A 72,089-nucleotide genomic window follows, 5' to 3' on the forward strand; every position below is an offset into this window, starting at 1 on the left:
ACTTTCTCTGGCAAGGAGGAAAAACGGAGAAGAAAAAGTTTAACTTGGTTAACTGGAAGAATGTTATCCAACCCCAGGAGAAAGGAGGACTTGGAATAAGGTCTCCAAAACTTCTGAACTTAGCTCTTGGGGCTTAAATTATTTGGAGGCTAATTTCAGGGGACACAGCTTGGTGGAAATCAGTTCTAGAAGCCAAGTATCTGAACAGCAATAGGCTCCAGCTATTGGATACCAATATCCCCAACAGAGACAACTCCAACATCTGGAAATTATGCAAGAAAATCATTCCCTTTATGGTCCAACACACCTCAAAAGTCCCAGGAGGGGGGAACAGCATAAGCATCTCCAATGATAGAATTCTAGGTCAGCGCCCTATTGGATCCAACACAGATGCAATTCCAGCCATAAATTGGCTGAACAGCAGAGGAATCTGGTGTCTAGCTCAAATTACGCAATGGGGAAATCCCTCTCAAGCTTGGACAGGCTGGACTCTACCGGATTACCCCAGGGATCTAGAAACAAGTGTCCTCGCACTAAAGAACCATCTGCACAGTAAAGCTCCGATTCAAAGAGGGAAAAAAGACAGCTATCGTTGGGATCCTACGGGAACCCTTTACACAGCTAAAGCAGGGTATCACCAACTGTGTGAAAGAGCCTTTCCACAGGCCATCTGGAGTCATTGGAGATTGGTCTGGAGGGCGGAAGCCCCCCCGAAAGTCAAATTCTTCTTCTGGCTCCTCTTGAAAGGTAAGATCCTTACAGCTGAAAACTTAAAAAAAAGGGGCATTCTGGGCCCTTCCAGATGCCCAAATTGTTGCCAAGCAGAAGAAACAATGCAACACTTGTTCATAGATTGCCAAGTAGCAGTAAAATGTTGGAAAGATATGGCCTCAGTTGGGGAAGTCACATGGGATCCAAAGGCATCCATAGTAGAAACAGTCTACGATTGGAAGAAACTTTGCCCATGGAAAAGCAGGAAGAGCAAATTAACACAGCGGATATGGAACACAATACCTTTAACTCTTCTTTGGAGTATATGGTTAGCCAGAAATAAGAAGGTTTTCCAAGACAAAGGATACAACATTAGAATCATGTGTCACAAAGCCAAGAGCTTAGCGGTGGAAGCTGTTACAGCCCGCACCCAAGGCAAAATCGAGGTCATCAACTACAGTGTAGAAGAAAGAAACTTGATCAATTATGGACATGGTAGCATTATCAGCGCCCAGGATCCAAGAAAAGAAAATCTGCAATCGAAGGAGCCAACTAATGTTTGGAAACTGAGGCTCAAGGAAGAAGAATTTGCTCTCTGGCTGAGCAATTGCAACAGTTTCTACCTATTTTTCGATGGCGCTTCAAAATCAAATCCTGGCCTAGCAGGCGCAGGAGGCCACATCTGCAATGCTAATGGAGAGTCTATCTTGCATTTCGAATGGGGGCTGGGTGAACTCTCTAACAACAGGGTTGAGGGATTGGCCTTGTTCCAAGGACTCGCCCAACTGATCAAGCTGGGAATCAAGAAGGTGGTTGTCTTTGGCGACTCTGCAATCATAATTCGGCTCATGGTGCAAAGGCAGAGCTCGCCAATACTCTACTGCAACAAATCAACAGCAGGAATCAGATACTGCACGACATGTTGGAGGAAGCCCGTTATTACCATATTCTACGGGGTCTCAATAAAGATGCTGACAAATATGCCAGCAAGGCCTGTGAACGCCCCAAAGGCCAACTCAGCTGCAATGATATCTTGTCCACCCAACCACTGCCATGAGGAACGCGCACATAGTCAGCACATGGGGCACCGTAACCAATAGAATCCGCAACTGCAGGCAAATCAGCAGAGCAGAGGACAGAACAGATAAGGTCGAAAGGAATTGCATCAGAAGCCCGATCAGGCAATCAGCTCAGAGCATGGGAACCAGGATTCACAAAGAAGGAAATCGTCCTCGCCATCAAACACTAGATTTTGATCAAGATATGTGTCGGAAGGTGCAGAGGAACATTGGGATGCGCAGTCCCCCTTCCCATCACTGCATTCAGGGAAATCCTTTATATATCCCCGGTATGCAGTCTCAACATCCCACAGTTGGAACTTATTTTCGTAGGCTTCAGAGCGGAATCCCAGCTGAGTCTCACCAAGCTATCTGCGATAGTTTCTGTCAGTCCGAGTATATATCCCCAAGTGTTTTTAGCATCCTTGAGAGCAGTGTTGTTCTCACTAGCAGCAAGATAAATCTTCAGAGGCACGGAGATAAGCAAAGACGTAGTGCCAGCAATCACTCAAAGGGCACAATGGAGGAGCAATGTTTTCACTGCAGGGATCTGCAAGCCGAATTTGAAGAAGTTCGAGCTCAACAGAGAGCGCTGGAGGATCAAGTGCGTAGCTTGGAAACCAGGCTTGAAGACCAATGTAAAATCCTCCATGAAAAATATAGAGTGGAGATGAATCTCTTTTTACACAGGGTACACTCCCTTCATGAGCAGTTCAGTGATTTGAGCAATAGATGTAGTCATGCAGAAGAAAGGATCTCAATACTCAAATATATGATGGAAAAGAAAGATGTGACATCCTCTTCCAGCGCAAAGCCAATTGCAACTGACCAGGATCCAGAAGGATCAACAGCAAGGAAGATAAGCCATATTGAGATTGATTAGTCATGTGTTGCAGATGTAAATTTTGGGGTCGCCAGTTTGTAGAAATCTATAGTAGTATAAGTAGCACTAGGGGCAGTCAAACTAAAGTCAGAATCAAGGAAAGAAACTTTTTTGTGATTCCTTGGATTCAAAACACACTTGAAGCATCTTATGTATGGCAATCTGCCTTCTTTTTTCAGATTAATATATAGCACCCGATCTTTGTCTAAAAAAAAAAAATTAGGCCCACGGCCGCCCCAAATTAAACACTTTTAATTTTTAATTATAAATATGTTTTTTAAAATTGTTTTTATTATATATATATATATATGAAAACCACTTCCTCTTAGAGTGTCCCGCGTACAATCACATTAGATCTCAGTTTCACAATCTTTGTTACAACACTGACCTTCCTAGCCTTTTACAATGTCAAAATTATAGTGAGCTTGGAAGTCTTCTCTCCAAACTTTTTGAGCATAGGAATAAAATCTTAAATCAAATTAAATAATTTGTTTTTAGGTCTGATAGACCAATGTTTGGTCTCAGGGGACGTTAACCATCATCATCATCATCATCATCATCAAAAATAAAAATTATTAAACAATTTTAAAATTTTTATTTAAATAATAATATTGTTTAATAATTTTTTAAATTTTAAATTAAAAAATTAAATTTGTTTTAAAAAAAAAAATTAAAATATTTTTTATGATTTGTATTTTAAAAAAAAAAGAGTAAAAAGAAAAAAGGAAGAAGAAGAAGATTGTTTTAAAAAAAATGTAAATTTTTTTTTCAAATATAAAATGTAGGTTTAATTTTTTTATTTTTTTTTAATATAAAATGTAGATTTAATCATTTGTATTTTTAAATTAAAAATAATAATAATAATAATAATTGTTTAAGAAAAATAGAATTTTTTTTTAATAAAAAAAAGATTGTTTAAAAAAAAATAATAATAATAATAATTTTTTTAATAAAATATGTATATTTACTAAAAAACAATTACATTTTTTCTTTTTCTAATAAAAAATATGCTTTTTTTGTTTTTTTTATAATTTAAATTTATTTTTGTTTTTTTAATATTAATTTTACCAATTTTTTAATTTTTTCGTTAATTTTTTAATTTTTTTTCGTTAATTTTCTTTTTTTTTTTTCTTTTATATATAGTGTTTTTTTTCCAAATTCTTTTATGTTTTGTGAGATAATTTTTTTTTAACTTTTTATGTTTTTTTCAATATTAATTTTACTAGTTTTTTTAATTTTGTCCGTTATTTTTTTTAAACTAGTTTGTTTTTATTTTTTTTTCCTAGTTTTTGCTAATATATATATATATATATATATATATATATATTGATTTTGTTTTTTTCCAAATTCTTTTAAGATTTATGAGATAAAAAAAAAATTACACATTTTTTATTTTTTATTTTTGTCTTTTTTATATTTGTTTTTAAGAGACAATTATTTCATGTGGATTGAAAATTTAATTAACGATGTATAAATATGTAGAATATCGAAAATGCAAAATATCGACCTTCTTTAAATATGCAAATCAATAAAAACCTCATTACAAAAAAAATAAAAATAAAAACAAGAAAATATGAAGAAGAAGACCACTTCCAAAATTATTAAATTTGCAAAATAATTATTTACATTTCATACATTAGAAAATTTAAAGTCAAAATAATTATTTACATTTCATACATTAGAAAATTTAAAGTCAAAAAATTGATCTTTTAAAAAAAAGGGTCTGACGCAGAATAACCACTTTTTTAAATCTGCATGAAAATCACTCCCATAAACGCAATGTACATAAAAAAAATTAAGTGCCAAAAACTATGCTCTAAAAAAAAATGTGTTCTGCATCACCCCTTTACAAAATCGGGTCACTTTTTTGCTATCTCTACAAAATGGATAACAATATCAGTTCTCGTTTCAAAGTTTATGTTAATCATGGGAGATTGGGAATAAATTTAACTTGAAGAACCCAAATTTCTGACTTGTGGCAATAGAAATAAGACTCAGAGGGCTACCACAGGGCCTAATTTCATATCTTAGAGATATCGAATTACAAAGATACAACAGTTGCAATATCAAGTTCATAAAAAGAAAGAAAAATGTGTGTTTTTTTTTTTTAAACTTGCATAACTTTTGTTTGAAAAATCAGTTTGAAGAGATTCAAAGGGCATATTGAAGCTGAGATATCATTGTTTGATTACAAAATTCCTCAAAACAAAAAAGTGGACACACCTAGTAAGCAACCAGAAAACTCTTTTATGACGCATGAAGAAGAGGAAGAAATGCAGTAAGATATATCAAATTTACGAGACCAAGTGCAACAAATTTTGCTCTCGCAAAAAGTAACGAAAGATGAATGGGAAGCCATGATGAATGTTAAGATATATGGTATAAAAATGGACATGGGAGTTAAGATAGATGGTATAAAAATGGATATGGGAGTTTTGAATGGTGGTTTAAAAGTAGACATGGAAGCAATGATGAATGTCAAGATAAAGGGGTTAAAGGAAGATTTGGTAAAGTTGTTAGAAGAAAGTTTTCCGAGTGGTGACAAGGTAATCCATGAAAATCATGATGAAGAAAAAAGGAATATGAATTACTTAGAGACTCCAATGTGGGGTTTAAGAACCACAACATTCCAAAGATAGATATAAGGAAATTTGATGGCAAGGATTCAGTAACTTGAATACTACAGATGGAGCAATATTCTGATTTACAGGATGTGCAACCCTCACAAAAAGTATGTATTGCATATTTATATTTAGAACCCAATCAATTTGTATGGTATAAATGGCTTTGTTCTCGTAAACCACTTGTCACCTTGTCAATTTTTACAAAGGAAATGATAGTACATTATGAAGATACAAAGAGTAGTGGCCTTCTTTAATCAATTGATAAATCTCAAACAAAAGGGTTCAATGGTGGAGCACATTGAAGACTTCCAAAAATTGAATATTAGGGTAACTGATATTCCAAAGGAGCATAGGATTGATGTCTTCATATGGACTTTAAAATATAACATCCAACATGAGGTTCGCCTTTAGGAACCTGATTTATTGGAGAAGGCATTCAAGGTGGCAAGAAAAGTTGAAAATAAAATTATGGCAATAAGGAAGTCTACCACTCACAACTATAAAGATGTAAGTGTTGTTGCTCATAGTCTTTCACAACCTACAAGGTTAACACCACAAAAATTGGAGAAAAAAATAGCAAAAGGGATTTGTTACAGTTGTGATAGAAAATACACTAAAGGTCATAAGTGTGCTGGGAAGAAATTATTCTACATAGATTGTGAAGAGGAGGAAGAAAAAGAACAAGAAACATCAAAAGAGGAGGATATACACCAGGAACCAACCCCAGAGAAAGAAGAAATGAATCTGACCATTTCTTGTAATGCATTGGCAAGAATTCCCACTCCTCAAACTCTAAAGATAGAAGGATATATCAAGAAGAAAAAGGTAATCGTGTTGATTGATTTGGGTATTACCCATAATTTTATTCATTGTAAGATAGCCAAGGAATTGAATTGCTTCATATATCCAACACCAAAGTGTCAAGTGATGGTTGCAAATAGAGGAACTATAAATTTCTCTGGAAAGTGTCATAATATCAAGCTAACCATGGGGGAATATGTATTGAAAATTCCAATGCTTTGCATTTCAATGAGTGGTGTTGGCGTTGTACTAGTATTCCAATGGTTACAATATTTGAGGACGATAGATTTCAATTTTCAAGAAATTTTCTTGAAAAAAAATTGGGAAGGAAAGGAAATTGAATTAAAGGGTATCGCAGGGAAACCAGGAAAGATAATCAGCTTTAATGGCATGATAAGTATTTTGAATAAAGAACAATGGGTCGTAATTGCACAATTATGCTCACTAGGGGTTCAAACATTGAAATCATCTATTTCTCCAGATCTCCAAAAATTCTTGGACAATCATTCCAAGGTGTTTGAGACTCCCAAAGGCCTCCCACCTATTCATGATCATGATCATGTGATTCACTTGATTCCAGGAAGTGTTCCTCCAAACATCAAGCCTTACAGATATCTTTATGCCCAAAAGAGTGAAATTGAATGTATGGTTGCAAAAATGCTAAAGGTTGGTATAATTCAACCTAGTCAAAGTTCTTTCTCTGCTCTAGTAGTATTGGTGCACAAGAAGGATGGATCATGGCGTATCTGTCCAGATTATAGGGAGATCAACAAGCTCACTATTAAAGATAAATTTCTCATTCCTTTCATTGATGAATTGTTGGATGAATTTCATGGAGAATTTTACTTCACCAAGTTGAATATTCATTCAAGATATCATCAAATTAGAATAAAGACTGAAGACATTCTTAAAACAAAATTTAGAACTCATGAGGGTCATTATGAATTTTTGGTCATGCCTTTTGGACTTACTAATGCACCTTCCACATTTCAAGATTTGATGAATTCCATTTTCAAACCCTTCCTTAGAAAATTTGTGTTAGTATTTTTTGATGATATACTAATCTACAGCAAGTCATGGAAGGATCATGTTGAACATGTCGACAGGGTGCTCAAACTATTGGCAAATAAACAATTATATGAAAAAACCTTCAAATGTTTCTTTGGAGTAGAGGAGGTGGAATGTTTGGGTCATATTGTATCTCATGAGGGTGTTAAGGTGGATCCTAAAAAAATTAAATCCATTCAGGAATAGAAAATCCCCACAACCATAAATCATCTTCAAGGATTTCTCGAGTTGACAGGGTATTATTGCAAGTTTATTAAGAATTATGGGAGAATAGCGGCACCTCTAACATTATTAGGAAATAAATATGCATTTTATTGGACTCCAGAAGCAACAAAGACCTTTGAACATCTTAAAGAGGCAATGTGCCAAGCACCGGTCTTAGCTACGCTAGACTTCACAAAAAAAATATTGTGGAATTTGATGCATCAGGGAATGGAATTGGCGTTGTTTTAATGCAAGGAGTAAGACCCATTTCTTTTGAAATTCGTCCAATCAAAGGAATGTATTTACACAAACCAATTTATGAAAAGGAAATGTTGGCAATATTATATGCACTAAAGCAATGGTGACCTTACCTAATGGGAAGACACTTCAAGGTAAAAAATGTTAATCAAGGTTGTCATTGATGTCAATATGGCATTGGTTGAGATGACCTTGTGATGTCTAAACCTCATGAAATCCCTAGGTGTTAAGAATGTTATTAATGAAGATGCTAAGAGCACATGTCACTAATGAAGATGTCATACCACTTAGGAAAAAGTCGTGTCCTAGATGCTTATTAATCATAATGCCCTAGATGTCCTTGAACTAACCATGTAGACACCATAACCTCATGTATCCTTACCCTTGACAAAGAAGCCCTAGAAATCATGATGATGTTCTTACTCTTAATGAAGAAGCCTAGAACCCAGATGATGTCCTTACCCTTGATGGATATTGCACTATTGGAGGACTATACATGAATGACCACACTTGATAATGTCATACGTTGGAGACTATATAATGACATGGTTGGAGAGTATACAATGACATGGAGGACCATTTAATGACATGGAAAATGATTGAAAACATGCCATGAAGGACTTGGAAATCACTTGATGGAAAATTGATGGATGTTGCACTATAACATATGGATGACATATCATTGCACTATTATTGGATACATGATGCTACACTATCATGATGACATGAATGTTGGATACACTATCATGATGACATGGATGATATTGATGACATACATGATGATACACTATGATGAAGAGCTTGGAGTCGTAACAATAAAGAAGCCCTAATGACCTTGTTGTCCAAATAACTTTCTGTACTAAAAATTTCAAGAGCAGTCACAAAGAAAAAATAATTTGGACACCTTGGAGGCATCCTTTCAAAATGGATCATACACCATCGTAAAGAGGATTTTTTCCTCTTTCTAATGAGCCCTTATTTGCCCCCAAACTCTAAGTGGTTGATGAGATAATGATTTTTTAAATTAAGAAAAATATAATTAATTGTGAGCCGACCTACACTTACACATTTATGTCGACCTCCCTTCATAAATACGTGTCCCTTTAGTTATAAATGAAATCACTATAAACATAGGTTTGTACCACTCATTTGACCAAGGATTTTTAGTGAAGATTATAGTCAAGTAACAAGACAGTGAAGAACAACACCGAGGAGGACCTTTTCATTGGGTTATAAATCAAATTAGAATTATTTGACAACTGAAGCAACTACATTAGAGGCTTGGACTTAACCACAGGAAGCTACATAACCTCAGATAGCACAGGCAGGTAGAAGGATTAAGCTACAGGAAGCCAAACTTAACTTGGACACCACCAAGCAACCACAGTAACTTCGGACCTGTGATAAAAAGGCAAGCAAATTGTTTGCTGGAAGGTTGTGGGGAAGCATTTGATAAGCCACAGCTCGGACTCCTTCACAAAACCTCAGACTCTCCCACAAACACTCGGATTCCCACATAATCTCTTGGATAAGGCACATGATCTTGTACTCAACATTCAGACCTTGTTTTACACTTGGATTTAAGACCTAGTGCAGAAGTTACAATAGTTTGATTGAACCTCGGTGGAGCTTAGGTATTGAAGCCTTAGATGTATAAGTTGTTGTATTTTCCATGGTCAAATTTTTCGTAGTTTCCATGGTCGAAAGCCACAGCTCGGACTCCTTCACAAAACCTCAGACTCTCCCACAAACGCTCGGATTCCCACATAATCTCTTGAATAAAGCACAGGATCTTGTACTCAATATTCAGACCTTGTTTTAAACTTGGATTTAAGACCTAGTGCAAAAGTTACAGTAGTTTGATTGAACCTCGGTGGAGCTTAGGTATTGAAGTCTTAGATGTATAAGTTGTTGTATTTTCCATGGTCGAAGTTGTCGTAGTTGCCATGGTTGACGTAGTCGTAGTTCCCATGGTCAAAGTTGTCGTAGTTGTTGTGGTTGAAGCTACCATGGTCGAATTTGTCGTAGTTTCCATGGTCGAAGTTGTCGTAGTTGTCGTGGTCGAAGCTATCGTAGTTGTCGTCGTTGTTGTGGTCGAAGTTGTCATAGTTTTCATGGTCGAAGTGTTGATTTATTGGGATTGGAAAAATAGAGCTTGTTGAAGTATTCTCTTGAGAACAAAAAGGGAAGAGTTGGAGAACTTTGTGAAGCAACATATTGAAGATTTGTGGAGATCATTGAAGACCATGATGCATTGAAGCCATCAGGAGGTGACCTTGAAGAATTTTTGTTTGGGTAACATGAAGAGTTGTGAAGATAACTTCTAAGAAGACAAAGTTGTCATTGATGAGATAGGTTCTTTGGAGATCAAGGGCATTGTTGAAGGTGAAGCTTATTGTCAGGGCTAGTTGTAGAAGATATTGGGAGCCTTGAAGAACTATTAAATTTATCTTGATGATTTGAAGTCGTGGGTTGGAGCCCTAGAGGATAGAATTCCTAAAGAAGACCAGGTTGGAGCTTGTACCATAGATAGGGTTGGAGCCCTAGATGTTAGAGCCTCATAGCGACAAGGTTGGTGCCTTGGAAGATAGGGTTAGAGCTCTAGAGGATCAGAGTCCTCAAGAATCTAGGTTGGAGTCTGAACCAGATATAGGGTTGGAGCCCTTGAGGTTGGTGCCTCAAAATTGACAAGGTTGGTGCCTTGGAAAGTCCAAGTTTATGCTTGGCACATTACAGGTTGGAGCCTGAGGAATTGAATATCAATGTCTTCGTTTAGGGTTATATCCCTACATATATTGTACTTGATTTATTATAAAGAAGAAATTAATAAAAGAATTTATTCTTATTGTTCATTTTGTGTTCTAAATATAAGTGATCTAACTGGTAAAAATAACAATTGAAAATAAATATTGATTAACCCCCACTCTTAGTATTTCCAACAATTGGTATTGGAGCCAATACCTTCACTCAAAGCCTAAAAGCTTGAAGTTTGATCCTTAGAACACAAATGGAAAAGCAAAGGAAGAAATCCTCCAATCCTCCTAAAGATGTCTCTTCCTTAACCACGAAAATTGAAGACAATCAAATTGAGAAAGTTTCAATGTTCAATGGAAACTTTGATGTATGGAAGGTAAAAATGAGAAATCTCTTAATGGCTCAAGGCGTTGAAGTATGGGAATTAGTGATTACTAATAAAACAATGGACAGAGAATCCAAGGAGTACAATACAAGAGAAATGAATACAATTTTGAATGGGCTACCAAATCCTATAAAGGCCAATTTGGAAAAACGTTCGTCAGCAAAAGATATATGGGACAAACTTCATGACCTTCACTCAAAAGGAGAATTGACCATGACCTCTAGTCAAGAAGATGATGGAAAGCAAGAAGGAAATATAGAACCCATCAAGGAAGCTAAAAATAAGAATGATGACATCAAGGCCAAAGAAGACCTAGAAGAAGAAGAAATCAAATAAGACTTTGAAGAAGATCTCCTAACTAAACTTATAGATACCATGGAATAGATTAACGGTTTGAAAAAGGGAAATGAGGAACTTAAGAAGAAATTGCAAGATGGTGACCAGCAAAAGACAAGGAAGGAAGTTGACCTTTTCAAGTTTCAAGTGCAAGAAAGAGAGAAGGATCTCACCAAACTTGAGGAGAAATTTCATCAAAACAAAATAAATCATCATGAAGAAGTCATATCCATGACAAATCAATTGGATAAGGCCAAAAAAAAGGGAAGAAACTTTGTCAAGCCACCTTGAACAAAGACTCGAGAGATTGAACAAACTTGAAGCAGAGATTGGTCAATACAAGTAAGAGGTATCCTCCCCTAGATCTCAACTAGAAGAAGCAAGGAAACAAGCACAAGGAGTTAAGAAGGTGATGGAATTTTTGGCATTCATAGAAGGACAAGTTGATGAAGCATAAAAGCATAGAAACACCATGACATGCTAACTAGAAGAAAAGGATGATGACATCACCAAGTTAATATCAGAAATCACTTCTCTTACGGCCGAATCATGTGAAGCAACCAAGATGAAGGAAGAAATGGAGATCATTCTATCAAAGAAGATTGAAGAATGCAAGACAATGAAGGAAGAAAATGTCTTTCTTAAAAAGGAAGTTGACTTGCTGAGTAAGAACTTGAAAAGTTCTCAAACCCTAGATGACATCCTAAGTCATCAAAGGTCTCCCCCAATAAATCAATTCTTGGCTATGTAGGTGAATCCTCAAGCAAGAATGATGCAAACCCTAATGCTTCAAACAACAAGGATGTGAGGAAGCCTGGAAGAAATGTTGATGCTCCCAGTTCCATCAAAGTTAAGGAGAAGAGTCAAGACAACTATGGAAGAAACCCTCATCCACGAAGAAATGAAAATGGTGTCAAGGAAGCAAGAAGCAATGGTTATCATCAAAGGATCCCAAGTCAAAAAAATTCATAAGTACATCAAGGAAACCTTCATCTCCCAGGTACCAAAGTTTATTTCTTGGTTATTGCTATGCTTGTACAAACTTTGGGCACATGGCAAAAGATTGTAGGGCATATCACAAAGACATGTATAATGGTGCAAGTTGGTGACCAAGACAAGACAAGGAAGGAAGTTGACCTTATCAAGCTTAAATTACAAGAAAGAGATGAGGAGCTCACCAAGATTAAGGAAGAATTTCATCAAAACAAGAGAAAGAATCATGAAGAAGTCATATCCATGACAAATCAATTGGAAGAAGGCAAAGAAATGGGAAGATACCTTGTCAAGCCACCTTGAACAAAGGCACAAGAGCTTGAACAAACTTGAAGCAAAGATTGGTCAATACAAGGAAGAGATCTCCTCCCTTAGATCTCAACTAGAAGAAGCAAGGAAACAAGCACAAGGAGCTGAGAAGGTGATGGAAGCTTTGACATTCATAGAAGGACAAGTTGATGAAGCAGAAAAGAAGAGAAACACCATGATATGCCAACTAGAAGAAAACAATGACGACATCACCAAGTTAAAATCAGAAATCACTTCTCTTAAGGCCCAATCATGTGAAGCAACCAAGAAGAAGGAAGAAATGGAGATCATTTTATCAAAGAAGGATGAAGAATGCAAGAAAATGAAGGAAGAATTTGTCTTTCTTAAAAAGGAAGTTTACTTTCTAAATAAGAACTTGAAAAGTTCTCAAACCCTAAATGACATCCTAAGTCATCAAATGTATCCCCTTGATAAATCAGGTCTTGGCTATGCAAGTGAATCCTCAAGAAAGAATTATAATGCTTCAAACAAAAAGGATGTGAGGAAGCTAGGAAGAAATGTAAATCCTCAAGAAAGAATGATAATACTTCAAACAAAAAGGATGTGAGGAAGCCAAGAAAAAATGTTGATGCTCCCAGTTCCAACAAAGGCAAGGATAAGATTCAAGACAACGATGGAAGAAAACCTACTCCAAGGAGACTTGCATATGGTGTCAAGAATTAAAAAGGCAATGAATATCATTAAAGAATCCCAAGGCAAAAATACTTCAGAAGTACATCAAGGAAATATTCATCTCCCAGGTACCAAAGTATATTTATTGGTTATTATTATTCTTGTACAAACTTTGGGAACATGGAAAAAGATCATAGGGCATATCACAAAGACAAATATAATGGTCCTCATCAATCTCCTAGAAGAAATTTGCAAGAATAAGTCATGATTTCTCACTCATGGACAAGATGGAATGCTTCAATTTCCATAACATTGGACATATGGCACGTGACTGTAACTTGACTTGGGTCCCTACACAAGCTAGAACCATGACAACCAAACCAGAAAAGAAAGTTACACAAGTATGGAAAAGGAAGAAAATTGGATCTGAAATTCTCTTGAACATTCCAACCAACAACACATGTTGTTGATTTAATGAATGCATCCTTGATATTCCAAAGGGTTGATGAGTCTCTGCCAAAAAAATACCATGCGTACAAGTAGGGAGAGATTTTGATTATTCTTATAGAAGCTATCCGTGAAAAGGCGTTATAAAACCTTGGATGAGTCACACATGGACAATCATCCTTTGATAGATCATCTCTTGAGAGCAACTCCATTGAAGAACATGATTCCTTACTCATCAAATAGACCATGGTTGAAGGCTGAATTCCACTTGATCACAAGGCAACAATCTTTCTTGTCTAAAGAGGCTAGAAGAGTTTGTGTAGACAGGGGGAGTTGGTTCATCCATGAAGAAATCCAAAATGGACAATGACAGGGGGAGCAGCATGAAGCAACGTAATAAGGGGAGTACTTGGGCACCCCATTTTCCATTGATGTCAAAGGGGGAGAGAATATTGGAAAGGAAAGAATATTTCCATCAATGACAAAGGGGGAGATTGTTAATCAAGTTTGTCATTGATGTCAATATGGCATTGGTCGAGATGACCTTATGATGTCTATACCTCATGTAATCCCTAGGTGTTAAGGACAACGTTGCAAGAAACATCCCCCCTCCCCCAAATCAAAAGCTCAATCCGTAATCCGTACATATGCGTGGGTGAACTGCCCTCCGAAATGTGTTTCAGAAAAACCGAAACGCGAATCAAGCTGATAAATCTGAGTCCTTCCATTTTCGGAATCTTATGGCCGATTCGCATTTCAGTTTTTCTGGAACGCATTTCATATGGCAATTTCGTCGTTCGAAGCGCGGTGCTTCCAGGTACGATCTGTACGGATCGCGACCGATTTGCCCAGGCGTCCGCCGTTTTCACTGCACGAGCCAAAAAAAATCTCTTTTTTTATTTTTCTTTTTCTTTTTCCTTGGTTGGGGGTGGTTCCACATTGGGTTAGGGTGAGGAGTGAATGGATTTAACACCCTTTCATCTCTCATTTGCTCACTTTTATTTTATGGGAACTTGGATAAGAGAGGAGAAGAGAAGAGAGGAGAAAGAGAGGAGAAGAAAGGAGAGCTTGGAGGAGTAAAAGAGGAGCTAGGGGGAGGAGGAGGAGCTAGGAGAGGGAGGAGGAGCTAGGAGAGGGAGGAGGAGCTTAGAGTACTTCCATCTACAAGAGCTAAATAGGTAAGTGCAAACCCCAAACACCCTCATTTTTTTGACATTGTTTTTTTTATTTTTCTCCTTCCTCTCCTACTCTTTCCCATTCTTTCTACTTGCTCATTTGATTGCAGGTTTTCCACCACCTATATTCATATTCCAAGATGGTGTTCTTTTAGCTTTTATGTATCATTCCACTTTTGGTTTTAATGATGGAAAGGGGGAGTAGGAATAGAAGAACAAGAGGATAGTGGCCCCAATATGAGTGACCCAATGTATGATGAGGAGAAAGGGTTTGAAGAGGAAGGGGATGAAGTTGAATCTGAAGGGAACACTGAAACACTAGAGGGGAAAATTTCATTAACACCCTTGTGGAACTATGTGACCAAACTTGAAGGGGAAGGGGTGGTGGAAGCTACAAATTTTTGTGCCCTCATGGTTGTCATGGAGGAAAACCATTTAGTGGTTCATATACTCGTGTGAGGAGGCATCTTTGTGGGGTGATGGACAGTGATGAAAAAAAGGGTGTTGTGGGGATACAAATTTGCCCAAACATTTCCGTTGAACAAAGAAAAAAAATACATCCAAATAGAGGAGTTTTCACAACAAAAAATCAAGAAACAAAAAACTCATTCTGAATCAAGTGCAACCTCTAGATTTGGTAGCTCATCTCCTCATGGTACTTCTGAAAGCTCTGGAGGTAAAAGAACAATAGGGGATTTCCTGAATGTTGATGGGACGGATGATGTGGATGGAAAGATAGTCTGGTTTATTTATGCTTGCGGTGTACCATTCAATGTGCTTCCCTCTCCCTATTGGCATGAAATGGTAAAGGCCATCAATGAAGCCCCAAAAGGATACAAGTCCCCCAACTATGAGAAAGCTATAACAATGTTATTCGAAAGAGAAAAAGAAAAGGTTCAAAGAGCTTTGACACGTTTTAGAAATGAGTGTGTAGATTTTGTGGTATCCATTGTATAAGATGGGTGGACAGATATTAGAAACCAACATTTGATAAATGTTCTTGGTGTTTCTGCTAGTGGTGCAAAATTTATTACATGTCATGACTCCTCCTCCATTAGTGCATCTTCCCAAAACATTGCAGATCTCTTATTACAATCAATCAGAGATGTTGGTCTGGATAATGTGCTTCAAGTGATCACAAATAATGCAGCAAATTGTAAGGCAGCAGGAAAAGTTATTGAGTGTACTCATCCACACATATTTTGGTTTGGGTGCCTCGTTCACACATTGAACCTTTTGATTTATGATATTGTGAATCATAAAGAATGTGGGTGGATTAATAAGTTTTACAGGAGAGGGAAGCAACTCATTAAATTCATCACAGGGAATACAAGGGTAAATTAATTCTATGCAACTTACTCCAAGTTGCAATTACATAAACTTGCAAAAACAAGATTTGCTAGTTATTACCTCACCTTTAGGCGGCTAGTGAAGGTGAGACAAGCTTTAACTAATATGGTGTGTGCTAAATCATGGGAGGAAATTAACACTGATAGAGATGATTCTAATGTAGCCAAGGACACTATTCTTGACATGTTCTTTTGGTCACAGGTTAAATGTGTTTTGCAATTCACCAAACCAATTTATTATATGATCAAGTTTGGAGATTCATATCGACCAATAATTGGGGAGGTGTATGAGCAAATGGATAGCATGTTGGAGTAGATTAAAGACAATGTTGAGCCTAGGGATATCACCTTGTACAATTATATTCGTGCAGAGGTGGAAAACCGATGGTAAATGTTAAATGTTCCATTACATTCATTAGCATATGTTTTGACACCTAAATATTATCATCCATCATGGATTTCAACACCAGCACCTTATGGGGGGGAAGGAAAAAACCACACCAAGATCAAGAGGTTCACAAAAAATATATGATTGCATTGAGTAAATTAGTCCCTGATGAGGATGAGGTTGCTGTGGTATGAAGCCAGTTGAGCAACTATACGCTTAACACTGGTCCATTTGGGAGCATGCATGCAATTAGAGATTGAGATACTTTTTCTTCTCGAGTAGTGGAACATGCATGGAGGTGCTACTCCACTTCTACAAACTTTGGCATTGCGGGTTCTATCACAGGTGGTAAACACCTATTCTGTAGAGAGGTGTTGGAGATCTTATTCTTTCATCCACAATGTTAAAAGGAACAGGTTGAGTTTAGACCAGGCAAAGAGCTTGGTTTATGTTCATTACAGCATGCAATTGTTGTCCCATTACTGTGATGATGCAAAGACTAATAAAGACCTTAAGATTTGGGACAAGAATCCAGAGGAGCCCAATTTGGATGATGGAGTGTTGCGATTAGAGCAATCAGAGGATGAGTGTTGCGATTAGAGCAATTAGAGGATGCTCTTATCCAGGTATGTCCATTGTGGTATGAATTTTTCTTATAAATCATTTCTCTAATTCCTGTTTTTAATTTTTTTTTGTTAACTAGTAGTTTTTTATGCAGGAGCATTCAGCCCAACATTATCATTGTATTTTAGTAGACATAGGGGGTCTTGTGTTTCAGGGAAGTTGCTTTCCCAAGTATTGAATTAATGTAATTATTAAGAGTTTTCAGTGATTTTAATGAGAGAAGCTAGAATAGGATTTAGTTGAATATAGTGAGGCATATTTGTAAATATTCTCGAATATAGGAGAATATGAGAGATTTAGGATAGTTGAGAGATTGAGGGATTTGAGAATTAATTGTAAAACTCAGATTAGGAGTTAGTTCATGATTTTGTGGATCTAAAAGAATCCTTAGGGATGAGGAAGAGATTTTAGGATTTTGTTGAGAAGCTTATGGATCTAAACCAGGAATTGGTTTTAGAATCCTTTTGTATAAATGCAAGCCAAAAAGGCATAGATAGAGGTTGGATAGGTTAGATAGATAGCAGGTTAGATAATTGGAGTGTGATTGTAAGCCTACGGGCAACTTGTAAATCAGAGGCCACTGTAATTAGAAGATCAGGCCAAAGAGGGACAGAGAGTACTATTATGTAATTATTGGTTGTATGTACATATACAGAGATTTAATTCCAAAGTGTGTAAATGTGTGATTTGAATATCAAATGTTAAATTTATGTATGAATCAGAGTATTTTGTATAACATATGTGTGCAGGGAAAGTCCAGGGGAATACACAGAGGAGAAGAATAATATAGAGGAAAGTAATGGATCATTGAATCCATTCGAAGAACCCAAGTAATGGTTTGGAGCGATCTTGATCAAAGAAACACATAAAGTTAAGCTCAGGAGGAATCGTGCAGCGGAACAGTGGAAAGATGGGAACCATTAAAATAACCTGTTACGCAGTTATTTGTCACTGTCTCCCTGTCAGTCTCCCTACTGTCTCATGAAATCAAATGCACCATGCACATGCTCTCTAAACTGGCCAAATGACCCACTTTGTCAAAGTTTATTGCATCAGCGCGTCTATTATTAAAATACCCGCGCTGACAAGCAGCTGATAGTGTAACTGATGCGTTGCCAGCGCGGAAGCACACGGGTTTCCCGCGCTAGTCGAATTTTTTGCGCCAGCGCATCCTATGAAAGTATTAAGCCGCGCTGAAATAGCCTTCTCTGTTACTGTGATGCGCTGTCAGCGCGTCAGTTCAGTGTTACATCTGCGCTGATCCAGTTTGGGCGAATTTGTTCCAACAGCCAGCCTTCCAGATGGTTCCAGACTTGGTTGTTGGCCTTGTGAGTATCGCCCTCCCTTCTATGGCATGTTTGTTCGTCATTTGGAACCACCTTCCTTGAAGATAAGTTTGTCCTTCCACCATTCATGGAGACCTCTTCTCTATTTAAACCTCCGCCATTACCATGAGCAGCTAGTTTGGATAGTGTGGAATTGATAGTGCTTGGATTGCTGCTGCTAGTAGGTAGTTGGTGTGACAAGTGTGGTTTTGCTAGAGAAAGCTTAAGGAAGGTTGTGAGTATTGCTTGTGTGAGAGAGAGCTTTTGTGTTGGGAGAATCTACCTCCAAGGGTGAATGCTTAAGAGACTTGCTGGCTGGACCCTCTAGAGAAGGACTCAGCGTCAGAACTTTGGTTGTACCTTTCTCTGTTATTGATTTAATAATAGATGACTACTGTTATGGTTCCATTCTCATTTGTCTTTGTAATGGTTAATGTGAATTACATCCTTTCTGACTGATGTATAATTGCTTTTATTAGATTTCACGCTTGTGTTTGTCTTTCTCTTCGTGTGTGCAGGTATCTATTCACGGAGATCGTGGAGGATTGTGACCGGCCAGAGCGAAGGAGCGAGAGCGGCATCTCTTCATCAAACAATAGCGTTGGAATCCAAGTAGGTGTTCTTTGCCTCTCTTTTAATTGCAATTAGGAACTTGCACAGTAGCATTGATTGATTGTTGCTAGACCCGTTCTGGGCTAGTAGGGATCGCCTCTATCCGTAGAGGGGATTTACCTCTCCAACATAACCGAAACCATAATGAACCATTGAAGAATGGCGTATAAACCAAATAAAGATATGAACAAAGAAATGAAGTGTTAGTGTATAGAAGTCCTTGGATCTGGAAGATCAATGACCAAGATTAAGTCGCAGCGAAGGGAGGAAGTTGTGTCGCATCACAACATATTATAGCAATGGGTAAACCCCGGCCGCAAGCGAGTTGCGATTGCGAAATGCGATTTTATTGTTAACCATTGGATTGGGCACTCAGATCAATGATGGAGGACTATTGTTAAATATCGCATCACAATATTCCAAAGGGAGGACTTAACCTTAGGCCACAAGTCTTGCAACATGCAAAATGCGAAGGGCAATTGCAATTTCCGAGGTGATTGTAGATTTGAAAGCATCGCAAGTATTCCATAGTAGATGTTTCATGACCCTTAACTCTTCTGATATGCGACATTGCAATAAGCGGTATTGATCGGGCGAGAGGAATCGCGATATGCAATCTAGAGCGAACCCGAGAAGGTGATGGACTCAGGTTTATTGTAGTTTGGAATCCGATGTGTTTTCGCATATCAGATGCGATGGAAGAAGTCATGTGTTAATGTGAATTGCGGAGAATTGCGATTGTGATAAAGGAAGCCTCAATAATTGTGCTAAGTAAAGGAATAGGAAAAGGTATGTTTACGCATGGTTCATGTGGATTCTATTATAAAGCGACGATAGCTAATTTGTGGGTTAAGCTTGTGTATGACCCAAAGTTAATAAAGTTTTATGGGGTTTAGTTATATTTGTGGGCATTAAGGTTAACGAAGGTTTAACGAAAGCTTAATGATAGTGGATGTATAAAGAGCACCAATATTAAAAATTAAAAAAAGGATTATAAGAGTCATTAAGTCCCAATGATGAAAGGATTGATTAAGGGTTGATCTGTGGTTAGTTTGATAAATCATTCCACCAAGTTTTAATAAAAGGGGCCTTAACCATTATCTAATGAAGATTTGACCCGGTAGGTCATATTAATTCCTGGGGAAAAATGGTTTATGCATTTCAATATGCATATTGTGGGTAAAAGCAGGGTTTTCCTGCGTCAAAGTGGTATCAGAGCATAAGAAGATTCTGCGTGCAAAAGAAGGGACAGAGTATTGTTGATAGTTGGTGATTTCAACCAAGGTAAAGCTGGGAGATTGGTAAGAGGAATACTAATCTTGTAATTTCTGCATTTTGATAAAATGTTCAGATTTTGAGAAAAGTAGAGCAAGTGATTTATGGCCAATGAATCCGTATAATTGGAATTGTGAAATATTTGAAATTGAAATTGGAGAAGAACAGTTAAGTTCTTAGATGCAGGTGAGTAAGAATTAAGAAGAGATTGCAGAAACATAAAGAATCCATAACGATGTTTTGAAGAATGGAGATTCACTTGAATGTGAAGAGTGGATGGAGACTACTTGTGAAATCATGCAGGTATTGTTTTATTTAACTCTGATTTGAGTTTTGTTGGATAAAGAAATAGATTGAAGATTGATAGTTGCAGCTAATGAAGTATCTCAGCAAAAGAATATCAAGCCGGAAGATTGAAAGAAAGAACCAGATTCTAAATCTAATTGACAGTAGTTGAATGTTGAAAGTTTGCGGAGTGGAAGCATGAAGATCTGTTGAAACAAATTTGCAAAAATGGTGAGATCCTGAAGATAGGTGAAGGTATGCAAATTCGTCTAATGATTAGCAAATATTGAATCAATGAAATTTTAGAGCAGGATTACAGTAGTTAAATTGTAAGAGGGATGTTTGCAAGTTCTTGAAGTAACAGAGTTTGAAGATACAGTTGAAGGCTAGTGAAAAGAATAGTCCATTCAAAGTGCAGGTGAATGGGGAGACAAGATCAGACAGAGATTTTGAAGGTGAGATAAAATGTTTTTATTTTAATTTCATTTGAAGATTCGAAAGTTGTGGTATTTGTGTTGATGCAAAAGTATTCTTGTAACTCCCAAAGGCAATTCCACAGAGGATATGGGTAGAATTGCTAAGAGATAAAAGAAGTTGGTAAGAGTTTCTAAGTGAAAGCAGAATGTGGTAGAACCTTAAGGAATTCCAACAGGGATTGGATAAAGAGGACAATTGTGTTCTTAGAAGATGCAGTGATCTGTAAATGAGATCTTTGATTACTTTTAAGGTATTACAGACTCATGTGCATGGATTTGTCTATATTACTTAGTGCAATGGATCGATAAGATTGTGAATAACATAGACAATGAAGCAGTTAAAGAAGCATAATAGACAAACACATATAACACAGTGAGTTTAATATGGAGTTCACCCAAAACTCCTGCGCTATGTCTCCCTGGTCCAGCCTTCAGTGGTGACCTCTCTATTATGTCTTCAAGAGCATAGTTTTACAAAATGTGAGCTCCATTGAGTCTCAACACATAGATACAAACAGCAGGAGTTTGCTTGAATCCCTCAAGCCTCTCTGAGTACACAGGCTCTTTCTTTCACTCTCTGTCTCTGTTTTCCCTATCTCAGCACTGCCTCTCCCTGTCTTCTGTCTTCTGTGGCTTTTAAAGCAATTGGCGTTGTTTGTTTGTTTCCACTTCTCGTACTCTCTGGCTCCTGGCCTCTGTCCGTTCGAATCCCCTTTTGAGCGTTAGCAATCATGGCATAACATCTTCAAGGAAGGTGGCCACCTATTCTGCAACGGAAGGGACCATCGGGCCTTTGAAATCCCCAAAAAATAGCATTTTTTGTTTATACAGAGAAACACTGTAAAACACGGGAAAGATCCACCAAATCATTGTTCATCGGACTTCAAATATTCATAAATCCGCACTATATTTCTATCGGGTCCGCCTTTATATCGTGACCGCATCTCCATCGTAGATCTGAGTGATCTCGATCCAATGGCTCAGATTCATTTCGGGCGGCGAAGGTGTATGGAGATTACCTGCCCGAAAATGCGGTTTTCTCACTCCACGTGTCGGCTAGTGGATGGGATCGGGTGGAGCCCGTCCAATACCACTTACTGCCTACAGCCCATCCGAAATCCCGCTCGTTTCGTGGTTTCCCTTTGTATTTAGAAAATACATTAAAACATTGAAAATCCCGCAAAATGGCTCATATCGGACTTGAAATAACATATAACTGCATTAATAAACTCTTTTGGGTCCAGTTTCATCGCATCGGCGCATTTCCTTTGTATTCCATTCATTTTAGCGGAAATGCGAAATACAAAAGAATATGTTGTTTTCCGAATCTCAAAATATATACATCTATAACCTTATCGGGTCCGGTTATCGCAAGCCGCGTTTGTTACCGGCCCCACTCCTTTGTAATGCTCCGACGTGATATTGTGATCCGATATATATCGCAATCGCACATCACATAGTCCCCGGGCCGTTGTAAGCGCTCCCTTGTAACCTACCGATGCAATATGGCGGGTTAACCTGGGCCGTCGATCTGCGCGCTTGATTGACGATCCTTGTTTACCCCACTGATCATTATCGCAACATTTATATGGTCACCTCTGATAGCCTCCGCCTGCCACCGCCGATTGCGATATGTCGATTGGATCTGGACCATTGATCGGCCAGATCTGATGGCTCCTGTGCAAAGTTGTTTAAACCGTCGATACTCTATTTTTTGGTCATTTTTCATGTTTTTTCACTCCCGATAGTGTTATCTGCCATTTCTAAGAGTTCTTCTTTTGTGGTAGTTTTGATCTTTAGAAGACTTAGATGGTTTTCTAGGATCCATTCGGATCACGCCTTCCCACTGAAAAATATTTTGGACCACCAAATGTTTGTTTTTAAGCATAAATCAAGTGAGGATACAACTTCCTCACTTGTCCAATCTCTATCCATATTGCACTGCTTGGTTTTGAACCTTTGAGTCTGATTCTAAGATACTCAACATCCCCTCTGCGTGTAGTTCTCACCTTCCTGTCTAGAACTGTATCTTCCTGCAACTCATTGAGATATTCAGGCAACAAATCATCAATATAAGGCAACTGACTTTGCTCTTCGGGATCTTCAATCAATGAAGGTTCAAACAGTCTCATGTTCTTTGTATTAACTACTGAATAGATGTGCATGTAAGCTGAAAAATCAAGGCGAAAAGCATTCTCACCAATTTTCTCAAGTATCTTGAAAGGCCCATACCTTATTGGCTTCAGCTTCTTTCCTTCACCTTGCATTCTGTCTTTGCTGATGTACAGCTAGACTTGATCACCAACTTGGAAGCTATGTTAAATTCGATGCTTATCATGCCTTACCTTGTACTTGGCCTAGCTCTTTTCCAGTTGTTCTTTCACTGCCTGGTGAATTTCTTGGATCTGTTCAATGAACTTGGTTGCTTTTTCCACATCACTGTGTCCATCAAGTGTTATGTCTTTTCCAAAGACAAAATCCAAGGGAGACCTTGGTGTAAAACAAAAACAAGTCTCAAAATGAGATCTTTGTGTAGAAGAGTGCTTGGCATGGTTGTAAGCATGTTGCACATAACACAAATGTTCATCCCAAAGCTTGGGATGCTTGCTGCAATAACCCCTGAACAACTGGATCACTGTCATGTTGACCACCTCTGTTTGGCCATCTGTTTGAGGATTAAAGGTTGTGCTCTTCTTCAGTCTGGTTTCCATCAAGTCCCGTAGACTTGACCAAAACTTCCCAACAAATCGGGAATCTCGATCAGATACAATGGATGTGGGTAACCCAAAATGAACCCAGACATGCTGAAAGAACAACTTCGTTGTTTGTTAAGTTGTAATCTGCTTGTTACAAGACATTAAAATACACATTTTGCTGAACATGTCCACAATAACATATAAATAATCATGACCTTTTCTAGATTTTGGCAATCCCCCAACAAAGTCCATGGAAACACTTTCCCAAGGACGAGAAGGAACTGGAAGTGGAGTGTACAAGCCTAATTTTCTATTGTTGGGCTTGCTTTTAGCACACATGGTACACCCTTTTATATATATAGAAATTGTTTCATGCATTCTTGGCCAATAGCAGAACCTTTGCAGCTGTGCAACTGTTTTACTTACACCAAAATAACCTGATATAAGAGAAGCATGTGCTTCCCGAATTATGTTAACTCTTTCAGTTTGTGGAATGCATAACTTTCCCAAATGATACAAGAGTTGGTCTTTAACATCATAGTCCAATTCTTCTACTTGTTTTCCATGACTTAAAGTTGCATATACATCTTTAAAATGTATATCTTGAGCATATTGTTTAATGTAACTTTCATGCATTACTGAGTTATGCTTAAGTATAGTAGATGCATTTATGATTTGTCTGGACAACATATCTGCAACTTTATTGTCTATGCCCTTCTTATATCTGATGACTGGATGAAACTGTTGTAGAAAACCCATCCACCTATAGTGTCTTGATTGTTGTGATTTAGTTTGTGAGTGCAAATACTAAAGTGGTTGATGTTCTATATGGATGATTGTTTTTTTTCCCATTAAAAAATGTTTCCACTTTTTCACACTCTGTACTAATGCATACAATTTTTTATCATATGTGGGATAATTAACTACTACAGAATTAAATGTCTCAGAATGATAACATATGGGTTTACCGTGTTGCATCAACACTGCTCCCATGGCATAGTCACTAGCATCTGTTTCAATCTCAAATGGTCTTTGAAGATCTGGCAATGCTAGTACTGGTGCTGTACTAATTTTTTCTTTCAAGGTGTCGAAGGCTTTCTGTTGTTTGCCTCCCCACTGAAACACCTTGTTCAATCCTGTTAAAGCATGTAAGGGAGCTGCAATCAAGGAAAAGTTAGCAATAAACTTTCTCCAATATTGTGTTGCTCCTAGGAAGCTCCTAACTTTTGTAGCAGATTTGGGTTTAGGCCAGTTCACAATGACTTCAACCTTAGAGGGATCTATCTTCAATTCACCACCCCCTACAATATGACCCAAATAATTTAAAGATGTTTTTCCAAATTCACATTTTGATAACTTAACATAGATATTTTTTCTTTTCAAAACATCTAGAGTCTGCTTTACATGCTTCAAATGTTCTTCCTATGTTTTACTGAAAACAAGAATTTCATCTAAATATACAATTACAAAATCATCAATAAAAGGTCCGAGTACATCATTCATAACTCTCATGAAAGTGGCAGGAGCATTAGTTAAGACAAAAGGCATAACCAGCCATTCATACAACCCTTGCTTTCTTTTGAAAGCAGTCTTCCATGCATCTTGTTATGCAACTCTGACCTGATGGTAGCCACTACGCAAGTCTAACTTAGAAAAGTAAATAGCTTCTTTCAGCTGATATAATAGATCATCAATGCGAGGAAGAGGATAACGATTCTTTATCGTTATTTTATTTAGTGCTCTGTAATCAATGCACATCCTCTACGAACCATCTTTCTTTCTCACCAACATGATTGGAGATCCGCATAGTGATGTGTTTGTCTTTATGAACCCCTTATCGAGCAGCTCCTGTACCTACTTCTTGATCTCTGCATTCTCTAAAGCGAATAACCTGTACATTCCGATGTTAGGAAATGGAGCATCTTGCTGCAAATGAATATCATGTATTATTTCCCTCTTGGGTGCCATACCTTTAGGTTCTTAAAATAGGATATCATATTCTGAAACAACTTTTTCTAAATCAGCTTTCTGTTTAGCATCACAGCCTTCAAATACATTGGTTTTATCAGGGTTCTTTTCCTTTACAACCATTAGTAAAAATTGTTTGCATATTTACAATTCTTTTCATCTGCCCTGAGTTTATGAGAGTATAATTTTTTTTGAGTTGATGAGCTCTTACAATATATTCTATTCCATATTTTGTGAGTTCATACTTATTTTCAGTTCTATAGAAAATGGTTTTTCTATCATACAAGTAAGGACTTCCTAAAACAATACCACATATATCTAAGGGAACTATATCTAACTCAACCTCATCTACAAATGTTGACCCAAATTCAAACCTAAGTTTACATTGTCTAGTCACTTGTAGCTTTGTTTTATCACATACCCAACCTAATGGATATGGCTTCTTATGAGGTGTTGTTAGTAATCCCAACTTCTTTACAATTACTTCAGAAATCAAGTTTACTTGTGATCCACTATCAAATAAAGTATCAATCTTTTGATGCTTGGAAATAACTCTAATATGAAAAATCTCATGTCTTTTCCTCTCATTTTCTTCATTATCAATAGATTGTGCAGAATTACTAGTAGATGCTTCAGAATTTTTACCTTTTATACCTGTGGTTGTGACTATTGTTTCATCACCTGAGTCTGACCCCAAATCTTTCTGAATAGCAGCAGCAGTCTTCTTCTTCTTGCCATCGAACTTCTTGGGTTTCAGCGCCAAATGCAGAGACCAACAATATGCATTATCATGTCCATCCTTCTTGCAGTGAGTGCATGAAGGTTTGTCTTTCTATACAGTGTTTGCCTTCCTCTCTTTCCATCTCAGCTTCTTCTTTTCCTTGTTTTTACTTGCAGTGGGTTTTGATGATCCCCCAATCTCTAGGTTCACATTCTTGCCTCTAGCCTCTAGATGTGTAGCCTAAACTGATACCTCATCTATGCTAGTAGGGTTAAACATGAAAATGGTGTGCCTCAAATAGCTATGTAGACCACCTATATACTTCAATAAAGTTTCAGATGAGTCTAGAGAAATGCCTAGAATTAAAGCTCTTTTTCTAAACTCCTGGGTATAGCTTTGTACACTTTACCCCTTTAATTGGTGAAGAGTTTGCCAACTCATCATTTCTTGTTGCATATAAGCTAGTGGATAGAATTGTTTTTTAATGGCAGAAACAAATTCACTCCAAGTAGAAAGAATTTTACCATGCTACTTCAAATCAGCTTGTGTCCTGCCTTCCCACCACACTAAGGCAGTTCCTCCAAGGCGAAGGCTGGCCAGTTGAATTTTACTCCTTTCTGAATTAATGTTTTGCACCCTGCAATATACATCAATCTGTCTAATCCAATTATCTAGCTTTTCTGCATTTAATTCTCCATCATAGATTGGCAAATCAAATTTTACATCTAATTTAATCAAAGATGTTTTCTTCTTTTTATTTTTAGGGCTAGAAGGAGGTGTCAATGGAGGAGGCTCTTCCCCTTTCCCTTTGCCTTCCGAATGGCCATCTAGAAGAGGTTCCTCTACTCCTTTGCCTTGTTCGGGTGTTGAGGTGCTTGCACCTCGATCCTTCTTAAATTCCCGATACATTTCTTCCACCATGGCTCTCATGGTCATGAAACTGTCCATGAACTGAGAGTCTAATTCCAATGGGACTTATCCGGCCATTCTCCTCTGAGCGTAGACTCTTCCAATCTCTGGATTAATCTCAACAAGCTCTCCTTCTCCTAATTTGAGCTTTGACCTAGTTAGCATTCAACAATCCAGCACAAGCTTATTTAACCTTAGCAAACCTAAAGCTCTGATACCACTTGATCTATAAATGAGATCTTACATTACTTTTAAGGTATTACAGACTCATGTGCATGGATTTGTCTATATTACTTAGTGCAATGGATCGATAAGATTGTGAATAACATAGACAATGAAGCAGTTAAAGAAGCATAATAGACAAACACACATAACACAACAAGTTTAATATGGAGTTCACCCAAAACTCCTGGGCTACGTCTCCCTGGTCCAGAATTCAGTGGTGACCTCTCTATTATGTCTTCAAGAGCAAAGTTTTACAAAATATGAACTCAACTGACTCTCAACACGCAGATACAAACAGCGGGAGTTTGCTTGAATCCCTCAAGCCTCTCTAAGTACACAGGCTCTTTCTTTCACTCTTTATCTCTGTTTTTGCTATGTTTCAACACTGCCTCTCCTTGTCTTCTATCTCCTATGGCTTTTAAGCCAATTGGCGCCATCTATTCGTTTCCTCTTCTCGAGCTCTCTGGCTCCCGGCCTCTGTCCGTTCAAATCCCCTTCTGAGCATTAGTAATCATGGCATAACGTCTTCAGGGAAGGTGGCCCCCTGTTCTGCAACGGAAGGGACCATCGGGCCTTTGAAATCCCCAAAAATAGCATTTTTTGTTTACACAGAGAAACACTCTAAAACACGAGAAAAATCCACCAAATCATTGTTCATCGGACTTCAAATATTCATAAATCTGCACTATATTTCTATTGGGTCCGCCTTTATATCGTGATCGCATCTCCACCGTAGATCTGAGTGATCTCGATCCAACGACTGAGATCCATTTCGGGCGACGAAGGCATATGGAGATTACCCACCCGAAAAGGTTGTTTTCTCACTCCATGTGTCAGCCAATGGATGGGATCGGACGGAGCCCATCCAATACCACTTACCGCCTACGCCTGCCCGAAATCCCGTTCGTTTCGTGGTTTCCCTTTGTATTTGAAAAATACATTAAAACATTGAAAATACCGCAAAATGGCTCACATCGGAGTTGAAACAATATACAACTGCATTAATAAACCCTTTCAGGTCTGGTTTCATCGCATCGGTGCATTTCCTTTGTATTTCATTCATTTTAGCAGAAATGTGAAATACATAGGAAAATGTTGTTTTCTGGATCTCAAAATATATAAAATATCATCTGTAACCTTATCGGGTTCAGTTATCACAAGTCACATTTGTTATCGGCCCCACTCCTTTGTAATGCTCCGACGCGACATTGCGATGCGATATATATCACAATTGCACATTGCATATTCCCCGGGTCGTTGTAAGCGCTCCCTTGTAACCTGCCGATGCAATATGGCGGGTTAACCTGGGTCGTCGATCTGCACGCTTGATCGACGGTCCTCATTGACCCCGTTGATCTCTATCGCAACATTTATATGGTCGCCTCTGATAGCCTCCGCCTGCCACCGCCGATTGCGATATGCCGATCGAATCTGGACAATTGATCGGCCAAATCCGACGGCTCCTGTGCAAAGTTGTTTAAACCGCCGATGCTCAGTTTTTTGGTCATTTTTTCATGTTTTTTCACTCCCAATAGTGTTATCCGCCATTTATAAGAGTTCTTCTTTTGCGCTAGTTTTGATCTTTAGAAGACTTAGAGGGTTTTCTAGGATCCATTTGGAGCATGCAGATGAGTTGAAGCCTAGAAGGAGCAAAGAGAAGTGCTCAAAGGAGGTTCCAGAGATAGAGAACCAAGTGTTTGCCAAAAGACCAAGTACAGAGGAGAGCTTGGTGAGGTAAGTGGAAGTAGGATGGACTTGTTGTTTTAGAGGCTTTAGTGCAACTCATAGTGAAGTAAGTGAGGAACTCATAAAGATGGAGAGGATGATGACTAGTGACAATCATAACAGAGATTTTGAAGGAGATCATAGCAAAGGACAAAAGGAGAAGGATTTCAAGGGAAATGGCATGAGAATGAGTGATAAAGAATATGATAAAGAAATGGCTGAGATAGCAGTTCAGCTTGAATTATTAATGGAGATGTTGTACGCAAAATGAAACAGACTATAGATATGGTTATTTCATGAGAAAGAAAGTGAAGTGGCAGGGGCTACAAGAGAAGAGGAATCAGCAGGTGAATATGCAGTTAATAAAGGAGCTGAGGGAACTTGAACAGATTTTAGATGCTAAATTGGAGACAGAGAAGTTCAAAAGAGTTGAGCTACAGAAAAAGGGAGATGTTGAAGGAGATGTTGAAGTTTTGATATGTAAACCAGAACGTGGACCGTTACTTTTTGAAAGTGATGAGAATCCAACAGAGTTGGATCATATGAATGATTCAGAGCAACCAGAAGACTTGATGACTGAAGCATCAAATGAGACCGTAAGGACTTGTGATTTTAAAACTGATAATTTGTGTATGGTTGCAGGTTTTAGGTGGTCTTTTAAAACTGTCAAAAACATGAAAGAATACCATCCATAAAATGAAAGTTTTGAAGCAGAATATGACAAGGGAACTGGAAAAGAAATAGTTCGCTACAGTGAACAAGTGCAAAGAGGCATCATTAAAGCAGATGGTGTTGGAGCGAGAGTTGCTGACAGTGTCAAGAGTTCTTTGAGTTTGAATCAGCATATTGATGTGCTAACAGAGGAGTTAAAGGAGCGATCAGAGCAACATACTGAAAGGTTTCCAGAAGAAGAAGAGGTACAAAGGCCTTGTAATTTTTATTTTGATGATTGGCTTATGAGTGCAGATTTTGTTGCAAAAACTAGAACATATTTGGCACAGGTGGACAACCCAATGAAAGAAGAAGAGGAAAAACATCTACTGAAGGATATTAAGAAAGATTTAGCAGAGAAAAAAGGACCATGTGATGATGGGTCAATAGCAAATGAAGAAATGGGAGATTGTGTGAAATTTCCAAAGTTTACTCCAAGTAAAATCGTTGAATTATATAGAGAATTAGACTTTCAAAGAAGATTGTTGGAAGAGCAAAGAATAAATGTTCAAGATAAATTGTTGATGAAGAATGAGAAAGAAGTTGTCATAAATGAAAGACAAGAAGAAGTTGACAGGTACAGAAAACAGAAGCATAAAATTGTGTTAAAAGACAATATGACAGCAGTTGAAAAGGTGCAAGACAATAGTGAACAAGAGAGTAAGGATAAAAGAGTGGCAGTAGTAATGGAAATTCAGCGATTAAGAGTTGAAGACAATCAGCAAACAGAGGATATACTGGACAGAGAAATTGAGTTGATAAGAAAGTTAATGATGAAAGTGTCTCAGAAGAAGACAACAGAAAGAAAGGAGAGGAGCGATAACAAGAGGAAGACAATACTAGACTATGAAAGCATGGAAAGTGGAGCATTGCAGCATAAGGTATGGAGACCTAGAGAACAACAGCAGACAATAGCAGCAATAGAACAATTGACAAGCAAAGACAGATTACAAAATAATGTCTAGGATCCAGGAGGAATCAATTATCTAGACTTATGACCAAGTGGTCATAAATTTTCTTACATGGAGAGTTTGACGCAAGAGAATTCAGCTCAACATTATCATTGTATTTTAGTAGACATAGGGGGTCTTGTGTTTTAGGGAAGTTGCTTTCTTAAGTATTGAATTAATGTAATTATTAAGAGTTTTGAGTGATTTTAATGAGAGACGCTAGAATAGGATTTAATTGAATATAGTGAGGGATACTTGTAAATATTCTCGAATATAGGAGAATATGAGAGATTTAGGATAGTTGAGAGATTGAGGGATTTGAGAATTAATTGTAAAACTCATATTAGGAATTAGATCATGATTTTGTGGATTTGAGAGAATCCTTAGGGATGAGGAAGAGATTTCAGGATTTAGTTGAGAAGCTTATGGATCTAAACCAAGAATTGGTTTTAGAATCCTTTTGTATAAAAGCAAGACAAAAAGGCATAGACAGAGGTTGGATAGATTAGATAGATACTAGGTTAGATAATTGGAGTGTGACTGTAAGCCTACGGGCAGCTTGTAAATCAAAGGTAGCTGTAATTAGAAGATCAGGCCAAAGAGGGACAGAAAGTATTGTTATGTAATTATTGGTTGTATGTACATATATAGAGATTTAATTCCAAAGTGTGTAAATGTGTGATTTGAATATCAAATGTTAAAGTTATGTATGAATCAGAGTATTCTGTATAACATATGTGTGCAGGCAGAGTCCAGGTGAATACACAGAGGAGAAGAATAATATAGAGGAACGTAATGGATCGTTGAATCCATTCGAAGAACCCAAGTAATGGTTTGGAGTGATCTTGATCAAAGAAACACATAGAGTTAAGCTCAGGAGGAGTCGCGCAGCGAAATAGTGGAAGGACGAGAACCATTGAAATAACCGAAACCACAGTGAACCATTGAAGAATGGCGTATAACCCAAATAAAGAGATGAACGAAGAAATGAAGTGTTAGTGTACAGGAGCCATCAGATCTGGAAGATCAATGGCCAGGATTAAGTCGCAGCGAAGGGAGGAAGTTGTGTCACATCGCAACATATTATAGCAGTGGGTAAACCCCGCCTGCAAGCAAGTTGTGATTGCGAAATTCGATCTTATTGTTAACTGTTGGATCGAGCGCTCAGATCAACGATGGAGGACTGTTGTTAAATCTCGCATCGCAATATTCCAAAGGGAGGACTTAACCTTGGGCCACAAGTCTTGCAACATGTGAAATGCGATGGGCGATTGTGATTTCTGATGCGATCAGAGATTTGATCGCATCGCAAGTATTCCATAGTAGATGTGCCATGACCCTTAACCCTTGCGATATGCGACATTGCGATGAGCGGTATTGATCGGGTGAGAGGATTTGCGATATGTGATATAGAGCGGACTCGAGAAGGTAATGGACTCGGGTTTATTGTAGTTTGGAATCTGATGTGTTATCACATATCGGATGCGATGGAGGAAGTCATGTGTTAGTGTGACCCGCGGAGAATTGTGATTGTGATTGCAATAAAGGAAGCCTCGAGAATTGTGCTAAGTAATGAAGGAACACGAAAAGGTATGTTTACACATGGTTTTTGTGGATTCTATTATAAAAGGGTTATAATAGATTAAAGCGCCGATAGTTGATTTGTGGGTTAAGCCTGTCTATGACCCAAAGTTATTAAAATTTTATGGGGTTTAGTTATATGTGCGGGCATTAAGATAAACGAAGGTTTAATGAAAGCTTAATGATAATGGATGTATAAAGAGCGTCGATATTAAAGATTAAAGAAAGGATTATAAGAGTCATTAAGTTGTGATGATGAAAGGATTGATTAAGGGTTGATTAAGGGCCTTAACCATTATCTAATGAAGATTTGACTTGGTAGGTCATATTAATTCCTAGGCAAAATAGTTTATGCATTTCAATATGCATACTGTGGGTAAAAGCAAGGTTTTCCTACGTCAGTTTTTTTTGTATGAATTTTTTGAGCTATTCTAGGATGATGATGATTGAGTTGAGATGCCACCACCATCTGGTCCCTTGGTTTCCAGGTTCCATGGTTCAACACCAACAGCATGGGTTTCGCCTTCATCAGTTTCAGTGCCACAACTTCCATTGGCACCATCTTCTTCATTTCACATGGAGGCCTGCCACCACGTTCTCTTCATGGTGGAAGTAGGAGAGATTAGTAGATATATTCACAGTTTACTACTTTTGTCATAGATTGATCATTAGACTTGTAGGCTTGTGAATTTGAACCTTTTTGTCTTGGCGGTGACCAAGTGACCTATTTTGTAAACATTATTATTTGAATTTTGCACATGACAAATGTTGACAATTGCTCACTTGCTAGATAAATCATAATATGCTCTATGTTTTATGTTTTATAATATGCTTAAAAATTTGATGTATGTTTGTAATTGCTATAATATAGATGGTTGATGCTCGAAAAATTAATCATTGATGTACATACTAGTAAGTTAGTAACTACGATGGAATCATGGATGCCATATCTATCTTGATTTATGTAAAAATATGCATGTTTTCATGTCTCCTACAACTAATCTGGTATTTGGGATGTTTGTTTTGAATATAAATGCAACATATATATATATAGCAAACGCTTTGCTTCCTAGATTTTTGGAAAATGATGCTTTCGCATCCCCGCTTCCAAGAAAGGTCCCAGTTTCGTCCCTGCTTTGTGCAACATTGTTTAACGGATGTTATCTATGAAGTTGCTAAGAGCACATGTCACTAATGATGATGCCATGCCACTTAGGAAAATGTCTTGTCCTAGATGCCTATTAATCATAATGTCTTATATGTCCTTGAACTAACCATGTAGACACCATAACCTCATGTATCCTTGCTCTTGATGAAGAAGCCCTAGAAATGATGATGTTCTTACTCTTAATGAAGAAGTCTAGAACCCGTATGATGTCCTTACCCTTGATGAATACTGCACTATTGGAGGACTATACATGAATGACCACACTTGATAATGTCATACGTGATGGCACTTGATGAAGGTCTTGATGACATGGTTGGAGACTATATGATGACATGGAGGACCATTTGATGACATGGACAATGATTGAAGACATGACATGAAGGACTTGGAAATCACTTGATGGCAAATTGATGGACGTTGCACTAGAACATATGGATGACATATCACTGCACTATTATTCGATATATGATGCTACACTATCATGAGGACATGGATGTTGGATACGCTATCATGAGGACATGGATGTTGAATACACTATCATGATGACATGGATGATATTGATGACATACATGATGACACACTATGATGAAGAGCTGGGAGTCATAACAATAAAGAATCCCTAAAGACCTTGTTGTCCTAATCACTTTCTATACTAAAAATTTCAAGAGCAGTCACAAAGAAAAATTAAATTGGACACCTTGGAGGCATCCTTTCAAAATGGATCCTACACCATATTAAAGAGGATTTTTTCCTCTTTCTAATGAGCCCTTATTTGTCCTCAAACTCTCGGTGGTTGATGACATAATGATTTTTTTATTTAAGAAAAATATAATTAATTGTGAGCCGACCTACACTTAAACATTCATGTCAACCTCCCTCTAGAAAGACATGTCCCTTTAGTTATAAACAAAATCACTATAAATACAAGTTCGTACCACTCATTTGACCAAGGATTTTCAGTGAAGATTACAGTCAAGTGACAAGACAACGAGGAACAACACTGAGGAGGATCTTTTGATTGGGTTATAAATCAGATTGGAATTATTTGACAACTGAAGCAGCTATAGTGGAGGCTTGGACTTAACCATAGGCAGCTAGAGAACCTCAGACACCACAAGCAGCTAGAAGGATTAAGTTACAAGCAGCGAAACTTAACTCGGACACCACCAGGCAGCCACAGTAACTTCGGAACTATGATAAAAAGGCAAGCAAACATTTTGTTGGAAGACTATGGGACAGCGTTTGATAAGCCACAGCACGTACTCCTTCACAAAACCTCGGACTCTCCCACAAAAGCTCAGATTCCCACACAATCTCTTGGATAAGGCACAAGAGCTTGTACTCAACATTCAGACCTTGTTTTACACTTGGAGTTAAGACCTGGTGCAGAAGTTATAGTAGTTTGATTGAACCTCGGTGGAGCCTTGGAATTGCAGTCTTAGTGGTTGAAGTTGTCGTAGTCGAAGCAGTCGTAGTTTTTGTGGTCGAAATTGACTTAGTTTCTGTGGTCAAAGTTGTCGTGGTCGAAGTTGTCATAGTTGTCGTGGTCTAAGTTGTTGTAGTTTCCATGGTCGAAGTTGTTGTAATTGCCATGGTCGAATTTGTCGCAGTTTCCGCAGCTGTTGTAGTCGAAGTTGTCGTAGTTTTTGTGGTTGAAGTGTTGATTTATTGGGATTGGAAAAATAGAGCTTGTTGAAGTCTTCTCTTGAGAAAAAAAAGGGAAGAGTTGGAGAACTTTGTGGAGCAGCATATTGAAGATTTGTGGAGATCATTGAAGACCATGATGCATTGAAGCCATCAGGAGGTGACCTTGAAGAAGTTTTGTTTGGGTAACATGAAGAGTTTTGGAGACACCTTCTAAGAATACAAAGTTGTCATTGAAGAGCTAAGTCCTTTGGAGATCAAGGGCATTGTTGAAGGTGAAAATTATTGTCAGGATTGGTTGCAGAAGATATTGAGAGCCTTAAATAACCATTAAACTTATCTTGAAAAATTGAAGTCGTGGGTTGATGCCCTAGAGGATAGGAGTCCTAAAGAACACTAGGTTGGAGCCTGTACCAAATATAGGGTTGGAGCCCTGGAGGTTGGAGCCTCATAGAGACAAGTTTGGTGCCTTGGAAGATAGGGTTGGAGCCCTAGAGGATCGAAGTCCTCAAGAAATCATGTTGAAGCCTAAACCAGATATAGGGTAGGATCCCTTGAGGTTGGTGCCTCAAAATTAACAAGGTTGGTGCCTTCGAAAGTCCAAGTCAGTGCTCGACACATTACAGGTTGAAGCCTGGGGAATTGAAGATTGATGTCTTCATCTAGGGTTGGATCCGTACATATATACTACTTGATTTATTATAAAGAATAAATTAATAAAAGAATTTGTTTTTATTGTTCATTTTATGTTCTAAATATAAGCGATCTAACTGAGTTGTAGAACCATTTTGATTTCTATTGATATTTTACGTGGACTATCACTAATCAATAGTCTATAACATATATGAATAATTTGTTTACAAAATCTGCGAAAAAAAAAAAAAAACAAAAAAAAATGTAAAATTTTCTGTTTCCCACCCCGGTTTTCAGTTTCACCTTATTTCTCCCATGTAGTTAAATGCCCATTCCCATAACCATACATTTAATAGACTGAAAAAAATAAATATTGCTGAAAACACAAATTCTGGAAATTTTTCAGAATGTTGGAAATTGCAGAAATAAAAATCAGCAATTAAAAACAGCGATTAAAACACATTTAAACTCAGTGATTTTTGGTCAACTTGACCCTGGAAAAACCCCCTACAACTCTTGGGGAAAACCAGTTTGAGAGCTCTTCTTTATTTCTGGAAATGCCTTTTTACAGTGAGAAATTTTTAGCAAAAATCAGCGAAAATCAGCAAACAAATTTACAACTTATCTCGATTTCTGAGCCTCACAGCCCACCAGAAATTTCCAAACATCAACACAATGTTGTACGGCCACTGTACGGACAGTACGGGCGGCTGTATGGATGGTACGAACGGTACGGACATGCTGTACAGACCTCGATTTTTGTGCAGAAAATCAGCTGCCTCGATTTCTGTGCAAAAACAAATCTGCCTTTTGCTGTTTGCTCAAGAAAAATATGCCTTTTACTGCTTGCACATTCAGCTGTAAGGATTTGCTTAAATGCTGCCTTGGTATGTGTGCCAAGCTGCTGCCTCCTTCTCCTCCTTGTCCAGAAATCTCCCTTGCTCTCTTGCTCTCTCTCTCTCAATCTGCTCATGAAAGAATGAATGATCTTTTCCTCCTTTTCCTCCCTTAACCCAACCCTAAATGACTTTTGGGTGATCCCTAAATCCAATGGCTGAAATAGATTTAGATCAATGGCTGAGATTAAATGCTCATTTAAATCTCACTTTCTATTTTTTTAATTCACCCCACTTTAATAAAGACCCACTTAGTCATTTATTTCCAAAGTCACTTTTCCTTTCTAATTTTTCATTGACTTTATAAAAGTCACTTTAAAATTAGACTTAGTAACTTTATCACTTAAAGTCACTTTCAAATTAGATTTAACTTTATAAAAATTATAAAGTTACTTTAGGAGAAAAATTAAATTCTTTTGGACACTTTTCCCTAGGCCAAAGATCAAAGCCTTAGGGAACCACCTGTCCTCCGGTACCAAATTTCAACACTCCCTCTTACCGAGGAAGGTGTTCCTCACCACACCCATCTTGTCTCTGAAGTAGACATGCTTGCCCCGTGGTAAGGCTTTGGTAAGAATATCTGCAACCTGCTCATCAGTGGAAATATACTCAAGCTTCACAACTCCCTTCTGAACATAGTCTCTGATGAAATGATATCTGATCCCGATATGCTTTGACCTGTCATGAAATACTGGATTCTCTGTGAGTTTAATGCAACTCTGATTATCACAGTAAATCACTGAAGGTCTCAACGGCTGACCAAATAAGCCAAACAATATCTTGCAAAGCCAGATGGCCTCACAACTAGCTAGACTGGCTGCCATATACTCTGCTTCCGCTGAACTCAGTGCTACTGACTGCTGCTTCCGGCTGAACCATGACACTACTGCTGAACCCAACCCAAAACAACACCCTGAAGTGCTCTTCCTATCAGAAGCACAACCTGCCCAATCAGAATCAGTGTATCCTGCCAATCTCACTCCATCTCCCTGCCTGTAGTCCAGACCATAATCCACTATCCCCTGCAAGTACTGCAAAATGTGTTTTGCAGCCACCCAGTGAACCTTCCTAGGCTCACACATAAACTGACTCATCGTGTTGACTGCAAAATAGATATCTAGTCTAGTGTTGACCAAATACATCAAGGAACCAATCAGCTGCCTGTACAATGTGGGATCCACCAACTCGGAATCCGAAGCATGAAGCTTCTTCCAGTTGGTGATCATCGGTGTCGACATGGGTCTACAATCCTCCATGTGGAATCTGCTAAGGATGTCCACAATATACTTCCCCTGCCCCAGGAAGAAATGCCCCTCCTCCTGCCACACCTCCAAACCCAAAAAGTAATGCATCAAGCCGATGTCCTTCATCTCAAACTCCGCCGCAAGATCTCTCTTGCAGTGCTCTATGAGTCTCTCTGCACCTGTAATGATCAAGTCATCCACATACAGCACCAGAATGAGAGGCTCCTCACCAATCACAATAAAGTAAAGGTTCGGATCTGCCTCACTCTTTGTGAAACCCATCCCCTGCAAGTATGCATCTATCCTGGAGTACCAAGCTCTGGGAGCTTGCTTTAGGCCATAAAGGGCCTTCTTCAATCTGCACACATGGGACTCCTTCCCATGCACCTCAAAGCCCTGTGGCTGCTCAATGTACACCTCCTCCTGTATGAAGCCATTGAGAAATGCGGTCTTCACATCCATATGGTGGATCTTCCAACCCAGCTCTGCTGCTATCGATATAATGGAGCGGATCGAAGTATATCGAGCCACGGGAGCGAAGGTCTCCTCATAATCAACTCCCTCTACCTGGGAGAACCCTCCAGCCACAAACCTCGCTTTGAATTTCTCAATGCTGCCATTTGCATCATGCTTTACCTTGTAAAGCCATCTGGAAGTAACCACGAATTTGCCCTCAAGCCTCGGCACCACCTCCCAAACATCATTCTTCATGATAGAAGAATACTCGTCCTGCATGGCCTCTCTCCAAACCTGCTGGCTAGCTGCCTCCTCATAGCTAGAAGGCTCAGAGTCAAGGATGCTGGTAACCATCGCCATATAACTACAAAACCTCTCAGGTGGTCTACTCTCTCTGACCGGCCTCTTCGGCTCAGCAACAGATGTGGCATCTCTCAAGGTGTCCTGAAGCCACTTGGGCTTCCTCTTCCCTGAGCATGCTTCTCTCATAGGAGAATGAAACTCCTCCTCCTCATCACCATCAGTAGCCTGAACTCCTGACTGTCTGTCTGCTGTCCTCCTGCCTACACCTGAACCTGTAGAAGCTGAGGTACCGTGTGAACTGTCCATCAGTGGACTCCCTAGTGAACTGCTCTGCATGCTGCCCGGAGCACCACCCCTCTGGCTCGGCGAGCCACTGCTCACTGATGGACCTGACATCCTCATAGATGTACCTCCGGATCCTCCTGATCCCTGCCCACTGGATCCCTGCGACTGACTCAACTGCTGCTGAGGGTCTGGCTGATACAGATACTCTAACTCCAGTGACCTCCTAAAGGCCCTGTCCTCCTCGAACTTCACATCCTGTCTGACAACAACTCTCCTCTGTGCAGGAATGTAAATCCGAAAGGCCTTTGAGGTCTCACTGTAGCCCACAAAGATACCCTTCTCTGCGGAGGGCTCTAGTTTGGTCCTCTTCTCCTTGGGTATATAGGAGTATGTAATGCATCCAAAGATATGAAGATGACCAAGATCAGGCTTCTTCCCAGAGAAAGCCTCCTCCGGAGTCATGTGCCCCAAGGCACGATGCGGACTCCTGTTCTGCAAGTAAATAGCTGTGTTGCAGGCCTCTGCCCACAAGAACAATGGCAACCCCTGATCATGTAACATGGCTTTAGCAGCCCCTATGATGGATCTGTTCTTCCTCTCTGCAACTCCGTTCTGCTGGGGGTTGTAAGGAACAGTGAACTCCCTCCTAATGCCTGCCTCCGCACAATAGTCAACAAACTCTCCAAGGGTGTACTCTCCTCCATTGTCCGACCTCAAGGACTTGATCTTTCGACCTGTCTGAGTCTCCACAAGAGCTCTGAACTCTTGAAACCGCTTAAAGACCTCACTCTTGGTCTTCAAAAAATAAATCCAGGTCCTCCTGGAGTGATCATCAATGAATAACACATAGTACTCATATCCACTCAAGGAAACATGAGACATCCGACCGCTCACATCGGAATGAATCAAATCAAGTATCCCCGTCGCTCTGCTGTCACTGCTGGGAAAAGGGGATTTGACAAACTTGCCCATCGCACAACCTCTGCAAGTATCAAAGTGATCAGTACTGAAATCTGGCACACCTGTAGTGATCTCCCGCAATGTCCTCAAGGCTCCATGATACATGTGCCCCATCCTGCGGTGCCAAATCTCACACAGCTCAGAACTGCTAGCTCTGCTATCGGTACTACTGCTCAATGCCAAAAGGGGCTGGAATGCAAACTTGTACACCTTTGCATGGCGTACACCTATCACTCTAGCTGAATCAGCTGGAGTGCCCCTGGGATACATCAACACATGTCCTCCCCTGAACAGTACCTCATATCCTCTGTCCTCCAAAGCTGAGACGGATATGAGGTTCTTCCTCATCCCTGGCACATAAAGAACATCTGACACTTTCAAGGGAGGTCTGGACTCCCTCTGAAATTTCAATGTACCCACCCCGACTGCTCTAACAACTCTGTCATCACCGAGTACTACCTCAATATCAGTGCCACTCTCTGAAAGCTCTGAGAAGTACTCCCGGACTCCTGTCATGTGGCGTGAAGCCCCACTGTCCACATACCAGATACCTATATATGCTCCGCTAATCGAGGGAAAAGCATGCTCCCTCTGAACCTGTGTGGCAGGTGATCCTGCACTAGAGGACTCACATGTAATGAACGCAAACTCCCGGTCAAAACGACCTGCAAAGTCCTCAATCTCAGCTGAAGCTGCCACATCCTGGTTCTTCCCCTTCTTATTCTTCTTCTCCGGACACACAACTGCATAGTGTCCCATCTTCTGACAATTCCAACACTTCACTTTGGAATAGTCCTTCTGTGAGTTACCTTGTTTACCTTTACCTTTGCCTTTGCCTCCACCACCGCTTGTGGAAGCCTGCTTCTTCCCATTGCCTTTCTTGCCTCCTGCCACCAGTGCTACGTCCTCATCCTTCTCAACTGGCTTGGCTGCCCCAAGCTGTCCTTTCCTGATCTCTGTCTGAATACAATCATCCCAAAACCTCTCCCACGTGGGAAGGGTCTCACGTGAACAAACCCCATCAGCAAAGTTCAACCATGAACGGGGGAGGCCATTCACTGCAATACGCACCAACTCAGTGGATGGAATGGCCTCTCCAATCGCTGCCAACTCATCTCTCACATTGGTAACCTTTGTGAGATATCCAGCTGCACTATCATTCCCCATCTTAATGTTCTTCAGTTTCTCCTTCAGGACCATCTTCTGGTTCTCATTGGTACTCTGGTAGAGATTGGACAATGTTGTTCACATCTCATGGGCATTGCTCTTTCCTCTCACATGAGGAATGCAATGGTCTTTGATTCCGTCTAGAATCAGCCTCTTACCCTTGTTGTTCTTTTTATTATAAGTGATCAACTGAGTAGCATCAGTAGGCACAACAACAGGGTGATGTGCTGTATGCACCATGATATCCCAGACTTCTGCCTCCTCAAAGATACTCTGCATTCTCTCCTTCCAAACGGTGTAATTTGTATACCCATCCAACCTATCCTCCACCCTCAATCCCAATGACATATTGTTGTCCTAAAACTGAAAAATAGCACTGCTGTGGTAAAGATAAAACTGATGTTTATGAAAAATCAGCTTGCTGGAATTTTCTGAGTGAAAAAATCAGCAGCTGTATTTTTTTTCTTTTGCTGTCCCAAACTGCCCTTCAGAACTCAAGCTCTGATACCATGTAAAAATTTTGTTTCCCACCCCGGTTTTCAGTTTCACCTTATTTCTCCCATGTAGTTAAATGCCCATTCCCATAACCATACATTTAACAGACTGAAAAAAATAAATATTGCTGAAAACACAAATTCTGGAAATTTTTCAAAATGCTGGAAATTGCAAAAATAAAAATCAGCAATTAAAAACAGCCATTAAAACACATTTAAACTCAGTGATTTTTGGTCAACTTGACCCTGGAAAAACCCCCTACAACTCTTGGGGAAAACCAGTTTGAGAGCTCTTCTTTATTTCTGGAAATGTCTTTTTAGAGTGAGAAATTTTTAGCAAAAATCAGCAAACAAATTTACAACTTATCTCGATTTCTGAGCCTCACAGCCCACCAGAAATTTCCAAACATCAACACAATGTTGTACGGCCACTGTACGGACGGTACGGGAGGCTGTACGGACTGTACGGACAGGCTGTAAGGACCTCGATTTTTGTGCAGAAAATCAGCTGCCTCGATTTCTATGCAAAAACAAATCTGCCTTTTGTTGTTTGCTCAAGAAAAATCTGCCTTTTACTGCTTGCACATTCAGCTGTAAGGATTTGCTTAAATGTTGCCTTGGTATGTGTGCCAAGTTGCTGCCTCCTTCTCCTCCTTGTCCAGAAATCTCCCTTGCTCTCTTGCTCTCTCTCTCTCAATCTGCTCATGAAAGAATGAATGATATTTTCCTCCTTTTCCTCCCTTAACCCAACCCTAAATGACTTTTGGGTGATCCCTAAATCCAATGGCTGAAATAGATTTAGATCAATGGCTGAGATTAAATGCTCATTTAAATCTCACTTTCTATTTTTTTAATTCACCCCACTTTAATAAAGACCCACTTAGTCATTTATTTCCAAAGTCACTTTTCTTTTCTAATTTTCCATTGACTTTATAAAAGTCACTTTAAAATTAGACTTAGTAACTTTATCACTTAAAGTCACTTTCAAATTAGATTTAACTTTATAAAAATTATAAAGTTACTTTAGGAGAAAAATTAAATTCTTTTGGACACTTTTCCCTAGGCCAAAGATCAAAGCCTTAGGGAACCACCTGTCCTCCGGTACCAAATTTCAACCAAAAACAAAAAACAAACAAAAAAAAAAAACCAAACAAACAAACAAAACAAAACAAACAAACAAACAAAACAAAAACAAAAACAAAAAAACAACAACAACAACACCTGACCAATGAAGTCCAATGAATCACAATCGATTGATTTCCTTGTAGATCATGCTTCTGCAATTGTATTGGGAACCTGTCTGAATGACAATATAAGTAAAAAAAATAAACAAGATATATTGATACTTAAATTCATTATCAACCCTAAATATAATAAATTGGTCATGAATGGATTCATATAGAAACAAGCTAAAATTGAATAATATTTTTCTAGCTTTTTGTCCAGGTAGAAAGTTGAAAGAAAAACTAGAACTACTTAATCCACTTCTTCATCACTTTGGTAACCTAAAAGGCAACACTAAATAGATATAATTTGTCTTGAAAATTCTAGAAACTTTGATGAGGGGTAAGTCGGGCTGTGAATGGGAATACTAGTTCCTTCAGGCATGAATAGTTCAAAAATAGCAGCGCTTCTTTCAAATGTTAATTTCTGATAGATTTTTGAGATTCACTAGAGAATTGGTGTAGAGAACTGGGAATGGATATACATAGAGTTTTTAGTATGGAATCAAAGGTTACATAAAACAGGGATTCGCCATTTTGAGCAATTACGACATTTTCATTATGTAGGTACCTATCTACACACCATACCACGAATTCTGGAAAGGGATGAGTCTGAGGGAATATAAATTGGAGTAAAAATTATTCTCATAAAGGTAATTTATCGTTGTTATCTTGAAACATTTGAAAAGCCCAATTGTGAAGCTCATACAGGTCAAATTTTGATTTTGTATCCATTATTCTGTTTTCCCAATCAACTAAAGGTAACTCATCAATGTTCGTTGTTGCAAAATTTGGGATGGCTTCAAAATGAGCTTGAGGTTATTTATTTTAATTGAAATCATTTTGTAAACAGGGAACAGAGTTACCTATAAAATAAAGTGTTGAGTTTCTCAATTTTCTCCCACAATTGACTGCGATTCTTGCACTTTGATTTTCTGCAATTGGCAATTGAAATAAAGGTAAAAGAGCGAACAATGTTGTTAAATGATGGTGAGAGCGGATATATACGAAGGATTATGAGAAGAGTGATATAAATGTTTGAATGCAACAAGAATATATGTATTAAATGGTAAAAGGTTAATAAATTTAATAACAAGAAGTGACGATAAAAATAGTTGAACTGAAACCATTTATGGTGAAACGATAAATTTGGCAGAAATGTTTATTTGGAAAAAATGGTTGGTGACGAAAACCAAGAAAGCTTTTGTGCAAGGGGGGGTAGGTGGTATGAAAAAAGATAATTTTGTGTGCGTTCCACCCTCCCCCCCCCCGATTAAATTTCAAGCAAGTGGGGGGGGGGGGGTGGGACACGCAATAAAATAGGAACCATAAATTACACAAAGACAAATTGTCGTCAATAAAAAATGCATGTATGTTTAGTGGGCACGCGATAAGACATTTATTCAAAAAAATAAAAATAAAATATGCGGCATTATAACATTGTGAATAACCTTATGAGGGAGTGCATATAAAATAATTATTTTTGGCCTTTCTCAATAAAAATTTCGAAATTTTTATTGCGGTAAGAAAATGTTACAACAGCAGCTCCATTTAAGGACTGCTTCCCCCCTTAGGGTGCAAAGAACGTGAAGATTCATGTGCCTTCTCCTGGAGTTATGGAATCAATGCCATAGAAAAACACACTGGCTCTGGAAAATTAAATCACAATGATTATTTACAATGAAAATCAAAGAAACTTATTCAATATTGAATGTAATGTTTCAAATATTTCCCATTGACTGGAAATGAGAAATATTTTCCTACCAGGTTTTGAAAAATGAAAGTATTATTCCCTTTGACCTTTGCAATCTTGAAAGGGCCCAATCAAATATTGTCAAACTTTCCATGTTTCCATTTATCTTCTCTCCTTGCATTCCATCTAAATACTATGCCGCCTTGCCTGAAGTCTCTTTCTCTGGATTTTCTATCAAACAAACTCTTCGTCTTATCCTGATACTGGAGAAGTTTGTGTTGAACCTATTTTCTTTCTTGGTTAAATTCAATGATCTAATTGATTCTTTTTTAAAAATATTTATTTCCACATGAGATTCTTGCAAGGTCTTCATCACTGGAAAAGCTAATTGACTTGGAAAATTACTTCAATTCGATAAACGAACTGAAACGCAGATCTACCAGTAGCTCTTTTCGGTGAAACTCTGTTTTCTCAGACTACATATTTCAAGTGACTATCTAAGTTCCTTTTGTGATCTGCTAACACCTTTTTAAAGTCCTTTTTAATTACTTTGATCAACCTTTTATTTGATGACTATGCCAGTCCAATCCCTCGTGGATAGTAAGGCGTAGAATGATGCAAAGAAATCTAGTATTTATGGAAAAACTCAAGAAATGAAAGTTTGAGTATTATATGTAATTATTTCTCTTCTACAATCTGTTGTCGCACAGAAAGTCTAGGCACCACGACAACGGGTCAAATCGGGGGATGTCACCCTAATCCCCAATCTCTCCGCTTAATTTGTCTCCATACAGCAGGCTAAAGGGGGTAGACCCTATGGAAAAATGGAATCAAGAAGAACTAGTTGGGAACCAACCAGTTCAGGAGACACAGTGAAGCGACCAAGTGATTGATTAAGATTTAGGAAGACTTATAGGATTTGATTAGATTTTAAATAATTGATACCAGTGCCTTATGGAGTCAACGATCTTGCTAGGAAAATTAAGACCAAGTAATCGATTAGCAATTGCTGCTTAGATGAATGACTATCTCATATGAAATGCAGATCCTAAAGCTAATGTGAGATGCAAGAATCTTGGTTAATTTTAGTTAAATGTCTAAGTTTTTTGAATTCTTCTATCCTCTCTGTGTTGAGATTGATTTCGTAGTAATTCGCAAAGAAAAGATAAGGTGAATCACACTAAAGTGTGATTAACGATACTTCTCCTGAAAATATAACATAGATGGTGCCTCAGGTGCTACAGAGAGTTGTGGCTCTGACCACTGCAAGGTCATCATTTTAAGTACTATTAAAAGTAAGTTTCTCAAGCAAAGAAGGATGGATACCTATCTCTCTATCAACCAAGCTTATGCTTAGAAGTAAATTTTATTTATGCAAAGCTAACTTATATGTGAATGCACTATGAGATGAAGTTAGACTCGAGGATTAGAAACACTTGTGTCGCAAAAGCCCTTAATCACCAAAATAAAATGTTCGCTTTATTGGATGAAGACTTAAAAATAAACCCCGAAAATATTACAATTAGACCACGAGTTTATTTCAAATCTTTTTGATACAATTATAGCTCAAAGAGAACAAAAAATTCTTTGTAATTTAATATGAATGTCAGCAGATACTCAAAATATACTCAACTTGGGAAACAAAGATATGAAATCTATTACGATTTCACGACGGAGTACTTTAACAATCACTTGAAAATATTCGCAAAATATCTAACATGTAACACACATCAAATAATTCAAGCAATGATGATCAATTTCAATAGGCGCAAAATATTCTAACAGTTAAATTTCTAGAGATCTAAATACTTTTAAAAAGCATGAAATTTAAATGCTAATAAATTCAAAATCCTAGAATTAAAATGATTTATGCTTAGTGACCCAAATCTAGGAAAATTTACCACCTTCATATAGTCAATCCTTAGATACAAAAATTTTAAGCGTGTTTGACTATGGAAAAGTTAAAATGCTTAATACCACACAAAAGAACACCAAGAAGGAACTATAGAATGATAATTTGATTAGTCCTTAGGAAAAAAAATCGATGTGCTAAGTTTTATGAAACAATACTAATGTGGTAAATCATCAATTAAGATTTTTTTTTAATGTCACCAAAACAAATCAAAAGGATTTAACAACTTTCAAATTTTTTAAATGGGCCAAAGCCACAAAAATTTTAAAGTTTTTAAATGCGAAAATTTACTTTTGATTTAAATTTTTTTCGATGTCTCAAGTCACATGAAAATAAAAAAAAAAAATGGAAACAAAGCCTTTTTTTTTTTTTAGTGTTTTTTATTTATATTTTTTATTTTCTGTATATATATTGATTGTTGAAAATACACAAAAGGTCAAAGTCAAAAATAAAAAGGAATTAAAATCTTTTTTTCTCTTTTTAGATTTCTTTTAAATAAAGAAAATCAAAAACAAATAAGAACAAAAGGAAAACTCATAAAATAAAAATCAAACTTAATAGAACCCTAATCTAAATGAAGTCAAAATGAATTATAACAAAAAAAACAAAGCGTTCTCGTTTGTTTGTGCAATGCAGGACGGCGGGAGAGAAAAGTTCGATGGCAACGTTGAGGGAGGACGAGGAGGCTCGACAGAGGGCTTAGCAGTGAAACTATAGCAGTGGCAGAGGGAGCGTTGTGGATCAGAGAAATGAAGGCAAGCAGCAAGCAACGAATAATGGTAGCGATTTTTGCAAGTTAAGGAAATTACGTGGGGAGTTGCGGATCAATGAAGGAGGAATGACGCGGGCTTTCAGGGTGATGAAGAGAACGATGGTAGCATTTGAATATTGCAGGTTGGAAATCACGTGGGAGCTATAGCTGCGGGCTAGCGCAGGAAGCAAGAGCAGCGACAAATCGAAGGGCAGCAATCTAGCAACAGTGGAGATGCAAGGGTTTGCAGCTGGAATGAAGGATCCCACGTGAGATAGTAAAAAAAAAATCGAAAATTCCCGGAGGAGAAAAGACACACCGAGAGATATGAATTAACCCAAGGCAGTGAAACAAATCCGAACAAAAAAAATAAAATAAAATTCAGAGAAAAAGAAATTCCATATTCCATATTCAGTAGATGGTAACTCAATGAACCCTTAAAAACTATCCAAGAAACTTCTGATTTAGTTGATATATCTGTTTCAGATTTATCAATAAAACCCTTATAAGATTTTTTCCAAAAATAATTAAAAAAATAAACCCTTGTACTGGAAAACCAATGCTCCTGCAAAAATAGTTTTTGAGGCCAGATCTTACCCTCCAAGGCCTAGATCTGGCTTCAAAACAAACTTGACCTTCAAATCTGTAACATGTACCTGAAAACAAAAATACCCAAAATCCAGATATACAACAAAAAGAAAACCAAAAACCCAAGTCAGAAAACCAAAAATAAAATTACAAATCTATGCACAAGAATATTAGATCTATCACCCCCGGATGCGGGTGTCTAGCAAGGGTAAGTGGCAGGTGGCCATTAAGGCACCACCGCAACTTGCTACCTGTCTCAATGCCAAGGCAGAGAGCAGGTACAAGTATGCGATGGCATGCAGCAAACAATTAAAGCACCAGGCAGTAGATGTTAAGGGAGATAAGTTCCAGGCGATTGAGGTTACGGGAGATCAGAGCGTGGTTCAGGCAGCATTGATGGTAAGCGAGACTGCTCCGGTTTCGAGGAGATCTGAATTGATGGAGTTGGATACGCAGCAGTTGGCAAGAGCGCAGGCCTGGCTATATACTGTGTCCGCAGAGAATGCTGCTAAGAGAATGTTGTATGCTGTGGGTAGAGGGCAAACCACCGCTCTGCATCACTACCTCCAGCATATTGCGCAGTGTCTTCAGGAGCTTAGCTGGGGATCGAAGATGCGTCGTCGGGGGGTGCCATGTCGAGGTGGGCGTTCGGGGGTTCGTTACGATACTGAGAGGGAGGAACCACCTCCGATAGCTCCGATGGCCACCATTTCCCCTTCATCTTCCAGTTCAGAGGATGAATTTCTGCTCATGAGGGACTCCTATCAGTCCTTCCGCCTTCGCATTCCCAGAGGGCTCCTTCAGACGGATATCATGGTCAATTTTACAGTGTATCTTTCCGAGGCTCCTCCAATCAACCCCACCGGGTCCTCCCTTGCTTTTGACAGTCTACACAGTAATGAAATTCTACTAGGGGATATGCAGGGAAGATTGCACAGGATGCCCCGTCCGCAAGCGCCCATAGCTCATGTCGTCCAGCCTCCGCAGGCTCAACATCAAGAGAATTCCATCTGCGATGAATCAATGCAAGAGATTCAGCCAGCTATGAATCAATATGTCCAAACTGGGATTGCAGAACCGGTTCACGCTCTTCAGGGTATGGAGGGGCACATCCAGGTGGATGAAGAGTCCGTCATATGGCTACCGCCCAGCCCACCGCAACAGCAACTGCCGGCGTCGCCCAGTCACCCTTCCTAATTCTGTTCAACAGCGCTGTTCCAGGTCTTGCTTTGTCTTTGCATATGTCATTGTTGGTCACTCTTTCAAATCTCGCTCTGTCCATGCTCTCGGCCCTATAGTGGCTTTGTGTTTCTGAGTCGGTTTTGTGAACTGTAATGGTGTCCACGCGGCACTTCTGGTTTTTTGTGAGGCACATCTGGACTCTTTTTGTAATGCTGTCTCAAAGGTCTGAGTCTGAGTTTTTTGTCCCAGCTGTCATAGTCTGAGGGTGGCCCAGTCCCCTCTGTTGATGTATCTTATGTAAATATTTTCCTGCTTAATAGAAGTTACTTTTACCCAGAAAAAAAAAATATTAGATCTATCACATCTAAGGAGTGTGAGTCCAACTCCTCTCCGAGATCTGACAATTTAAGGCTCTCAAGAGCGAGATTCATCAATTTCGCACATAAAAAAATAAATTTTAAAAGAGGTGCTTAGCTCAAAACCCTTCATGCATCACCAATAAAAATCTTATGATAACCTCAGGATCAAATTAAGCTGAGCTCTTAAGAAAACACGGATCGAGAGTTGTCTGGTCCAACTAAAAGTGGAATAGTTGACTAATATTCAGGGGTTACAACCAGGTTCTATTGTTCATTTCTCATTGCAAACTCGGGGGTGAATTAATTCAAGGGTTGTGTATTTTCCAAAATCTGTTTCTTTAGTTGTTTTGAGTTAGTTCAACAAATGATAGACATCCATATTATTATTGTCCATGGCTATATTCTTCATCATTCAGAATTATACCAGCATTAAATGAAATTCTGGGCATAATAGAAATCAATTGGTGTTGTTTTGAAGCTTTATTTTGGGCACACTTCGAATTATTGTACGTCTATTTAAATTTAAACTACAAACCATACCTACAGCAAAAGGTTTGTAAGTTGTTTTGTAATCGTTCGCTAGAAAAACATATTAAAACTCAAAAACTTAAGTGGTCATTTTGGGATATTTCCTAGTGGGGTTTTACAATAGCATGAATATCAATGACAACAACATCCATTAACACAGATATATCTTTGTTACGAGCTAAGATAACATTGAGATCTTTAATGATCCATACACAAGGAAGGACCAAGAATCAAAACCCCAAACATTCTTGTAAGTTCTAGTAATTTCCAATTATACTCGGTTCATAACTTTTGATGGCATGATGTTTACAGAAACCCTAGAATTCAACATGCAAATATGGAGTATAGATAATGTCAAAAAGAATAGCTCATGCCCAAGATTGGTCTTAGACACATGAATATTTTGTAGCATGATACGAGGATCTTCATGTTATCCCTTAAAATACCTCCTCATTAGCTCAGAGGAGATCATCATGCTTTTGGTTGAAATGCACCTCTTTCTCTAGGCTTTAAAGACTATAATGCAACCTATTTGCTTCATACAGAGTGTTACCCTAGCCAGTAATGCATTGTCTCTTCATGAAACCTGCATTATCAAAATCTCACGCAGTCATGAACAAAAATCTCAAGTCAACTCACTGTGGTACCCTTGTTCACTTAAGGAAACTCTAAAAAGGTGGAATTTGATCATCTCAACCTCATCCATAGATGTTTCCTATTCAAATAAATCCTATAAAGTAGAAAGCAAGAGGAAACATCGCCCACCTTATGGAGTTTTCCCAAATTGCACTTAAGAGAGACTAAGAGTCTTCATAGCCTCAAGTATGCCTATAAATTGAAGGCTTGGCCATTGAGAAGGGGATCGGATTTATGTACATTATTATGATGTCGAGATCTTCCTTAAGAGTGAGAGTTTTGGGAGCTAAAAGCTCGAGGAGGTCATGCTGCAACTTCATTTGGTTGTAATTTTCTCTTTATTCACTAATATATAGATCTATTGTTCATTCTTCCAAACCATTGTTCAATGTTTATGTCGAAGCAGCCATCTCTGAGCTCATAGTGGTTGAGTTTCTCTGCAAGTAGGAGGTCAAAGTATGGATTTATGAGGTCATGTTTCTCTTCCAAAGATATTGTGCATCATTGTGGCTTAGAGGGACAAATTCATTGCTTGAGAAGGACAAGATATCATCTCGTCTTGTTGGTTGAACACACTATGGGAAAGTGAGCAAGTAGTCATACCTTAAAGGACAAGTTTTGCTACAGTTTTTCGAGGTCGAGTTATGATTTTCAAGTGGTCGAGTTCATTCGTAGAGAAGGGTTGAGTTCCATTCTTATAGTTGGTTGACTATCATCCTTGTTGATTAAATCTATTGTGAAGATACATTGAACGGAGGACGGGTTTCTCACTATTTATAAACTCAGAGTTGCTGAAGATACACATCGAGAGTTGTGTGCCATTTCCAAATCATTCTCCAGGTCATATAGATGAAGATATCCTTGTTCAACTAAAGTGGAAGAGTTTACTAATATTCAGGGGTTACAATCAAGTTCTATTGTTCATTTCTCACCACAAACTCAGGTGTGAATTAATTCAAGTGTTGTGTATTTTCCAAAATCCATTTCTTTGGTTGTTTTGAGTTAGTTCAACTAATGATAGACATCCATAATATTGTTGTTCATGGCATTCTTCATCATTTAGTATTCTACCGACACTAAATGTAATTCTGGGCATAATAGAAATCAGTTGGTGTTGTTCCGAAGCTTTATTTTTGGCATGCTTGAATTATTGTACGTCTATTTAAATTTAAACTACAAATTATACTTGCAATGAAAGGTTTATAAATTGTTTCAAAATCATTCACTAGAAAAACACATTAAAATTCAAAAACTTCAATGGTCATTTTGGGATATTTCCTAGTGGGATTTTACAATAGCATGTCGTATACCATCAGGAATATCAATCACAACAACAACCATTAACACAGATATATCTTTGTTACGAGCCAGGATAACCTTGAGATCTTTAATGATCCCATACACAAGGAAGGACCAAGAATGAAAACCACAAACATTCTTGTAAGTTCTAGTAATTTCCAATTCTAATTGGTTCATAACTTTTAATGGCATGATGTTTGCAGCAACCCTAGAATTCAAAATGCAAATATGGAGGAGCAATTTGTTTATAAATAATGTCAAAAATAATAGCTCATGCCCAGGATTGGTCTTAGAAACATGAATATTTTCTAGCATGATACGAGGATCTTCATGTTATCCCTTAAAATACCTCTTCATCTAGCCTTTTAAGACTATAACGCAACCTATTTGCTTCATACAAAGTGTTACCCTAGCCAGTGATGCATTGTCTCTTCATGGAACCTGCATTATCCAAATCTCACGCAATCATGAACAAAAATCTCAAGTCAACTCACTGTGGTATCCTTGTTCACTTAAGGAAACTCTAAATAGGTGGAATTTGATCACCTCAAACTCATCTATAGATGTTTCCTATTCAAATAAAGCCTATAAAGCAGAAAGCAAGAGGAAGCATCACCCACCCTATGGATTTTTCCCAAATTGCACTTAAAAGAGACTGAGTCTTCACATCCTCAATTATGCCTATAAATTGAAGGCTTAGCCATTGAGAAGGGGATCGAATTTATGTACATTATTATGATGTCGAGATCTTCCTTGAGAGTGAGAGTTTTTGGAGCTAAAAGCTCGAGGAGGTCATGCTACAACTTCATTTTGATGTAATCTTCCCTTTATTCACTAATATATAGATCTATTGTTCGTTCTTCCAAACCATTGTTCAATGTTTATGTCACTTGAGTTTGATTATTAATCGTTTGGAAGTTGGCCTCGTGATGATATATTCAGTAATGTATAGTTGTTTATTTACATGTGTTTTTTATTGACAAGATTATTATGTTGTGAAGGTTGGTTTGTTTTTCGCTTTGTATGCAGGATTAGCCTCTGGAGTTAGTTGTACTTGTCTATCTCAGGTTCCCAGGAAAACCTGAGAGGATTATTGTTTGTCCAACCGAGTTTATTCCCTATAAGACTTCATTATTGTCATCAAACCCTAAAGGATTCTTGACCTGCCTTCTTTGAGCATGAAACTTAACAATCTCTTTTATGGGTAATTTCATGGCCATCTTCCCACAAGCTTCCAACATCAATGTCTAACTCAACTTCTTTGACCTTGGACTTTTGCTTTAGCTCACTTTGGGTAAGGGCTTCGTTTGAGCTTGCTTGGGTTGCTTATTATTTTTCTTTGAATATTGCAACCCTTTAAACCTTCCACTACTCTCAGTTGCTAGAACTTCCACTTTCCGCTCATCTTGGTGCTTGACTTGGTACAATCATGAATAAATGTATGTGTCATCCAATAATATATTAAATCTGTTATCTTGATATACATTATTCAATTGCTCATCTTCATCCTCACCTTCACTTTCTTCTTGCAAATCCTCTTCTTCCACATAAACTTGACTAGAAGGTTCTCCTCGTCCTACCATGTTGTTGGGGGCAAGGGTGTTTGGAACATTATATTGACCAACACATTTTCCTTCGTCAACTTTATTGGGAAAAGACTTATCTTTATTGAATTGATTCCTTGGAAGGTAATTATCCCTCCTTTCCTTCTCAAGGGAGGTCAGCTTGTTCATGATAGCTTTTTGACTAACATACATGTCATTAAATTTCTTTGCGAGGTTGTGATCTCCTCTTTCATAACAGAATCAGCTCCATTCTTTGCAGCCTAAAGCTTAGCCCTTGGATTATTGTATAGATCAATATGAGCCGAATTCATATTGTACTCCACCTTAATGACAATGTTCTTTGCTTCTTCCAAAGTACCAGGATTCTTATCTCTTAACACATGTGAATTTCCCACAAACACCTTGGATAAACCTTTCCAATACAATGTCAAAAGATGGTTTCAGCGTATCATGGATTTCTCCAAAATTCTTGTCAAATCTTTAGATATAATCTTTCATGATTCCACTATTTGTCTTATCAGTTCGGAGAATTTTCCCAGAGCCATACCTCTATCTAGATGGTTAGCCCATCTCATCTTGAAGACATCTTCAAATTTATGGAAGTTAGTGACGCTTCCTCAAGGTAGGTGGGCATACCAATCCCTAAGAATTCCCTCAAATGTCAAGGCAAACAACATCATGACGACATCTTCTTCGTCTTCATCAATATTCCTAGGAAAAAATTCCCAAATAAAATTGTCAACATAGTTCTCAACACTAATAATAGCACTTCAATCAAACATAGGAAACAGCTCATGGAGTTTATCAGGAAATTCGTGAGGGGCATCAGGGAATGCATCAAAGTTTAGTGGTTTGAATGAAGAAAGATGCCATTTATTAGCCCTAGGGTTATTGTTATTGGCATTCCTATTATTATTATTACTAGGGCCAACATTGACATTAGTATTAGTGGTGTTGTCCATATCAGCGAATATATTGTCTAATATGAGATGGAGTACATTCACCCCTCTTGGTAGCAGTGCTTGTTCTTGGAATGGTGTTGTCTTCAAAGGATTCATACTCATGTAAATTAGGAGTCACGAGAAGAGCATATATTTTGTCATTAAAGGAACCACCTATTCAAATGATTCAATTAAGGGAATGTAAACTCACTTCCTCCCCGACAACAGTGCCAAAATGTTACCACAAAATCTAACAAGCCTTGGAAAGGGAAACCCTAGAAGACAAATATCTAGACTAAATGTTAACAATGGAGAAATGGTCCACTATCACCACAGCCAAGGCCCCTTTCTCTTTATGTATTTTCACCGATGGGAGGATTCCCAATAGGATACGATCACCTATAGATGATATTCTAAGGTTAAGGTGTAAGGTGATATGCTAGAATCTCTCAAGAAAGGCTCAAATTAATAGTACAAGGCTTTAAGAAGCAATATGCTTTCTATAAGGGACCTAGGGATAAAATCCACAAGACCTAGGGTTTTATTGTTTGGCTTGATTTTAGGTATTACCGCAATCAAGGAAATAAGGAGAAAAGCTTTCTTATGATATACTTTAACAAGTACTAAGCTCATACAACCTTCAAGGAAGTCCCCATGTTGAGAAAGAATAACTAGGGTTTCCCTCTTAGGGCACACCTAGGGCAAGAGATTTTATGGAGAAAACTTAAGTGGATGTCTACCAAATTTGGAGGTCGTGTAGCCAAGACCCTTAACTTGATGTTTAGGCTCTCAAGTTTCCACAAAACCTTCCCCAAGGAAACTTTCTCTAAGCCCTAATTAGACGTCCTAGCCTTAAGAGCACTGAAATTTCATGAGGAAATTTTATGGATGAAAAGTGAGAGTGATCATTGAGGACTTGGATTATTGCCTTGTCCTTTGGGCATATGGAGCCAAGGAGGCTCTAGATAAGTTAAATCATTTCTAGGTAGGTGTTGTGGCCAGCAACAACCCCCCTTTTTTATTTAGCATTAGTAATAAAACTAAATAAATGGGGACCCTTTTCTAAAAATAAAAAACTAGCACTTATATTTCCCTTTGAATAAAACATACTATCATAAGCTTAAGAAAACACCCAAAACCCAAAAAACACGAGTTTTATGATAATTTCTGAATAAAATCGTTCTCTTAACAATAAAACATCGCATCGCAAAGGGTAATGAAGGGCATCATATAAACAAACTTTCGAAATTGCGAAAACGCGATGCGAGATCGCGTGCCTTAAAGACTCATTGCACATCGCGGATTTCATATGCCGCAAGTATCACCTAAGATAAAATATCCCGATCCGGCGATATGCGATAAGGCATCTTGCAAATCGCATCTTGCAGATGCATAAGGCAATAAATGATTGTTAACGAAAAGGATTAGCAATATTGCGATTTGCGATATTGCGATCTACGATATTGCGAAGCAAATCGCAAAATCGTTTTATCGTAGATAGGTAGCGCTCATTGTTCAATAAAGTATTTCTCGTAATCCGATACCAAGTTATGGGCATTAATGTCAATTTAGTGGTTAGTTGATGGTCATTTATGAGATAAGATTTAAATCTGATCAAAAAGTTGTTTCACGTAGGGTGATATATTCGATATGATTTCGAAATTAAGAGCTTTCCCATCACCTTATCTCTTACCATTATTCTTTCTTTACCTCAAAAAACTTACAGGTGCGGCAAGTAGAATAATATACGCAGCAACGTGCAGAATGTAATGGGAAAGAAGGGAAAAGCTCCGATTGTTGAGGACAAAGAGATGACGCCCTTATTCACAGACACCACCTGTACCAGAGATGTCGGCATAACCACTTATGAAGGCATGTACACTCTGCTCAAAGAAGAAAACCCCAGAGTTATGGAAGTTAAAGCAACAGCTGACTCACGCGAGTCATCTGAGGCACCAATTACTAAACTTGCATGTTCATTCATTCATCGAATAGTGGCAAGGCCTAAAATACTTCCATACACAGACATGGTCAAGTGGGTACTGGATAGTACTGATATAACAGACAGACAATTCAAGTCTCGGAGCCAAGACCTCATTGGGTCATCCACCCCACAACATTCAAGGCTTATGTATCATCTACCAGAACCGCAGGCAAGCTACAACAAACAGTTCGTGGAGAAGTTCGCCAAAGAAAACGAAGATTTGGCCGAATGCACCAAAAACTGGACGGCAAGGGAAGAACCATTGAAAAATGACAAACACAGTATGTACAGTATTGGTTCCCTCTCCTCCCCGTATTGTTTTGCTACTGCTATGCTATGTAGGCTATTTGGAAGGCCCGATATCAACAAATTTTCATCCGAGTGGCTACCCCTATTAGATGCAACCACTAACGCCACTATTATGGATTAGGCTCAGATATTGTCTGATAATTTAGTTTCAGCGATTTGGAACTACCAGTCAAAAAGAACTACCTCTCAGAGGATTTATCCTTCTTTCTTTTTCGCTGCTTATGTTATGGATGTAATCTGTTATGTTTCCAAATTTCCTTTAATGGGTTGGAAGTGGGCTATACAGAATCCCTTGCCCATTCACATTTATCATAAAGAATTGTGGGATTCCAAGTTCATCCCATATTTTTACAGAATTTGTCATGGAATTATGTCACTTCTTCACAGATTGTTGTATAATAGGGATGCCCCAAGATTTCCCCCGAAGCAGAAATTGATATTCTCCCTTTCGGAAGATGGTTGGGGAAGAATTTTTCACCTATGTCAGAGTATTTGAAAGCATTGCTTCCCCTCATGTGCTACCCTTATATGTTCTTGATAAGTTATTGGCTCGAGAAATTGCCTACCAGACCTGCGAGGTGGGAGGAATGAGCAAAGAGTTGAAAGACAAGAAGAAGGCCATCTGGCTGCAATTTCCTGTACCCTGTGGGGCCTTTCACTGTTTGATTTAGGTCATGCATTCAAAGAAGTAGACAATATGTTGAGCCTACGACTGTTCAAGTTTCCAGGGAGACAATTCGCCCCTTTGATGTCATTAAGAATTTTACTATTGTTGTCAAGATAAAAGTATTTTCTAAAGAAGATGATCTTTTTTATGATATCTTCTAACAGAAAAGCACACTGAAAGAAGTTTTGCATATGGCTCAAATTCGATTTCCCCCAGCTAAATTCCAAGAATTCAAATTGTACAGAGAAAGGATACTAGCAAACATCCCCTTGGATAAGTTGCGCTTAGAACCAATAAGGGAGCCAACTCCCAGTATCAATTTAAGTGGAAGTTCGGGTACAGACAAGTCCAGGGCTAAGTCTAAGAAAGAATCACCAAAACGCTCTAAGCGGTCCAAGAGCGACCATAATAAAAGTGAAGGGTCAGTTAGAGATACTGCCCAATCTAAAGAGCGCCCAGAGCAACAGGTCTTGACTACACCACAGGTAAAGGTTCCCCTGCCCTCATCCAACCACCAAAGCCAGTGAGAACTGAGCTAGATAAAGAATGGGAAACATTTAATGAATTGATTAATATTGAGGAGCAAAACACGAAGACACCTGAGAATATAGTGCAGAAAATTATAGATATGGTCATTGGAACAGTCAGTAATGCTCCAGAAATAGAGCATATTCTCATTACCCCATCGTCTAAAATCATGCTCAAGATAAAAGAGATTCCTTCTCTAGATGCATTTTATAGTCTACAGCACAACGCAATGGTAAGAAGACAAAGAAAGAAAAGGAAATTGGACAACATGCTCTAGGCAGAACAGCTAGATGTCCTTTGGCGAGACCCTACCACTGACCCTACTAAAAATCTGACTAAGTTACCCCAGATCGCAGGAGCCTATGCTTCTGCTACCATTGATAAAGCGTTCGAGGTATAGCAATTACTTAAGGATAGAGATGAACAAATACAAGTCTTGCAGCAACAGTTACAACAAGCTAGTGCCAATCGAGAAGCAAAAGAGAAGTTAGAAAAATTACAACAAGATTTTCAACAGAGGTCACTGGGGTATTAGAACAATTTGGCCGAAAAGGAAAATCAATTACAGACTATGCTATAATTGCATAGAGATGACCCCAAAATTACAAAGTTTGTCTCATAAGCCCTTGCCTTAAACGACCAAATCTTGCAACAGCAAGAGGCATTATGCCAAAGAATATCACAATGGAATTCCCATTGCGAGATGAGTGATAAAATTACAAAGCAAGTCGTGGATTTGCAACTCGATTATGATTTGATTGATAAAATAATTTCTAATTATCTGAAATGGCAGGAATCAGAGGAAGGGAAGAAAGTAGGCTTGCTCAGAACCAATGAAGCCCACAAAGAAAGGTTTTTCCATAAGTGGGACTCACAGATTAAAAAGGTAAAACAGGTAGCAGAGGAAGCGGTGATAGCGGTTAACAACATCATTGACTGTGTCAATGAAAATCTTCATAGAGCAAACCTGATATCAGAAACCGATCCGGGATTTCTCCCAAAGGCACAGCAACTGCAAACAAGCTGGAGACAGAAAGCTGAGGAAAAGGCATTGTCCATCAAGAAGTTAACCAAGTTGAATTGGGACACTTACTGGCAGTACTTGGTTAAACCGCACAGTGACTACATGACTCTCAAATGCCTTACAAACTCTGCCGAGAAGATAGCGCCAACACTTGCCGATTTGTTTTCGCAGGACAACTAAAATCGGAGGTCAGTCAACCGACGCTCCTCAAGCCGATGCTGAATGCTTGCAATCTCAGAGAAAATATACATAAATAGTTAATTTCTAGATACAGTTTTAGTTTTATTTTTTATTTATTTTTGCCTTAGATGAGGACGGTCATTTAAACCTCCTCCTATATTTTTGTAATAAACTATTTTTAGTATTTAGGTAGTAGTATTTTAATCTCTCTCATGCATTTAGATAGGGGTCCTTAAATTTGTCAAAAACGTTTCCTCAGAACATGCACTTCTGCACCCTCGGAGGAGGTTTTGATGAATGAATGGTACGATATTTATTGATATCTGTGTTTAATGTCTGCCATTGAAATGCATTTCTATACTCTTAGTAGATATTGAATTAGGAAGAAATAAATCTATATTGCTAAAGCCCATGAGTAGAACTTGTTCTCAATGGTACTTTAATCTCTTAATAATTTATGCCTATGTGTCAAAGTAATATTTTATGTTCAGTTATTTATATATGAAGGCTTGAATGTTTGAGTTATCATTCGGCACTTTCGTACGGTGATGACTATTCTTTTTATGCTTAATATATGAATGACTTATTATGCGATATGTTTCTCACAATTGTTTCGACTAATTTCTTTATACGAAACAATTCATTTTTAACGAATTATTTTCTCATAGCAATTGAATGATCTTTATTACCAATTGTTGTTGGAAATTATTTTAGATCGCATAAGTGAAAAGTTAAATCTCGAGTTAGTTTTAGAATTAGATGTTTCTGTTCATTAGAATATAATTGCATGTTTTAAATTAGACTTAGATTAAAATCATTTTATTTAGAAATCTTTAAAAATGGAAACATCAACTCTTATCACACACACAAAAATTGGGAAACTGGTCCCATTATCCCTAGTCGGACCCACCATCCCAAATGGAAAAGGCGTTGCTTTCAAGGTCCGGACCGGGTGGGTATCCCCCTTGTTGTGGACCTGATTTTCGGGGCTTCAACAGTAGGCTAAAAATTGATGCCCTAGGTACCAACTTCTAGCATTTACTCAATTCTAAGGAAAATGGAAATTCATGGAGAGTTGCAATGATTCCTCCACTAGGAACTTCATTACATGTTATATAATGAATAACATATGCAATTCTCAATTAAATATCGTTTCAAAAATTAATTTTGAATAATTAGGACACAAATGAGCATAATCTAAAAGTGGCAATTCTATACATTAGATAATTTCAAGATAAAATTCATCAACAATAAGCACTTATAAGATAACAAGTAGTATATACATCCATTCACCAAAGAAATAACTACAAACACAATCCAAAATAGCTTGCAAACATCAAAATGCATCCAAGAAATCTCCAATATCCAAGGAGCAAGTGTGAAATATCTAATGATGTATGAATTCTCTAAGTGATGATGATGACATAGTGAAATGACCCCTCTTATTTATACATGTCTAATAATCTCTAAATTTAGCCTAAAACCCCTCAAGTCATAAAATAATGGGCTAATACAAGGTCAAATTACAAGCCAACCTCATTGCCAATGTAAAACATAAGAATTAACCCACAAAATAGGTTGAAAGGTTGAGATCATGCATGCAAGCTCCTCCAGTGTCAAGTCGAATGTAGAGGGCTCAAAAAATCAGGATCTAGGGGTTGATCTCTAAATCTCCATGCAAATCATCATGTGGACCCCAGTCTCGTATTTGGGGCACAAAATGGGTCTCGTTCCCCTAGTGAGAGAATAGTATGGTTTTGCTCCAATGTTGAGGGCTCAAAGGATGGTGCTAACCCTCCCACATCTCACGGGTGAGACAAACCTCATATGGGCTTTGAATCAACCTCCAAACCATGTGTACATTGTTCAGTCAGTTGGGGGCATGTTGGTCCAAGTGCATCATCTCATTAATAATGTGAGGCAAAGCGCAAACTGTTGAGATGCTTTAGGTGCCCATAGAATGGAGTGATGCTCTACAAGTAATAAGAGTCCCATGGAACACTTCACCTGTAGAATGTCATAATGTTCCTACAGTGGACTTGGGCCCTAGTTAGGTTGCCCAACCCATGATGGAAAGCACCTACCAATTAAACACAATGTCTAGTGTTGCATCTTACATCTTCACCATTAGGTACAATAACCATTAGTGCATCTAAGTGAACCAAGTTTTGTTAATCAAGGGAAAATTGATACTTTGTACATGGCTTCTCTTCCAAATTTAAGGTTTTGATTTCGTAATATTGTTACCTCCATAAGTGGGAGTGGCTAATAAACTAACCTTATGAAGTGTTCCCAACTCACACAAGGAAAACCCAAAAAATTATTTCCTTATGAGAGAGCAATTATGTCCATCAAAATGTTCCAACAAAATCAAGATAATCAACAATGCAATACTAAATAAAAGTTTGCTCATAAATTTCACTTTTGTAAAACAGGTATGCACAACGAGGCTGAAACATAGGCCTGAAAATATTGTTAAAGATGGTTGAAATTCTCATTGTAGTCACCACAAGAAAAGCCAATGAACTGTCCAAAAATTCAGTTTAAAACCTTCAATCTAAAGCAAACAAAGTTCGTTCTTCAGGTCAAATACACCAGAAGATTTGGAATATAAAAATCTTCATTGAGATACAAGAATATATATTACATGTATGAATAAGAATGATGATACAACTAAAAGTGAGGTTCCTATATATATAGTCAGGTAAACACTCTTTCACGAGCGGTCACGTCTTCTTAGACATGCCTCTTTGTTTAACTAATTATTAATTAACTAATGATTATTACAGCTATTTATATATTTTATTCGTACCATTGCCTTCATCCTCAAAAAAAACTATCCTCAAAGCTTGTTAATGCAAAAGGCTTGATCTCTTTTTCAGTTTCGAATGTCTTCTCGTCTCGACACTATCATCTTCGTTGATACAAGTTGATATGATCTTCCAAGTGACAAACAAAATTGTCGCACTAAGGGATCAAACCATCCTAGATTAATCTTCTGTGGCATATTTAAATCACTATAATTTTGTAACGAATTGTCATCATAGGACTAGATTGAGGTTATTTCAATATTCTTCGGAACATCAACTTGTTGCTTTTGTTCTGAATGGTACATATACGTAGCTTAAATGAGTTGTCTACTCTCATGATTTGGATGTCAATATGAAACTTTTTTTGTTTGACTTTTCCTTATTGGGCGTGTGGCAATTTTTTTATTTCCTTCTGGCGAAGATGTTGTTGATTTGGTTACAGAACATTCACTTGTGATGTTCATTGTCTAAACTACAACAGCTAAGTTCATATTTTCTTCAACTTGCTTGTCTTCTTCCTGAGTTGTGACATTCACTGGATCGGTATCTATTGTTTTTCGTCAACTTGAATTCCTACATTTGATGCTTTCTTCTTGATAAGTTTCTTAATTTGCGTCAGTAATTTTTCACTATGATTTTTAAGCCGAGAAACTTTTTTCATTTTTGTCAGTAATGATCTTGTCAACTTCTCCTTGCATATTTTGTAGAACTTTTTTACTTTCTTGAAAAAATACTTTTGAAATATTCAACTTCTCCTTGCATATTTTGTAGAACTTTTTTACTTTCTTGAAAAAATACTTTTGAAATATCTTGTATGTCATCTGGCATTACTGAATTTGACTTCAATATAACATTTTGAAATGTTGTTTTTTTCTTTTTGTATGAAAATGTCAAAAACATATTTTTCATATTCAAGATGAAGGAACCTAGGGTTTCCATCCATGGTGATCCCAAAATAATGTCACTTGGGTCATTCCATAGGGATTGAACCAAGAATTGCGATATAAATGTTTAATGGCCAACAATTAATTGTAAATCAATTATTTCGTATTGTGTTTTTCTAAACAAACTAATTTTTCGATTATATTAGACTCTGTAACTACTAATTGGTTTCCAATTTTTGACATTATATAATTTTTATCTTCAGCGCGAGAGATAGCAACAGTGACATCTATTCTTGCAAGAGTTCCTTTAATTTTAAATAGTACTTTAGCATAACCGAGTAAGGTTTCTAGTAAACTTCCTTCCTTCAATTCCGAATTAGATGCCATTTTGCTTGTCAAGGTGAACTTCGTCAATTTCTTTTAGTGAATAATTAAATTAATTAATTATTATTTACTTTAATATATATTCTTGAATGAGATGCCCACTTCTTAAAAATATAATAAAGTCCCTTTTAATGGACTTTGAACACTTTTAAGTATGACTTTCTTGAAAAAATCAACTTGAATATTTATGAATTTTTCTCTTTAACCTTATATCAAGAGATGTGACTTTAATAAGAATATTCACTTCTTCTTTTTTCTCCACCCAAACTCAAATTTTATTTCATTTTCTTCCCACCTTATATTCTCCTTATATTTCTTTCTTTACAAAAATAATATATTCTCATCACCTTATAGTAGAATAGCCTTATAAGTGGTCCCCCCTCACTTTTTTTATAATTAAAATACTTCAATACCTAATTTAGATCTTTTAGAAGTATTAAATATTTCTAAATTCATACTTTTGTGATCCATATTACATTAAGAAGAGTCTTTTCAGTGGAAATCACATTGGGGAGGGGGGGCATTTTGTCGAAGTGTTTCAAACTAGCTAGTGTGGTTCATCATCAGGACCAAATGAAGAAGCATATCATAGCAAAAAACTTAAATAGAGGGCAATGTAGAGACCAAAAGATCATATAACAGCAAGTTTGTGAAAATCAACATTTTAATAACGATTATTAAGATCAAAGAATATTCCTATAATGGTTAGTTTAAGAATAATAATAGTATAATTTATAATATTAATTAAAATTAAAATAATATTATTAATTAAGAAAAATCGAAAAACGTACACATTAATAAAAAACAGACAATCCAAGTCAACCAAAAACAAGAACAGACTAAAAAATTAAAAATAAATAAGAGTCAAGATCCTATAAGAAAAATAATTAATCCTCTAACTTTTAATTAACTTGAACAATTAAAAGTGCTCAAGTATGAAAAAATTAAAAATAAATAAGGGTCAAGATCCTATAAGAAAAATAATTAATCCTCTAACTTTTAATTAACTTGAATAATTAAAAGTGCTCATGTATGAAGTACACTTTTTTTTTATTAAAACGCCTATATATATATATATATTGAAAATCCCCTTTACGATTTTGATTTATACTATCATACATTAAATAACTTTGGATTTTCTCCACTTGCCTTTTTACCAATTAGGAAGCAAGGGCTGTTCTTCCAACAATATAATAGTATTATTTTCCCTAATCAACACTCTTCTTTAAAACTTTAACCTGAAAGTTCCTTCAAAGATTAAAGACTCTAGATGATAAGGCATGATTGTATGAGTAGTCACGTGGTAAAGTCAAGTCGAATTGTACAGTGTTTTAATTTCAAATTTTATGTTATGGCAATATGGGGAAGGTAAAATTCAATGGTGAATTGAAATTTGGTAGATGTGATAGGATATCAACGGACGCAACAGATTATATGGCTTTGACGAAAGGGTGGACGCCGATTGAACAGAGTCAACGTGGGGGCAGACAAACCAGAGGTGCTGCTGGTCTTGGTGGGGTGAAAGGCAGCAATAACAGACCATATGTTGTCTTCTATGGATCGCTGGATTGCGGTTCAGAGTTGAGAGGAAAGAGAGAGCAGTTTGCTATCCAGGAAAGGAAGAAACAGAGCAGGCAGTACTGCTGTAGCTGTACCCTTTCTTACACAGGCCATACACTTCAGATCTGGGAGCTTTATTGACTATATAGCTGCTGGTTCAAGCAAGCAGCAGAGATCATCTTTGTCAGCAAAGAAATGGAAAGCTGATTAGGAGGAGAAATCTGTGCCTTTTATTTCTTCCATCGGTCATTTTCGGCTTTTGTGTGACTGATGCAAAGTTCAGAAATTTAATTTTCTGTCTTTAAATAAATTATGTTTTGGAGTTATTTAATGACAGCACATTAGGAGAGCAGTCACCTAAGCTTGAAAATTTTACACAATGCACAGTGCAGAGGGATACATGTCCACCATGTCCTGAGGGGTTACCAGTGACTACTGTCGCTAATGGTTGATACCGCCCTCCATCAGGAAACTTGGGGAAGAGGAGGCAAATCCATGGGGCATTGGCAAGGAACCAGCATCCACATTCTGAATACTTAAGTGCAGGACGGTGAGGGGAATCTATTCCCTTGGAAAAAATGAATGTGGATGCACACACAATTCAAATCAAAACTGAAAAAAGGATCCTTAGGGTGCCCAAAGGTCCATAACTAAGGTAAAACCATATTCCTCATTAATGGTGTATACTCTTACAAGCAAAACTCAGTTGGCAACTATAAATATCATACTGCAGAAGTCTAAAGTGATTGTAGGATGAAAGCTCCAGCTTAGAGATAACTCAGGCAAGGAAAATTTTAAGGATGGAAAATTTTCTTGAAGTTTAAAACATTGGCGAATCTGGCGAATCTCACTAATCCCTAATATGCAAATTATAAATGTTTATTGATATATTTGTAAAATTAATCAAATTTATAATTATTTTATATATAGTCTCTCTATAATGTTGGCGATTTTGAAGGTAAAATAATTTAATATTCTAAAATTTGGGCGAATTGGAAATTGGCGAATCTTTTTTTTGGAAAAATCATGGAAAATTAGCCCACTGGGCGAACATTAGCCCCTAAAATTTTCCATGGATAACTGTTGGAAAACAATTCAACCAGCATTTCATTCAGTGGCTCCATACTTTAGTCTTAAAAGCCAAACAAGTTTTAACTGATTTGAAAATTAATACAAGCATCTTAACAATAAAAGCCAAGGACATTTTATTTGTAGAGATCTTAGTACCCATCTTGCAAATATCATTTTGGGGAATTTATCAGAGGGTCCAAAAGAAACTAATCAGAAATAGTAAGGAAAATATTGACAAACATGTAAATTTGAAAGAAAGAAAAAATCAACGATCTGAAAAATTCAGCACAATTGAGAGAATCAGAGAGTTTTTCAACACTATTTAATAAAAGCATTTTAATAATGATTCAATTGGAACTCAATCATAAAACTTAACCAATACATTGAAGACCTGTTTTGCAAAATCTTGGAGTCAGACTGTTACTCTATGCTGATTAAGTGGGTTTCTGCATCAATCACATGAAATGTGGCAACAGGTATAAGTTTCTGACAAAAGTCCGTCATGGAAACGTGACCACTCCAAATTCTGTAAATGCATTATGCAAAAATTACAAAGATATATATATTTCAGAAATAATTTTTAATAGCTCATTATCTGGGAATTTTGATAAAATGATCAAGAAATTTTGGGTGTTTAAGAAATTATTTTAGGCTTAGATTCATCATTGGTTTCTTGTCATTACACATTTTGGTGCTTGCTGCAGGTCCCACACACATTTTAAGAGCTTTTGTAGCTACAAAACATGCCCTATTTTGGCCAAAACGCAACCTGTTTGAGCCAAAACGTGTGCTGTTTAGGACAAAACATAGAGTTGCTCAGGATGCTATGCATCAAACATGAGCTGGTGTAACAGGGGATGTGGTTCCAAATCCCGAAATGTCACCAAAATGTTTTGGGACAATTTTAGTTGTTTAGAAATGCATTTCCGGATGTTTCCGGCCCCAAAACACTAGGCAAGAGGGAATGGAGGGCAGGAGACATTTCTTCCAACTTAAATCACAATGATCCCCATTTACTCATCCCAATAAAAAGCATAGTAGGAGCTCTAAATACAAAATAGTAAAATACTTCTTTGTGTTTAGAGAACAACAACTACTACGATGAAATCCCGCTCAAAACATACAAGAGAGAAAATCAAACCACTAACTTCAACACTCGCCTAGTTAGTATACCTCAAAAAGAGTTTATCCTATAATTAATTTTATTCCAAAATAGCATCTAATAGATGGCATTTTCCTGACAGTTCATACTAATAAATTATAAAAAATGCAAATATGGTCATATTGAGATTCAACTTCCATGGCAATTACATGGCAAGGGCATAGCTTAAGGCTAACCGCCAATCACATTACTCATACCTAACTAGCACTTGCATAGCAAGATTGTAACAGCAAATATTACAGAAGTAATTCCAAGTAGATAAGGAAAACCTTCATTTGTCTAGACTCTATAGTCTTTTCTTACACTCAAGCACTTTAACTAACAATGTAAAATTAAGGCTAGTTTAGGCAAATGACTCATGAGAGTAGGTCATGTCATTCAAAGAGTTTCTGTTTCTTTGTCTTGTAGGTTAAGAACCTCTAATCATCAAGTCAGCTTGGTGAGAGGTGTAGAACTTATTTCGCTCATAGGGAACTGGATTTTTATTACGAAACATTTCGAATTGTTTCTTCTCTTGCTCCGTATATATTTAAGTCTCTTGAACTTGATTAACTCACTTGGCCTTAGACAATCAAGTGATCTCAACTATATAAATCACACATCACACTAGGATCGTTGTTTACTGCAACAGCAAAAGATCATGATGGTTGAGACATGCATGGATCTTAAGGGCCCCTTTAGAAAGACAATTTTCATGTGCATCCTCATATAACATGAGATTCAACATAAGCAACTCAAAGCAAACATGAGGCTATAAGCAGTTAATGAATAGGTCAAAGCGCTATTCAAGATGGGTAGGAACCTTGCAAGCACGAACCATTAATCTCCACATGCAAACATAATCAAATAAAGGTGCACAAGGACTTTGCTTCATTGTGAGAAGTCGATTCAGCTTGGAGCTGCAATCAAATTCACACAGCGGAAATTATCAAACACCCCAACAATGCTTTGGACATAAATCGCCATAGTAATAAAATATATACACCACTCATCAACCCAAAATTTTGTTTTTTATTCAATGCCACTGGCTCAACTTTCAACTTTCTTATGTTCACAAGATCATGGTCTCTGGATTCTATGGAAACCCAACTATAGAAGGGCAATCTATGATAGCCCAAAGGCCCTTTGTTGATTTACAAACCTCATAATTATACTTGTGATATTCGTCTTGTGACCTTCCAACCACCCAAATGTTCAAAACCAACATTTCTATTCTAAGGGTTTACAAAAATTCACCAAGGACAGGAAATATTTCCCTAAATTACAAATTATTACAATATTTTATGGGCTCTTGAATTGTACATTTAAAGGCCCATCTATAACCTCTATCACCTAGGGAACAATATGCATTTCCAACCTTAATTATTGTGCATTTTGCAAGTTTACATGTTATTCCTTGTTAGTGGGTGTTAGGAAAAATTTAGGGGCTAATATTCACAAGTGGGGTAATTTTCCATGCTTTTTTCAAAAAAAAAGATTCGCCTATTTCCTTTTTTTCCAAAAATGATTGTCCAAAATTTTATAGGATAAAATTATTTTACCTTAAAAATTGCCATTAGTCCTTAATGATCAAATGCATTGCATTGTTGCATTTGATCATGCTTTAGATTTTGTAAATTTAATTTCCCAATTACAAGTGCTTGATATTTTGAATATATATATCCTTTTAAATTTTGAAGTTAATGAATATGTTCTACTTCTTTATGCTCATTTCTTATTTCTTTATGTGTATTGATATTCATTTCTTATATATATATATATATATATCCTTTTAAATTTTGAAGTTAATATGTTATACTTCTTTATGGTCATTTCTTATTCCTTTGTGTATTGATATTCATTTCTTACTCTTTTACATTCTTTTATCGTATATTTCATCTATATATATATATATATATATATATATATATATTCTCGAAATGTATATAGACAAACCTAAAGTGAAACCCCATTCGAACCCGAATCAAACTTAATAATCGCTGAACCCGAACCATGTGACTTTGGTTAGAGAAGGTTGCTATGCAGCAAGCCCAAGGGGACCAACAGCCATGATTCCACACATTTTTTGAGGGAAAACAACCCTCCTACTGAGGAGGCTGCTCCCTCAACATTTTGTATAAGAGGGGAACTCGGGCCAGTGAGAAGGGGTCTTGTTTGGAGAGAAAAGAACAATATTGTTGTTTTCCATTCTTGAAACTTGTTAATTTCAAACTTTTGTAATGACAGTTTATATTAATGAAAGGACAGTTCCTTTTGACCAGCATTCAATGTCGATTTTATTCAAGGTTCTTCAGCACCATGGGGAGGGCCCACCAACAGGGACTCTAGAAATCTTTTTGTACCTTCTGTACTTCATTTCTATATGTTTCCTTAAGTTGTTATCATTTCTTTTGTTGTTTTAGTCAAGTACAGTAGCATTAGCATAGTTTGATGTCCCTGCAGATGCTTGGAATATGATGTTTCACAGTCGCTGAGTGATGGATCATAGTTTCCGTGAGTTAGAATCAGCTTCATCTATCTCCTTTCATCTTTCTTTTATCAGGTTTCTGCACTTATATCAGTTCTAGGAGTTTCCTGTAGAGTCACAGGTCTTCATGTTAAATTACAGGACTTCATGCAGAACAACCCAAGAGCTTTCGTTTTGCATCATTTCTTATGGTTTCATGTTGCATTGAGAAAAGGAAATCTGTGAACCTCTTAAGTTTGTATGGACCCCAAGTTGACATATTAAAGTTGAGACTCCCAAGGGCCGCTGCATTATTGCTAGAACACTGAGGGCCATCACTTTTTGACACCGTTGCCAACAAGGTGTCATGAAAATAAAAATAAAAAGCAAAACAAAACAAAAAGAAAATAAAAATAAAAAGCAAAACAAAACAAAAAATTTCTTTCCTTTAAAGCATGCATGCCTCATAGACTCGAAGATAAGATAGGAAAATTTCTACCAAATACCCCTACTCACATGCCTCTAGGTAGCGATGAGCACCAATCAGCTGATTGTGAAACATTACCTTCCACAGCAGAGAGCTTTGAGACTTATCTAGAAGAGCAGGCCAGCGCATTTGAAACCCTTTCAGAAGGAGGCAGCTCCCCATCTCGTTATACAATGGCTGAAAATGGAGGTCAGACTGACGTCTTAGTTTCCTATCAATGAAAACAATATGCAAGCTGGAATGAAAACTATCAATCGATTTGTACTTCGCCACTTCTATGGACTAACCATTGAGGATCCTGACATTTTTCTATTTCAGTTTGTTGTGGTGTGCAAGACTTATGACTGTCTTACAGATGAATAGAAACTCAAGCTCTTCCCTCTACCATGAAGGATGCAGCGCTAAGCTGGTTCATGAACCTTGAAGGGGACAGCATTACCACTTGGTAACAAATGAAACAAGCCTTCTGTTGGAAATTATAACTAGGTTCAGTCTTCATAATGATCTATGGGTAATCATGACATTGTATATTTTGTATAAAGAAAGAAAAAGAACGAAAAGAAAATTTTCTTTATGTAAAGCATTGGTTTCATACTCAATTTTAGGTCAAAAGCATGCTCTTCATGCTTGTAGATCTTTCTAGATCTTTCTAGCACAAAGAAGAAATTATGTCACGTATTACAGTCCCATTTGGACTCATTGTAACAAAGAAAAATATTTATTTCGTCAAGAAAAAGCTATGTATTCCTCCAACACCAAGTCGGCCTAGGGGAGGCCTAATCGACCCCTCAAGAAGGCTATAAATACAAGGAGCTTGACCTCATTTGGTACACTCTCTCATCACAAGTTCGATCTGCAATAGTGAAGGAGAAGAAGGGCTAGAAGAATGAAAAAAAGAAGGAAGAATTGATGTTTCTTGGGATAATCTCTCTATGTCCACACGTGCAAAGTTAGGGATTCTATGTAGTTGCAATTGCAAGAGGCTTAAATTGTAGGGACGAAATTATAAGGAGCAGTTGCAAGAGGCCGTAATTGCAATGACAAAATTCTGAGGAGCAGTTGCACGAGCCCGGAAGTGCAGTGATGAAATTCTGGGGAGCAATCGCAGGGCCGAAATTCTAGAGTGAAGCTGCAAAAGTTCGTAATTTGGAAGTTATCTTGAAGATCTTGCTAGGGGTTGCCCTGGTGATTGGGAGGTTTTTGGGCTTTGGTCTTTGGGTCTTGGAAGTCTCTTTGTAAGAAGATTCTATAAGATGAGAAGCATTTCTTTCTGGGTTTTCCCCTTGGAGGGGTTTTGCCCTAGCTTGGAGCCTATATCATGTGTACTCTCTCTTTGTGATCTTCATTGTTTTGATAATTACTTGATGAACAAGAACTAAAGAAGTAATAAAAGGCCAACTAACCTCACAAGTAGTTATCACGTTAAGGAAAATCATCTATAATCTATAAGTCTCCTAATTTTCCAACATGGTATCAGACCTAAGGTGCATGAACACTGAAGATCACATTCTAGTGGGCACTATGGCAAGGGTTATAAAGAAGAGTTTCAAGCTTGTTAGAAATCTCACTACATCCATCAAAGGATACATCTTGAAGATCATTCCCAAGCTAGAGGTAATGGATGGAAGTCTATTTTCTGCTTTATCTGGAACTTTCAAGGACGAAAATGTATGGATTATCAACAGTGGTGCTTGCAGACATATAACAAGAGAATGCAGCCAACTCCATACTTTGTCAAAAGGAACCTCCTCTCACTCAATCAAACTTGGAGACAAGAAGAGCTATCCAGTAAAAGGGATTGGATCTATTTTGTTGGAGCTCAAATCAGGTGGAAGTATTCACCTCAACAACATCTTATATGTTTCAAGTTTGAAGAAAAACTTACTTTCTATTTCTTGTCTAGAGAATAACAGTGATAGAATTGTTTTTGTTGATGGCAATGTTTTGGTTTGAGGTAAGGGCTCTAGTATTGATAATGCTAGGGTGATTGGGATTCGTGAGGGGACATTATATAGAATTTTTACACCTCTATCTCAAGCCCTAGTTCACTTGGATGTGAACCCTTCTGAACTATGGCATAGAAGGTATGGACACCTTCATTATAAGATTTTGCCATCTCTAAATCAAATGGTCAATGGCATCCCCGAATTGAAGGAAGAACATGAAGGGACCTGTAAGGGTTGTGCTCTAGGCAAGAATGTGAAGAA

The sequence above is a fragment of the Pinus tabuliformis genome, chromosome 3_1 (genome assembly GCF_031772625.1).
Source record: "Pinus tabuliformis cultivar Carrire ecotype Pingquan chromosome 3_1, CPIR1, whole genome shotgun sequence".
Classification (NCBI taxonomy): Eukaryota; Viridiplantae; Streptophyta; class Pinopsida; order Pinales; family Pinaceae; genus Pinus; species Pinus tabuliformis.